The sequence below is a fragment of the Lolium perenne genome, chromosome 4 (assembly GCF_019359855.2).
Source record: "Lolium perenne isolate Kyuss_39 chromosome 4, Kyuss_2.0, whole genome shotgun sequence".
NCBI lineage: Eukaryota > Viridiplantae > Streptophyta > Magnoliopsida > Poales > Poaceae > Lolium > Lolium perenne.
The window spans coordinates 343,495,600-343,567,026 of record NC_067247.2 but is presented as its reverse complement, the minus strand read 5'-3'; the positions used below and the strand labels follow the sequence as shown (position 1 = coordinate 343,567,026).

The following is a 71,427-nucleotide window of genomic DNA, read 5'->3' as shown; positions in this document are numbered from 1 at the left end:
TCAATACGAACTATTCTGTTTTGACAGATTCTGCCTTTTATTTCGCATTGCCTGTTTTGTTATGTTCGATGGATATTTCGATTCCATTGACTTTCAGTAGCTTTTTGCAATGTCCAAAAGTGTTAAGAATGATTATGTCACCTCTGAACATGTATATTTTGATTGTGCACTAACCCTCTAATGAGTTGTTCTAAGTTTGGTGTGGAGGAAGTTTTCAAGGATCAAGAGAGGGAGATGATACAACATGATCAAGGAGAGTGAAAGCTCTAAGCTTGGGGATGCCCCGGTGGTTCACCCCTGCATATATCAAGAAGACTCAAGCGTCTAAGCTTGGGGATGCCCAAGGCATCCCCTTCTTCATCGACAACATTATCAGGTTCCTCCCCTGAAACTATATTTTTATTCCATCACAGCTTATGTGCTTTTCTTGGAGCGTCGGTTTGTTTTTGTTTTGTTTGAATAAAATGGATCCTAGTATTCACTTTATGGGAGAGAGACACGCTCCGCTGTAGCATATGGACAAGTATGTCCTTAGGCTTTACTCATAATATTCATGGCGAAGTTTCTTCTTCGTTAAATTGTTATATGGTTGGAATTGGAAAATGATACATGTAGTAAATTGCTATAATGTCTTGGATAATGTGATACTTGGCAATTGTTGTGCTCATGTTTAAGCTCTTGCATCATATGCTTTGCACCCATTAATGAAGAAATACATAGAGCATGCTAAAATTTGGTTTGCATATTTGGTCTCTCTAAGGTCTAGATAATTTCTAGTATTGAGTTTGAACAACAAGGAAGACGGTGTAGAGTCTTATAATGTTTTCAATGTGTCTTTTATGTGAGTTTTGCTGCACCGGTTCATCCTTGTGTTTGTTTCAAATAACCTTGCTAGCCTAAACCTTGTATCGAGAGGGAATACTTCTCATGCATCCAAAATACTTGAGCCAACCACTATGCCATTTGTGTCCACCATACCTACCTACTACATGGTATTTCTCCGCCATTCCAAAGTAAATTGCTTGAGTGCTACCTTTAAATTTCCATTCTCCACCTTTACAATATATAGCTCATGGGACAAATAGCTTAAAAACTATTGTGGTATTGAATATGTACTTATGCACTTTATCTCTTATTAAGTTGCTCGTTGTGCGATAACCATGTTCACTGGGGACGCCATCAACTACTCTTTGTTGAATTTCATGTGAGTTGCTATGCATGTTCGTCTTGTCTGAAGTACGAGCGATCTACCACCTTATGGTTAGAGCATGCATATTGTTAGAGAAGAACATTGGGCCGCTAACTAAAGCCATGATCCATGGTGGAAGTTTCAGTTTTGGACATATATCCTCAATCTCATATGAGAAAATTAATTGTTGTTACATGCTTATGCATAAAAGAGGAGTCCATTATCTGTTGTCTATGTTGTCCCGGTATGGATGTCTAAGTTGAGAATAATCAATAGCGAGAAATCCGATGCGAGCTTTCTCCTTAGACCTTTGTACAGGCAGCATAGAGGTACCCCTTTGTGACACTTGGTTAAAACATGTGCATTGCGATGATCCCGGTAGTCCAAGCTAATTAGGACAAGGTGCGGGCACAATTAGTATACTATGCATGAGGCTTGCAACTTGTAAGATATAATTTACATGATACATATGCTTTATTACTACCGTTGACAAAATTGTTTCTTGTTTTCAAAATCAAAGCTCTAGCACAAATATAGCAATCGATGCTTTCCTCTTTGAAGGACCATTCTTTTACTTTTATTGTTGAGTCAGTTCACCTATTTCTCTCCACCTCAAGAAGCAAACACTTGTGTGAACTGTGCATTGATTCCTACATACTTGCATATTGCACTTATTATATTACTCTATGTTGACAATATCCATGAGATATACATGTTACAAGTTGAAAGCAACCGCTGAAACTTAATCTTCCTTTGTGTTGCTTCAATGCCTTTACTATGAATTATTGCTTTATGAGTTAACTCTTATGCAAGACTTATTGATGCTTGTTTTGAAGTACTATTCATGAAAAGTCTTTGCTATATGATTCACTTGTTTACTCATGTCATATACATTGTTTTGATCGCTGCATTCACTACATATGCTTACAAATAGTATGATCAAGGTTATGATGGCATGTCACTCCAGAAATTATCTTTGTTTATCATTTACCAGCTCGGGACGAGCAGGAACTAAGCTTGGGGATGCTGATACGTCTCCGACGTATCGATAATTTCTTATGTTCCATGCCACATTATTGATGTTATCTACATGTTTTATGCACACTTTATGTCATATTCGTGCATTTTCTGGAACTAACCTATTAACAAGATGCCGAAGTGCCGATTCGTTTCTGCTGTTTTTGGTTTCAGAAAGCCTAGTAAGAAAATATTCTCGGAATTGGACGAAATCAACGCCCAGGGTCCTATTTTGCCACGAAGCTTCCAGAAGACCGAAGAGGAGACGAAGTGGGGCCACGAGGTGGCCACACCATAGGGCGGCGTGGCCCAGGTCTTGGCCGCGCCGACCTGTAGTGTGGGCCCCTCGTGTGGCCCTGATGTCTACGTTCCCCCTCCTTTCCTGTAGACAGTGTTGGGCCTCCAAGAGCAGAGGTTTGTAGAACAGCAGCAAGTTTTCCCTTAAGTGGATCACCCAAGGTTTATCGAACTCAGGGAGGAAGAGGTCAAAGATATCCCTCTCATGCAACCCTGCAACCACAAAGCAAGAAGTCTCTTGTGTCCCCAACACACCTAATAGGTGCACTAGTTCGGCGAAGAGATAGTGAAATACAGTGGTATGAATAAGTATGAGCAGTAGCAACGGTGCCGTAAAATAGCTTGCTGGCGTGTAGTTGATGGTGGTAGTATTGTAGCAAAGAGTAACGCAAGAAAACAAGAAACAAGCAAATAGTAACGCAGCAGTAGTAAACAAGTAGCGATAGCAGTATTTAGGAGCAAGGCCTAGGGATTACACTTTCACTAGTGGACACTCTCAACATTGATCACATAACAGAATAGATAAATGCATACTCTACACTTTTGTTGGATGATGAACACATTGCGTAGGATTACACGAACCCTCAATGCCGGAGTTAACAAGCTCCACAATAATGCTCATGTTTAAGTAACCTTATAGTGTAAGATAGATCAATAGACTAAACCAAGTACTAACATAGCATGCACACTGTCACCTTCATGCATATGTAGGAGGAATAGATCACATCAATATTATCATAGCAATAGTTAACTTCGCAATCTACAAGAGATCATGATCATAGCATAAACCAAGTACTAACACGGTGCACACACTGTCACCTTTACACACGTGCAGGAGGAATAGAACTACTTTAATAACTTTGCTAGAGTAGCACATAGATAAATTGTGATACAAACTCATATGAATCTCAATCATGTAAAGCAGCTCATGAGATTATTGTATTGAGGTACATGGGAGAGATGAACCACATAGCTACCGGTACAGCCCCGAGCCTCGATGGAGAACTACTCCCTCCTCATGGGAGCAGCAGCGGTGATGAAGATGGCGGTGGTGATGATGGAGAAGCCTTCCGGGGGCACTTCCCCGTTCCGGCAGCGTGCCGGAACAGAGACTCCTGTCCCCCAGATCTTGGCTTCGCGATGGCGGCGGCTCTGGAAGGTTTCTGTGGGTTTCGTCGAACGCATCAGGGTTTTCGATCCAGGGGCTTTATATAGGCGAAGAGGCGGCGCAGGAGGGCTGACAGGGGGGCCAAACTATAGGGCGGCGCGGCCCCCCCTCTGGCCACGCCAGCCTGTAGTTTGGTGGGCCTGTGGCCCCCTCGACCTCTCTCTGGTGTGTTCTGGATGCTTCCGGGGATTCTAAGATCTTTGGCGTTGATTTCGTCCGATTCCGAGAATATTTCGTTACTAGGATTTCTGAAACCAAAAACAGCAGAAAACAGGAACTGGCACTTCGGCATCTTGTTAATAGGTTAGTTCCAGAAAATGCACGAATATGACATAAAGTGTGCATAAAACATGTAGATAACATCAATAATGTGGCATGGAACATAAGAAATTATCGATACGTCGGAGACGTATCAGCATCCCCAAGCTTAGTTCTGCTCGTCCCGAGCAGGTAAAACGATAACAAAGATAATTTCTGGAGTGACATGCCATCATAAACTTGATCATATTGTAAACATATGTAATGAATGCAGCGATCAAAACAATGTATATGACATGAGTAAACAAGTGAATCATAAAGCAAAGACTTTTCATGAATAGCACTTCAAGACAAGCATCAATAAGTCTTGCACAAGAGTTAACTCATAAAGCAATAATTCAAAGTAAAGGCATTGAAGCAACACAAAAGAAGATTAAGTTTCAGCGGTTGCTTTCAACTTGTAACATGTATATCTCATGGATATTGTCAACATAGAGTAATATAACAAGTGCAATATGCAAGTATGTAGGAATCAATGCACAGTTCACACAAGTGTTTGCTTCTTGAGGTGGAGAGAAATAGGTGAACTGACTCAACATTGAAAGTAAAAGAAAGGTCCTCCATAGAGGAAAAGCATCGATTGCTATATTTGTGCTAGAGCTTTTATTTTGAAAACATGAAACAATTTTGTCAACGGTAGTAATAAAGCATATGTATCATATAAATTATATCTTATAAGTTGCAAGCCTCATGCATAGTGTACTAATAGTGCCCGCACCTTGTCCTAATTAGCTTGGACTACCGGATCATCACAATGCACATGTTTTAACCAAGTGTCACAAAGGGGTACCTCTATGCCGCCTGTACAAAGGTCTAAGGAGAAAGCTCGCATTGGATTTCTCGCTATTGATTATTCTCAACTTAGACATCCATACCGGGACAACATAGACAACAGATAATGGACTCCTCTTTTATGCATAAGCATGTAACAACAATTAATAATTTTCTCATATGAGATTGAGGATATTTGTCCAAAACTGAAACTTCCACCATGGATCATGGCTTTAGTTAGCGGCCCAATGTTCTTCTCTAACAATATGCATGCTTAACCATAAGGTGGTAGATCTCTCTTACTTCAGACAAGACGGACATGCATAGCAACTCACATGAAATTCAACAATGAATAATTGATGGCGTCCCCAGTGAACATGGTTATCGCACAACAAGCAACTTAATAAGAGATAAAGTGCATAATTACATATTCAATACCACAATAGTTTTTAAGCTATTTGTCCCATGAGCTATATATTGCAAAGGTGAATGATGGAATTTTAAAGGTAGCACTCAAGCAATTTACTTTGGAATGGCGGAAAATACCATGTAGTAGGTAGGTATAGTGGACACAAATGGCATAGTGGTTGGCTCAAGTATTTTGGATGCATGAGAAGTATTCCCTCTCGATACAAGGTTTAGGCTAGCAAGGCTTATTTGAAACAAACACAAGGGTGAACCGGTGCAGCAAAACTCACATAAAAGACATATTGAAAACATTATAAGACTCTACACCGTCTTCCTTGTTGTTCAAACTCAATACTAGAAATTATCTAGACCTTAGAGAGACCAATTATGCAAACCAAATTTTAGCATGCTCTATGTATTTCTTCATTAATGGGTGCAAAGCATATGATGCAAGAGCTTAAACATGAGCACAACAATTGCCAAGTATCACATTACCCAAGACATTAATAGCAATTACTACATGTATCATTTTCCAATTCCAACCATATAACAATTTAACGAAGAAGAAACTTCGCCATGAATATTATGAGTAAAGCCTAAGGACATACTTGTCCATATGCTACAGCGGAGCGTGTCTCTCTCCCACACAAGCATGATGTAATCCAATTTTATTCAAACACAAACAAAAATAAAAGCATACAGACGCTCCAAGCAAAGCACATAAGATGTGATGGAATAAAAATATAGTTTCAGGGGAGGAACCTGATAATGTTGTCGATGAAGAAGGGGATGCCTTGGGCATCCCCAAGCTTAGACGCTTGAGTCTTCTTGATATATGCAGGGGTGAACCACCGGGTGCATCCCCAAGCTTAGAGCTTTCACTCTCCTTGATCATGTTGCATCATACTCCTCTCTTGATCCTTGAAAACTTCCTCCACACCAAACTCGAAACAACTCATTAGAGGGTTAGTGCACAATATAAATTGACATATTCAGAGGTGACACAATCATTCTTAACACTTCTAGACATTGCATAATGCTACTGGACATTAATGGATCAAAGAAATTAATCCAACATAGCGAAAGAGGCAATGCGAAATAAAAGGCAGAATCTGTCAAAACAGAACAGTTCGTATTGACGAATTTTAAAATGGCACCAGACTTGCTCAAATGAAAATGCTCAAATTGAATGAAAGTTGCGTACATATCTGAGGATCATGCACGTAAATTGGCTTAATTTTCTGAGCTACCTACAGGGAGGTGGACCCAGATTCGTGACAGCAAAGAAATCTGGAACTGCGCAGTAATCCAAATCTAGTACTTACTTTTCTATCAACGGCTTAACTTGGCACAACAAAACACAAAACTAAGATAAGGAGAGGTTGCTACAGTAGTAAACAACTTCCAAGACACAAATATAAAACAAAGTACTGTAGCAAAATAACACATGGGTTATCTCCCAAGAAGTTCTTTTCTTTATAGCCATTACGATGGGCTCAGCAGTTTTAATGATGCACTCGCAAGAAATAGTATTTGGAGCAAAAGAGAGCATCAAGAGGCAAATTCAAAACACATTTAAGTCTAACATGCTTCCTATGCATAGGAATCTTGTAAATAAACAAGTTCATGAAGAGCAAAGTAACAAGCATAGGAAGATAAAACAAGCATAGCTTCAAAAATTTCAGCACATAGAGAGGCATTTTAGTAACATGAAAATTTCTACAACCATATTTTCCTCTCTCATAATAACTTTCAGTAGTATCATGAGCAAACTCAACAATATAAGTATCACATAAAGCATTCTTATCATGAGTCTCATGCATAAAATTATTACTCTCCACATAAGCATAGTCAATTTTATTAGTAATAGTGGGAGCAAATTCAACAAAGTAGCTATCATTATTATTCTCATCAAGTGTAGGAGGCATAGTATAATCACAACAAAATTTACTCTCCATAATAGGTGGCACCAAAAGACTACTATCATTATAATCATCATAAATAGGAGGCAAAGTATCATCAAAGAAAATTTTCTCCTCAATGCTTGGTGGACTAAAAAGATCATGCTCATCAAAACCAGCTTCCCCAAGCTTAGAATTTTCCATATCATTAGCAACAATGGTGTTCAAAGTATTCATGCTAACATGTTCCATGGGTTTTTTAATTTTCGCATTAAACCATTCATGTCTTGACTCAGGAAATAGTACAAAGAGCTCACAGATGTTTTCCATTATGCCTAACTAGTGTAAACAAGAAACAAAAAGTTGCAATTGCAGGATCTAAAGGAAATAGCTTCGAGCACAAACACAATGGCGCCAGAAAAGTACTTTACCTGGAACCGAAGTATGAGTGCCTTTTACCTTTCCTCCCCGGCAACGGCGCCAGAAAAGTGCTTGATGTCTACGTTCCCCCTCCTTTCCTGTAGACAGTGTTGGGCCTCCAAGAGCAGAGGTTTGTAGAACAGCAGCAAGTTTTCCCTTAAGTGGATCACCCAAGGTTTATCGAACTCAGGGAGGAAGAGGTCAAAGATATCCCTCTCATGCAACCCTGCAACCACAAAGCAAGAAGTCTCTTGTGTCCCCAACACACCTAATAGGTGCACTAGTTCGGCGAAGAGATAGTGAAATACAGGTGGTATGAATAAGTATGAGCAGTAGCAACGGTGCCAGAAAATAGCTTGCTGGCGTGTAGTTGATGGTGGTAGTATTGTAGCAGTAGTAACGCAGTAAAACAGTAAACAAGCAGTAGTAACGCAGCAGTAGTAAACAAGTAGCGATAGCAGTATTTAGGAGCAAGGCCTAGGGATTACACTTTCACTAGTGGACACTCTCAACATTGATCACATAACAGAATAGATAAATGCATACTCTACACTTTTGTTGGATGATGAACACATTGCGTAGGATTACACGAACCCTCAATGCCGGAGTTAACAAGCTCCACAATAATGCTCATGTTTAAGTAACCTTATAGTGTAAGATAGATCAATAGACTAAACCAAGTACTAACATAGCATGCACACTGTCACCTTCATGCATATGTAGGAGGAATAGATCACATCAATATTATCATAGCAATAGTTAACTTCGCAATCTACAAGAGATCATGATCATAGCATAAACCAAGTACTAACACGGTGCACACACTGTCACCTTTACACACGTGCAGGAGGAATAGAACTACTTTAATAACTTTGCTAGAGTAGCACATAGATAAATTGTGATACAAACTCATATGAATCTCAATCATGTAAAGCAGCTCATGAGATTATTGTATTGAGGTACATGGGAGAGATGAACCACATAGCTACCGGTACAGCCCCGAGCCTCGATGGAGAACTACTCCCTCCTCATGGGAGCAGCAGCGGTGATGAAGATGGCGGTGGTGATGATGGAGAAGCCTTCCGGGGGCACTTCCCCGTTCCGGCAGCGTGCCGGAACAGAGACTCCTGTCCCCCAGATCTTGGCTTCGCGATGGCGGCGGCTCTGGAAGGTTTCTGTGGGTTTCGTCGAACGCATCAGGGTTTTCGATCCAGGGGCTTTATATAGGCGAAGAGGCGGCGCAGGAGGGCTGACAGGGGGGCCAAACTATAGGGCGGCGCGGCCCCCCCTCTGGCCGCGCCAGCCTGTAGTTTGGTGGGCCTGTGGCCCCCCTCTGACCTCTCTGGTGTGTTCTGGATGCTTCCGGGGATTCTAAGATCTTTGGCGTTGATTTCGTCCGATTCCGAGAATATTTCGTTACTAGGATTTCTGAAACCAAAAACAGCGTAAAAACAAGAATCGGCACTTCGGCATCTTGTTAATAGGTTAGTTCCAGAAAATGCACGAATATGACATAAAGTGTGCATAAAACATGTAGATAACATCAATAATGTGGCATGGAACATAAGAAATTATCGATACGTCGGAGACGTATCAGGCCCCCTGACCTGCCCTTCCGCCTACAAATAGCCTTCGTCGCGAAACCCCCAGTACCGAGAGCCACGATACGGAAAACCTTCCAGAGACGCCGCCGCCGCCAATCCCATCTCGGGGGATTCAGGAGATCGCCTCCGGCACCCTGCCGGAGAGGGGAATCATCTCCCGGAGGACTCTACGCCGCCATGGTCGCCTCCGGAGTGATGTGTGAGTAGTCTACCCCTGGACTATGGGTCCATAGCAGTAGCTAGATGGTTGTCTTCTCCCCATTGTGCTTAATTGTCGGGTCTTGTGAGCTGCCTAACATGATCAAGATCATCTATCTGTAATTCTATATGTTGCGTTTGTTGGGATCCGATGAATAGAGAATACTATGTTATGTTGATTATCAATTCATGTCTATGTGTTGTTTATGATCTTGCATGCTCTCCGTTATTAGTAGATGCTCTGGCCAAGTTGATGCTAGTAACTCCAAGAGGGAGTATTTATGCTCGATAGTGGGTTCATGTCTCCGTGAATCTGGGGGAGTGAGAGAAAGCTCTAAGATTATGGATGTGTTGTTGCCACTAGGGATAAAACATTGGTGCTATGTTCGAGGATGTAGTTACTGATTACATTACGCGCAATACTTAATGCAATTGTCTGTTGTTTTCAACTTAATACTGGAGGGGGTTCGGATGATAACCTGAAGGTGGACTTTTTAGGCATAGATGCATGCTGGATAGCGGTCTATGTACTTTGTCGTAATGCCCAATTAAATCTCACAATACTCATCATAATATGTATGTGCATGGTCATGCCCTCTTTATTTGTCAATTGCCCAACTGTAATTTGTTCACCCAACATGCTGTTTATCTTATGGGAGAGACACCTCTAGTGAACTGTGGACCCCGGTCCAATTCTCTATACTGAAATACAATCTACTGCAATACTGTTCTACTGTTTTCTGCAAACAATCATCATCCACACTATACATCTAATCCTTTGTTACAGCAAGCCGGTGAGATTGACAACCTCGCTGTTTCGTTGGGGCAAAGTACTTGGTTTGTGTTGTGCAGGTTCCACGTTGGTGCCGGAATCCCTGGTGTTGCGCCGCACTACATCTCGCCGCCATCAACCTTCAACGTGCTTCTTGGCTCCTACTGGTTCAATTAAACCTTGGTTTCATACTGAGGGAAAACTTGCCGCTGTACGCATCACACCTTCCTCTTGGGGTTCCCAACGGACGCGTGCTGTACACGTATCAATCACTTGTTGCGTTTTCGAGTTTGGTTCATCATCTTTCTTGGTTTTATTTGGATCCTATCCATGTGATGATTTAGAGTTTGTGCTTATTCTCATGACAAGATCTAGTTTATCAAGAATGGTTTTTGCATGGGCATCTTGTTGCATTTTCGAGGTTGGAGGTTTTACCGGTATGTCTTTCTTAGATAGGTAAAACCTTTCATCATTTGTTTCTATACTCCTTTGCTGGACTATGATGGTTCCCTGCATGATCTTGTAGAGCTTATTACTAGCTTCGAAACGAGTCCAAGATCATCAAAATCGGAGTCCGGATACTCAAGTTATGCTTTTTCTAAGTTTGCCCAAAGAGAGGAGTTTGGGCTGGCCGGTAGTACCGCCCGAGCACGGCCGGTAGTACCGCCCGTGCACGGCTGGTAGTACCGCCCGAGGTACCGCCCGAGGTACAGGAAGTGGCCTGTGTAGCCAGGGGAGTTTGGAGCCCGGCGGTACCTCAGCCGGTACCACGGCCGGAGGCTCCGGCCTCCCCCTCCCAGCCCACAGCAGCCTCCAACGGGCAGATTTTTTGGGGGTCTCCTTTTAATCCCCCCTTCTCTCTCACCTTGGTACTTCTTCTTTCTCCTCTCTCTCAAGCCTCTCTCCTCCATTGTTGTTGACCTTTTGAAGCTTGAGATCTTTCTCCCCTTCCCATGATTCTTGCATCTATTTGAGAGAAAGATTGAGGAGATCTAGATCCACTCTTTGACCAAACAAAATCATCTCTTTGTGAGTGAATCTTTGGGATCTAGATCTTGGAGAATTTTGTGTTCTCCTCTTTGTTCTTCCTCTCTTATTCCCCCAATAGCTTTTGTAGCTTTGTTGGAATTTGAGAGAGAAGGACTTGAACATCTTTGTGGTGTTCTTGCCATTGCATTTGGTGCATCGGTTTGAGTTCTCCACGGTGATTCGTGGTGGTGAAAACAAGAAGGTTGTTACTCTTGGGTTCTTGGAACCCTAGACGGATTCTAGGCCTTTGTGGCGATTTGTTGGGAGCCTCCAATTAAGTTGTGGGTGTGTGCCCCAATCTTTGTGTAAGGCCCGGTTTCCGCCTCGAAGGAAATCCCTTAGTGGAACCGTGACCTAGGCCTTTGTGGCGAGGGTCACCAGAGATTTAGGTGAGGCGCCTTCGTGGCGTTCGGTGTGTGGTGTGAGTACCGCATCTTGGGGTGAGGCCTTTGTGGCGTTGGTGTGCATCGAGCAATCACACCTCAAGGTGAGCCTCTTGTGGCGTTCGGGAGCACTAAGCCACCGCACCTCTCCAACGGAGATTAGCACTCGCAAGAGTGTGAACTTCGGGATAAATCTTCGTCTCCCGCGTGCCTCGGTTATCTATATACCCGAGCTCTTTACTTATGCACTTTACCCTATGATAACCATCGTGCTTGAAGCTATATATATCTTGCTATCACATACTTGCTTGTATTGCTTAGCATAAGTTGTTGGTGCACATAGGTGAACCCTTTCTTAGAATAAGTTGTTGGTGCACATAGGTGAACCATAGTATATAGGCTTTGGGCTTGAAAAAGTAAACGCTAGTTTTATTCCGCATTTGTTAAGCCCATCTCGTAAAAGTTTTAAACCGCCTATTCACCCCCCCCCCCCCCTCTAGGCGGCATCCGTGTCCTTTCACCATGGCAGCGCAACAAGGTTTCGACTGGTTGGGGAAATGGTAGGATTGGACGGCGAGGTGGGAGAATAACGGGGTGATGTGGAGGAGGTTTGGAGGAAAATGAAATGATTTCGGAAGGAATAATTGCAATGTCTCGCAGACAGGGCTAGACTGCCCACTTTTTAAGCTCCAGTTGGCATTCCCGCTAGCCTCCCTCCGGATTAGGTTCAACCTAGGGGCATCGAATAAATAGTATTCATGCGCCGGTGCCAATACAAATTTAGGAGATGCGGATTGGCACGATATTTAGCGCCAACGTGGACCTTCGCGGCAGCGTCTTGGAGTTGATGGCAGGCAACACAATGTCACAACCATCTTTGCAACTACAAGTATGCCACCAGTACATGCAGCCAAGTTCTTGTTGGGTACTCGTCAACCCTTTACGTGACACCTACGTCATGGTTTTTTGTGATGTCGGTCCACATAGAATTTTCATGTTACTATCTCCGGTTCACAGTAATTACTTAAAAATGTATCCATCTGTACATATTTTACTGCATAGATACATCTATCTGCAGGCAATTACTTTGAATCGAAAAAAGTACCTTGTTTTTCACTCCAATTTTAACATGAGACCAAGGCTTATTTAAGTCTAGTACTCCATCCATGTCAAAATGTATATGTGAAAAAAAATATGACGCGACATGCTAAAGATGCGGCCCCATGGTGAAGTATTGTGACCAACCTGAGAGAATCGGGACATGTTTGACACTTATAGTTACGTGTGAGCTGGTCAATTCTATCCTGCAAACCTCGGTTAGTGCAGTTGTTTCGAGAACCGTCGATGAAGATATCTAAAGACTAAAGCTACTAAAATAGAAAAAAACATACAAAAACCATAGAATGAATCTCCCGTTTGTAGATTCATGAGATTGTATTGTTATTATTTTTTACTCTGCATAGATTCAAGTGGAGTTCAATTCAGCCAAATGACACATATAGATATTTTACAAATGACACATTTGATAGATAAAATACAATTCTACTTTACCATTGAAGCAAATGTGATGATTTATATCTGAACTGGCAATGTGCATTGCGTTTTTTTTTTTTTTCTTATTCAAAATAATTTTGTGATTATATGAAACTCAAACTAAAATGTAGCAAAATCATGATATATGAACAAGTAAAAATGTTTATTATAAATAGGTGAGTAATTCATAATCTAATGTTTAAAGTTCTTGGATATCGATTTAAATAGGTGAGTAATCCAGTGTCCACTTAGGTACTTTTTTTGATTCAAAGTAATTGCCTAAATAGTTGAGTAACTGATAATCTAATGTTTAAAGTTCTTGGATAATCTAATGTTTGAACCGAAAAATGTAAGTACTACCGATCCTGTAAGTGGACACCGCTAATAAGAGCCGATCTCCTCGGAGCGGCAGCAGGAGGGACGGGATCTCGGGATCTCGTTCCTCCATTCTAGTCTAGTTTTTAGGGTCTAGGTCTATCTGTTGTGGTGCATCGTTGGGTAGTGGGAGCGGTTGCCAGGAGAATAAATCTTCCTCAACGCTAAGTCTACGAGTAGTTGGCAAGCGACACAATATCACAGCCATCTACGCAGCTACAAGTATGCCACCAATTAGATTTTCTCATTTTGCAATGTTTTAACTATGTTCCAAACTATATGTATTAGTTGTTGTTGAGAGATGTAAATATAAAGTATTATAGGGAATATATTGAAAAGTGTGGCATGTATGTAAACAGAGTAGAGACTAGAAGGGACTAGTTCTCCCAGGAAAAATCCCCAAGTCGCTTGAAGCCATGTTTAGATGAAACCCCCAAATCAACCTGAAATTCCTCAAATCCTTTTCTTACAAGACAACATGGTATCAGAGCAATTAGATCCAGTGCGATTCTAGTGTGATTTCCCTTTTTCTCGTCAAATCGCGGTGGTGTGTCGCCGTCGTAGTCGTTCATGAGCAGGGGGAGTTGTCGTTCCGGCCAGCCAGGGGTTGCCCCGGACGGGCTGCCGCACAGCCGGTGTCAGTCGTCATCCACGAAGCTGCATCGCTCAGTCGTCCTCGAGTTGTCTGTGGTGTGGTCGATATCTCAGAGCTCCAAGTTTGTCCTGCTGCTCCTCCTTGCAATTTGAGTCTGTACGTGCTGCTGTGCCTTCCATCGAGTTGTGCCTTGCCTTGCTTGCTATTTGTCTCCAAGCTACAGAGAAGCATAGTTATCACTTGTATTTTTCACATCTTCTGCTGACCCGCTCTAGTGTGCACTAGTGTGTTTTAGCTCACGGGATTATGGGTGATGCTAGTAAAGACATGATGGGGGACTCTAGTATTGAGAAACTTTGTGAGAGCATGCAGAAAGTATTTGCTCAGTTCATGGGATCCAATACTACTTCTGAAGGCTCCAAAATTATTTTGGAGCAGAATCCTGTCAAGTTGTCTGGACCAGGGGATTATTTCAGTTGGTGTCGTCATGCTTCTCTAATATTAGGATCACATGGTCTCCTTAAGTTCCTAAAAGATGATGGAGAGAAATCAGTACATGGGGATGCAGCGCAAGAGCAGTGGGAACAAAATCAACAACGTGTTATGGTTTGGTTGTTGGGATCCATGGATGCATCAGTGCGAGAGCAAGTTGAGAACCTTCAGACTGCAGCTGAAATTTGGAATGAAATTGAAAAACAATTCTCAGGAAAGTCTAACAAGATGCAAGTGTGTAGGATACTTCATGAGATGAGCTATATCAAGCAAGATGAAAAATCTGTAACGGAGTATGCAGGGGAGCTAAAGAAGCTATATAGGGACCTTGAGTTCTTCCGCCCATTTAAACCACATGATCCTAGAGATCTATTGCTTCTTCGTGAGTGGTTTGAACCATTGCTTGTGCAGTTTTTTCTTGAAGGTTTAGGATGTGTTCGGTTCTAGAACGAGGAGGAATGGAATGGAATGGTTCCGTTTCGAGGTCATGGGACGGTTCCGACCCCGTGTTCGGTTCAAAAAAAACGAGGAATGGAATGGTTCCATATTGTGTTTGGTTGGAGGAATTGGTAACGGAACGGAATAGCCACAATCGTGCTTAAAATGCTAATAATTGTAATTAACGGGCTGTTTTGGCTCAAAATATTTACACATTTTTTTTCTAAAATCAAATTACAGAGGTCAAATCTAAATTAGTGAGGCATAATCCCCAAAATTGGGGCCAAATCAGAACCAGCCGCCGGAGGGCCCGTGGATGGAGGCGAGGAGCCAGCCGGAGGGCCCTGCACGCTGTAATAACCCAGAACATAGAAACAACGAAGGGTAGATTTAGAAATGGGATGTGCATTTGATCGCAAAACGGGGGAAATTTTTGCGCCTTATTCAACTAAACCTAAGAGGGATCGAGGTTCTCTCTCATTTTGCACTTAGGGTTAGGCAATGTGAGTTAGGAAAATTTCGACATGATCTCTTTTGTATCTTATTGATTTGGGAAATGATTTCATTTGACAAGTGTTAATACATTTAACAATAAGCATTAAGTAAAATAAACATGGAATTCACAATTCAAATTCAACATATGAATTCAAATGACTTTGAATTTCAAATTGAATATTAAATACAATATTTAATTCAGAATATAAACATTACATAAATCAAAATCTCATAAACAAAAACTTGAGCTTTATTGATAAACAACACAGAATACATTATCTTTACAATATTCTTAATACAAGAATTGATGAATAATAAACAGAAATGAAAAAGGAAAATTACAAGATTGTCCTAAACTAAAACCTAGACTAAATGCCTTGAAGAATATCTTCTGGTCATATTCAACTTCAAACCTGCAAAACAGAATCAAAAGTGCTAGCCAGAATGTTAAGTGTTAGAAATTCAGTTTGGACAGAGTGAATACATAACAGAAATTCAGTTTGGACAGAGTACACTGTCACTGCACACTTGTGCTTGTCCAAAGCCTGGACAGCACAAGATAGGATCAAGAAGACCAAGACTGAGCACCACAGAGGGCTCAAGTTTCAGCATATGAGAGCTTGAGCTAGGCAAGCCACAGCAAGGCCATGCATCAGCTTAGTCACAAAGCAAGCCAGGCTTGTGTGTCAATGCCAGGGAAGAAGTAGGGCTCATATAAAAGCAGCACAAACCCTAGAAACTGTAGCAGTCGACCAGATAAGAAATTCACCAGGTAAGGGTGAAGCTAGAGCAACACAAAGTTCATCCAGTTCTTGCTCAAGAACAGAACCAACCCACACAACCACTTAAGCCACCAGAAATCATGGTGACCTAGAAGATCAACCAGGACTGGAGGTGAAGAGCTGTGAACAAACCACAAGTCTGCATCAACACAAAATCTCATTCTAGGAGTTGGAACAAGGTATACCAAGTTCCTGGAAAAGATTCAATGGATCTAATCCATAAATCATGCATGACACAGTCATGGGGTTGAGCAGATGCTCAACAGGGTGAATCATCACTTGGTTTTCCCCAAGGATCACTTCTAGTCTAAAAAGCCACTAAAATAGAAACCATCCAGATACAGATCTTGTGCACAGAAGCAAGATCTTATGCACAGATAGAACCAGTAGATGTATTGCAATACTTAGCAGCTAGTAAAGACTACACAGAAAATCCTAGGCACATAACCATCAGTAAAACCCTAGATTTCATCACAGGCAAGCATATTGGCATTCATAGTTAGTATGATCCCCAAACATGCAAGCAAAGTTGAGTAGCCCACAAGATCCAACCAAACAGGTGAGCAACCAATCAGTAGCAAGGCTACTGAGGTCACATCACGCTTAGCATCATTTAAAGTAAAGCCAAGTACAGAACATCATCATCCAGAGTTGGATTCAGATTCATTTGCTTGTTAAATCATTATGAACAGCAAATTCATATACAAGCAAGTAATTTAAATCATCACTGCATAAGCAGTTCATCATAAATTAATTTATTCAAGCATGAATATATCACAGATCCATGCTATTTACTGACAGTAGCATACTGTAAGGCAACACAAAGACAAATCATCGCATCATAGCCACGGATCAAGTCCGGTGAGCTAGAATAAGCAACATCACATATATACAGTAGCATAGTGATGCTTGAGCATCAAGATCAACAAGGAAAATGCTTCACTTAGTCACGTAATTAATCAAAGAACCAAGCACTGACATTTAATTGATCAAATGGATCAATTGAATCAAGTCAAGCCACACAGATAAGCTAGCCAACAAGGAATGGTTGATCCAATGGATCAATGGCTTACACAGGAGGCACAGAAGTACCTCACACACATCACTGGCATTCACAAGTGTCACAAATGCACAGCAGTACACCTAGACAAGCAAGTGTAGATTGCCAGTAAGCATAAGCAAGCCCATAAGCATGAACAGCATGGTATAGCAAGCTTGTAAGCAAGCACAGCATAGCATAGCAAGATCAGTGCATGCTAGGAGCAATAGATAATCAACACATGGCATGTACAGCAAGCAAGGCAGCACCGCCAAGAGGATTGGTAGATTGGCCACAGCTTGCAGAAAATGGAAGCACAGGCAACTTAGGCAGCTATGGCAAGGCTCTGTGTGATCACAGGATCACCAGAGAGCAATAGAACAGGAGGAAGAAGAAGCACAGTAGCTTGGGAGGCGCACAGGCATGGATAAGAGAAGGGGAAGGAGCAGATTACTTACATGCGCCTGGTGGCAGAGGCTATGGCATGGCGAGGCAGTGCTCGTGCGGCCATAGCAGCTGCAAGACCCAGGGTAGGCGCCGGCGTTACGCCGACGAGCACAAACACCACCACAGCAGCACGGCACGGAGACGACGGCACTGGTACTGCAAGAAGCACCGCACCAGGTCGATCTCAGGGGGCGCGCACGTCGACGGCGAGGACGAGAGTTCGCCGGAGACCACCAAATCGCCCGAGGCGATTCTACAGTGGATCCAGAGCAGAGGCGATTCGCCAGGAGAGGAGGAGATTGGAGAAACCACGCGGACAGATCGACAGATCGTCTCGCGGCGGTCCAGATCAGGTAGGTGGCGAAGGTAGGGAGGCCAGGAGGTGGCCGGAGCATGGCGGCGGCCATGGCGGCGACGCCATCGCCACAGGAGTCGCGAGAGACTAGGGTTAGGGCAAGCGAGCGAGAGAGACGCGTAAGTGAGAGAGGTGGGCCGCGTCGGCGCCACCGAACCACTATGGGGCATGCCTTAGTGGGCTGTCCCATGGGCTTAGGTTAATGGGCTGGCCCAATTGGGGCCAGGGGTATTTTGGACTTTTCACAATTTAGAAAAAGGCCAGAATTTCACCAATTTTTAGTAAATAAAATACAACTCTAAAAATCCATTAAAAATTGGATTAGTGAATGAAAAATAAATCTTAACCAGAATAAAATATGAAATAGAATTTAATAAACAAATTCAAAATTATGAATTTGAAGAATTTAAAATAATAACTTGGAATTTCAAACTATTATTTCCTTGTATTTAAAATTCAAGGAAAAATTTCAAATAAGTTCAAATACTTATTTTCAAACTTTTCAAAAGGAAATTCTATTATTCCAAGTCAATTCTATTGAGAAAGGTATTTTTCAAAATAAAATACTCTATTCCTTTTTATTCCAAAACTATAGAGGCAACTCTATAATTTCAAATCATTTTTGGAATGAATAAATGAATCACCAAGTAAAGTAGTTTTACTTTGAATTATATTACTTTATGTGAATTAAAGTGGTTTACACATTAAATCAATTGCAAGTTACTGCCAAAGGCATAAATCTTAACTCAACCCTAAATTTGCAATAACTCATTGGGGTACAGGGATTCAACAAAAAATAATACATCCATGATTGCATTATTTGGATTTTATAACATTGTCCTTACCGGACAATGATGCTTCTTACAGAACCCGAGGTCCAGGTTCCATCAACTGCATTGAACTGCACTATCTCGCAGTCCACATTCAAGTTCACCCTTGCTCATGTCAACTTGATTATTTTCTACTACTTTAATGCAAAGCTATATACTTATCATTCCTGCATCGCAAATAAACTGTTACTTTCCAACTATGAATATGACTATGTGGCTGGCAATGGAACCATGGTATGTGTTGATATGGTGGAGGTTCCATTGCATGGGTTATATTAACCTAGGATTAACCACCAATGCCGTCCAGTGATTCTAGCGCCGTACAAACCGCGTTAACCATGAGATCTATAATGGCTCTAGTGAAGCCAGCCGTATCTTTTCCCTTCTGCACGCCAACAGACTGGTAGAGCTGCGGGGTGTTGGAGGCACTTCCGTAGGTTGGGATAGCCTTTTAAATCCCCATCCATTAGTGATGATTAGCTCTACGGTCTATGAAGGATTGTCCGGAGTACACCGTGAGTAAAGCCGTATTATCGGAAGAAGTCTACTGGGGGTGTAGGGTCAGACAAAAGGGTGGGTTTGCAGTCGCGGAGAAGGCGGTGTGGGCTTGGATCTTTATACCTGGCCTCACACCAAAGGAAGTGTGAACGGGGGCAAGTCCCTGCGGATGGCAAAAAGGGTGGGATATCTTGTGAGAAAAGTAACGCACCTCTGCAGAGTGTATCAAATTGTGACTGTCACTCCTTGTTCCGGGAAGGGAACTGCGAACGCGGCAGGAAAGGAACTCCACGAAGTTCTAGTCAACCTGTGAAGACTGACGGGCATAGTTTTCATAATAAAAGCAACATTTTGAAGAAATGATTTCAAAACATGCATTGACCTGCGATTTCCTGATCAATGGTCGTAGCTAGTGCATCAAACACATTTTTACTCTTTTAGAACTTGCTGAGTACCTCTGTACTCACTTTCTTTCGACACCCTTGCTAGACTGTGATCCGGAAGTGGAGGCCAGCAACGATGGAGCACCAGAAGGAAGTTACGAGCTGGTCTACGAGGAACCTGATCTTACCGGCGGAGTTGAAGGAGTAGACTATGGGATAGTCTACGGACCCGATGACACGGAGGTGGAGGAGTAGTGATATACCTTAGCATCATAGAGCCGAGCAATGTAGAACTTACCTAAATAAGTTGTTGAGCTCTCTTTTATATATGGTTATAAGTTGTAAACGTACTTAAGTAGTATCTTAGGGTGTTCTCATAGGATCTGTGAGAATACCAACTTGTTAAGACAATGTTTGTAATAATATATAGAGTGTTATGACCTGCAATGTTTCTGTTGTACCACTCTGAGGGATATGGCAATTTGTGAAGAAGTCCCTTCACAAAGATCATATCAACGACTTGTATACTACAACATGCAGTGGTATGCTGGGTCACCGCAGCTGGTATCAGAGCAAATGTTGCGACCTTAGGTTGGAAAAACCTAGTATAGGGAAGAAACTTGTAGGAGTCTAGTAGAAATAGTAAAGGATTCTCTAGAAATATGGTGATTATTCACATGAGAATAGCAAAACCATATATTTTAGTGCGATAATTCTTTATTATAGCTATTATGATGCATTATCACTACTAATATTCTGCTTTTGTATACAGCCATAATGGCGAACACTTTTCCTAAGAGGACTTTGAGGAAGGTTGAGGGATGGCTCGGTGATTATGATGGACAAATCACAGATCTCATGCGTGGGATGCTGAAGGAACTCCATTGTGACCCACGGATACCCGTTATCAAGTATATCTATTACGATGGGGAAATCCTAGCCAAGTGCAGAGTATCGGTCCAACTACTGACACAACTGCTGATGAGTCGCATAATGCCATACGGAGAAGCCAAAACTATCACCACAGCCTATCACATGGCCCTATTCAAGGCAATCCTTGAGATAAGGCAACACAAGTCAGTAGAGCTGCTATGTTCAGAGTATTCTCATATACCTCATGCCGAGGAAGATGAGGATCCCACTCTGAATCATCTGGTGTTAGCACACGTAAGCCACAAGCTACAGCACATCACATGGATAGCTGTAAGTCTTTATTGACCACGATGTACCTTTTACACATGAAGATGAGGGGTGAGATTGAGCACATGCTAACTGAGTTCACGGACCCTGATAAAGTCCAAACTCGGATGCGTGATCTGAGGGCACAACCACAACACACTACACCTTTCTTTAGCCTAGACAGCTATGTAGATTTGAGTGACCAGTTGTCCCAGAAAGATCCACTCACACCCAACTTTGTCCCAAACTATCTGCATGTGTCAGCATCGTATGAGTCTGGATATGGGGGAGATGATTCCAGAAACCTAAACTGCTCGGAGTCACCAATCGAGAATTCGACTGGTTGGCGTTTCGGGGAACCATATGGGGATGAAGGAGAACCCATCACTTGTGATACAGAGGATGAAGGAGGCGCGGTTAACCAGAACGTTAACCAAAGCTTTGGGCAGGAAGAGAAAGACCCCAACTCCATTTCTTTAGATCTGGAGATGGGATTACCCAAAACATCCCAGTACGTTGTAGGTGAGAGTTCTGAAACCAAGAAAAAGAAGAAGAAGAAGATGAGAGGTCAAGTGAGTAGGAATCCTCCATGGATGGCAGAAGAAGGTGAGCTGTATCCCACTCGGGATACATATGAGTCTTTATCCAGCTACTTTGGCATGACAGATCTCTGTCTCGGCACTTCGTCCGATTCAGATTACATACCTACTGGAAGGACCTTCATTCTGGATGGTGTTCGGAAGACAAACCGTTGTACCGGATGGACCCCAGGGATGTACGCGGAGGCGAGTTATGATGACGAGGAGTAGAGCTCCAAGGAAGAATAAAGTAGTCTAGGTGGTATTGTAATAGAACGTATTTTTAAATTCCGTTGGCTTGGGCTTTAAGCCAAATAAGTGGTTTATATATACCACATGTAATATAAGTGTGTGTGTGTGTTATGTAATATACAAAGTATATGCATAATAAATGTTTGTTTTGTATTTGCTTCTTGATTTCATTGTGTGACTAGTTCTGGGCAATGAGTTGAGCTCAGAAAACATTTGCATGGTGTAATTATGAGTAATCGCTCTTTGTTACAGGACTAGGGGGAACATGGCGTTAGTAGAAATCGAAGAGGCTCGCAGAGAGCGGGAGGCGAGAGAAAAAGAGGAGGCAGATGCAGCAGCTAGAGTAGAGAATGCACCACCACCACCACACCCAATGATGCACCCAGACTTCCAACAGTATATGAGAGCAATGGAGGAAGACAGGAGGCGTTAGCAGGAAAGTCAAAGCAAGAACATGCAAGACTTCTTTACCCACATCATTAATGATAAGGGTAATGAAGGCAAGGGAGTAACCCTATCAGACTTCCAAAATGCAAGACCACTACCTTTTACATCAGCTCCAGAACCAATGGACGCTGAAGATTGGCTCATGGATACGGAACGGAAGCTGAAGACCGTTGGTTGCAACGATGAGGAGAAGATTAGATATACTACTTATCTGTTGTCAGGACCAGCAGCGTCATGGTGGGAGAATCTTATAGCAGTACACCCTCCAGATAAGGTGTTCACCTGGGAGGAGTTCAAGAAGAAGTTCCGGGATGCCCATGTTCCAGAGAGCGTGGTGGAGTTGAAGAAGAGGGAGTTTGATGAATTACGTCAGAACACTGCACCCATTATGTAGTATGTTCGGGATTTCAACAGGTTATCCAGGTATGCACCTTAGGATGTTGATACGGAGGAGAAGAGAAAGAAGCGGTTCATGAAAGGCATGAATCCATACATGAAGATGCAACTGAGGTTGGCACGGACTGCCGAATTTCAGGAACTGATTGACTCGGCAATCACTTTCGAGGATGATTACAGGCAAGTCCAGGAGGATAGGAGGAAGAGGGCTCGTATCGAGCCAAGAAAGTACCCAATTAGTAAACCAACACCTGATCGGAGTTTCAAACCCCGATTTCGACCTACTACTGGTAGTCAATACAACCGGGGAGGTCAGAGTCAGAACCCAATCAATCAGATCATCTGCAACAATTGTGGCCTGAGAGGTCATATGCAAAAGGATTGTCAGAAACCCAGAATCATTTGCTATGGTTGTGGGAAGGATGGACACATCAAGCCGGATTGTCCAAACAAGGCGTCTTGGAGCGGACAGAGCTCAGGAGGACGAGGTGAAAACAACAACAACCGCAACAACAACAACAACAACAACAACAACAACCGCAACTACAACAACAACAAGAGGGGAAAGCCTTATGGAAAGCTGAATTGCACATCTTTGGAGCAAGCGGAAGAGTCGGATCAAACAGTCTTAGGTATGCTAAGCATTCTTACTCATCCTGGCAAAGTCTTATTTGATACTGGAGCAACCACATCATTTCTTGCATTGGAGTTTGTGGAAAAATTCGGGCTTAGATGTTCTAAGTTAGAAACCCCTATAACTGTTCTATCCACGGGGGGAACGATCTTAGTAACCCACGTGAAAGAAGCACAAGTCATAACCATATGTGACTGTGTGTATTTCGCGGACCTATTCATCATTCCCATGAAGGACATATATGTCATCCTAGGGATGGACTGGTTGACAGAGAATGGAGCGGTGATCAACTGTGGAGACAAAACAGTATCACTTCGCAACTCCATTGGAGGCCGAATCGTTTTCCAAGGAGACAAATACAGTGAATTGGAGATAGGATTGGAACTCAATAGTCTGAAGGAGGTGAGGATTGAAGATATCCCTGTAGTGAATGAGTTTCAAGATGTATTTCCTGAGGAACTACCGGGTATGCCACCCGATAGGGAGATAGAGTTCACAATCGATCTGATTCCAGGCACAGCACCAATAGCTCAACCACCATATAAGATGGGACCAAAGGAATTAGTGGAACTGAAAGCTCAGATAGATGAGTTAGAACAGAAGGGATTCATTCAAAAAAGTGTGTCACCATGGGGTACACCAGTCATTTTTGTGGATAAAAGAGATGGAGGAAGGAGAATGTGTGGAGATTACAGGAATCTGAACAATGTAACTATCAAGAACAAGTATCCTTTACCTAAAATACAAGACCTTTTTGATCAAGTTCAAGGAGCTGGAGTCTTCTCGAAGATAGATTTAAGGTAAGGATACCATCAAATCAAGATCAAGAAGGAGGATGTGCCGAAAACAGCGTTTGTATCAAGGTATGGACACCATGAATACTTGGTTGTACCATTTGGACTAACAAATGCACCAGCAATTTTCATGAATTTGATGAACAAGATATTCATGAAGTACTTGGACAAGTTTGTGATAGTGTTCATAGATGATATTCTAATCTATTCCAAAGATAAAGAAGAACATGCCAAGCATTTGAAGATAGTTCTGCAAATTTTGAGAGAACATCAGCTATATGCAAAGTTCAGCAAGTGCAAATTTTGGTTAGATAGTGTTGAATTTCTTGGACATGTCATAACCAAAGAAGGCATAGCGGTGAATCCAAGCAAGGTTCAGTCAGTATTGGAATGGAAATCACCCAAAAATGCTAAGGAGATACGAGGATTCCTTGGTATGGCAGGCTATTATCGGAGATTCATAGAAGGATTTTCGAAGATTGCAGGACCAATGACCAAGTTACTCAAGAAAAATACTCCATTTGTGTGGACTGATGAGTGTGAAGCCAGCTTCCAAACACTCAAGGATAAGTTAACCACAGCACCGGTGTTAGCAGTTCCTGAACCTGGAAAGGATTACACGGTGTATTGTGATGCTTCCAAGAATGGACTTGGATGTGTTCTTATGCAAGATCGGAAGGTAATAGCTTATGGATCAAGACAGTTGAAACCACATGAACACAACTACCCAGTACATGATCTAGAATTAGCGGCAGTTGTGTATGCTTTGAAGAGTTGGAGACAATTTTTATATGGATCCAAGTGTGAGTTATACACCGATCATAAAAGTTTGAAATATTTCTTCACTCAGAAGGAATTAAACATGAGACAGAAGAGATGGTTAGAGTTGATTAAGGATTATGACCTTAAAATCAACTATACACCAGGCAAGGCTAATGTAGTCGCAGATGCTTTAAGCAGGAAGAGTACGGAAAATCAACCTATGGAATGGGAGATTCCAAAGGAACTTCGGAAAGAGCTAGAGGATGCTCAGATTTTGTTTATTCAAGGTGATGTTAAGGGAAGTGTAGCAACCATGAGGATTATGGATGAGATGTATTCAGATTTGAAGTATGAGATTATCCGAAAACAAGCGGATGATTTGTTCATCCAAGAAGAAATAAAAAGGATTGGAGAAGGAAGACCATCAGAATTCAATCTAGGGGAGTTTGATTCACTATACTTCCTGAAAAGGATATGTGTACCGGATGATCCAGAAGTGAAGTCAATCATATTAAAAGAAGCACATGAAACCCCTTATTCAATACATCCGGGAAGTACTAAGATGTATATGTTTTTGAAAGAGATGTTCTGGTGGAACAACATGAAAAGAGAGATAGCACAATATGTCTCTGAATGCCATACATGTCAGCGAGTGAAGGCAGAACATCAAAGTCCCGCGGGATTACTCAAACCACTAGAGATACCAGAGTGGAAATGGGATGAAATCGGAATGGATTTTGTTACTGGTCTACCAATGACTAGTAAGAAGAAGGATATGATATGGGTAATAGTGGATAGACTTACCAAGAGTGCTCATTTCATAGCCGTAAATACAAAGGATACTGCAGAGAAGCTTGTGGATATATATGTGAAGGAGATTGTTAGCAAGCATGGAGTACCAAAGAAAATAGTCTCAGATAGAGGTTCAATTTTCACATCAGCATTTTGGAAACAACTCCAAGAAGCTTTGGGATCCAAGTTGGATTTTAGTACAGCATACCATCCACAAACCGGAGGACAAACCGAAAGAACCAAACAGATACTTGAGGACATGCTTAGAGCTTGTGCTCTGAACTTTGGAGGCTCATGGGAGGACCATTTACCTTTGGCGGAATTCTCATATAACAATAGTTATCAGAGTAGCATCCAGATGGCACCGTACGAGGCATTGTACGGAAGGAAGTGTAGATCACCAATTTGTTGGTTTGAAACCAGAGAGAACAAGGAGTTTACACCGGACTATATCAAGGAGAGACAGGAGTCATTGAGGTGATCCGGGATAGACTCAAAATAGCTCAGAGTCGTCAAAAGAGTTATGCCGACCTAAGAAGAAGAGATTGGGAACCAAAAGTGGGTGACATGGTATATTTAAAGGTTAGCCCAATGAAAGGACTTAAGAGGTTCGGAGTGAAAGGAAAGTTAAGTCCTCGATATATAGGACCATTTAAGATACTCAGTCAGAATCGAGGAACAGCTTTTGAGTTGGAATTACCAGCGCAACTAAGTCAAGTTCACAATGTATTTCATGTATCATGATACGTCTCCGACGTATCGATAATTTCTTATGTTCCATGCCACATTATTGATGATATCTACATGTTTTATGCATACTTTATGTCATATTTATGCATTTTCCGGCACTAACCTATTAACGAGATGCCGAAGAGCCAGTTGTTGTTTTCTGCTGTTTTTGGTTTCAGAAATCCTAGTAAGGAAATATTCTCGGAATTGGACGGAATCAACGCCCAGGGGCCTATTTTGCCACGAAGCTTCCAGAAGACCGGAGGAGAGACGAAGTGAGGCCACGGGGCGCGCCACACTAGGGCGGCGCGGCCCAAGGGGGGCCCGCGCGGCCCTAGCTTGTGGGGCCCCCGTGACGCCTCCTGACCTGCCCTTCCGCCTACATATAGTCTTCGTCGTGAAACCCCCAGTACCGAGAGCCACGATACGGAAAACCTTCCAGAGATGCCGCCGCCGCCAATTCCATCTCTGGGGATTCAGGAGATCGCCTCCGGCACCCTGCCGGAGAGGGGAATCATCTCCCGGAGGACTCTTCACCGCCATGGTCGCCTCCGGAGTGATGAGTGAGTAGTTCACCCCTGGACTATGGGTCCATAGCAGTAGCTAGATGGTCGTCTTCTCCTAATTATGCTTCATTGTCGGGTCTTGTGAGCTGCCTAACATGATCAAGATCATCTATCTGTAATGCTATATGTTGTGTTTGTTGGGATCCGATGGATAGAGAATACTATGTTATGTTGATTATCAATCTATTACCTATGTGTTGTTTATGATCTTGCATGCTCTCCGTTATTAGTAGAGGCTCTGGCCAAGTTTTTACTCTTAACTCCAAGAGGGAGTATTTATGCTCGATAGTGGGTTCATGTCTCCATTAAATCTGGGGGAGTGACAGAAACCTCTAAGGTTGTGGATGTGCTGTTGCCACTAGGGATAAAACATTGATGCTATGTCCGAGGATGTAGTTATTGATTACATTACGCACCATACTTAATGCAATTGTCTGTTGTTTGCAACTTAATACTGGAAGGGTTCGGATGATAACCTGAAGGTGGACTTTTTAGGCATAGATGCATGCCGGATAGCAGTCTATGTACTTTGTCGTAATGCCCAATTAAATCTCACAATATTCATCATATCATGTATGTGCATGGTCATGCCCTCTCTATTTGTCAATTGCCCAACTGTAATTTGTTCACCCAACATGCTATTTATCTTATGGGAGAGACACCTCTAGTGAACGGTGGACCCCGGTCCATTCTTAACATCGATACAATCTACTGCAATACTTGTTCTACTGTTCTCTGCAAACAATCATCATCCACACTATACATCTAATCCTTTGTTACAGCAAGCCGGTGAGATTGACAACCTCACTGTTTCGTTGGGGCAAAGTACTTTGGTTGTGTTGTGCAGGTTCCACGTTGGCGTCGGAATCCCTGGTGTTGCGCCGCACTACATCTCGCCGCCATCAACCTTCAACGTGCTTCTTGGCTCCTACTGGTTCGATAAACCTTGGTTTCTTACTGAGGGAAAACTTGCTGCTGTACGCATCACACCTTCCTCTTGGGGTTCCCAACGGACGCGTGCTGTACGCGTATCAAGCAGATTTTCTGGCGCCGTCGCCGGGGAGATCAAGACACGCTGCAAGGGGAGTCTCCACTTCCAATCTCTTTACTTTGTTTTTGTCTTGCTTTATTTTATTTACTACTTTGTTTGCTACATTATATCAAAACACAAAAAAATTAGTTGCTAGTTTCACTTTATTTGTTATCTTGTTTGCTATATCAAAAACACAAAAAAAATTAGTTACTTGCATTTACTTTATCTAGTTTGCTTTATTTACTGTTGCTAAAATGGGTACTCCTGAAAATACTAAGTTGTGTGACTTCACAACCACAAATAATAATGATTTCTTATGCACACCTATTGCTCCACCTGCTACTACAGCAGAATTCTTTTAAATTAAACCTGCTTTACTAAATCTTGTTATGCGAGAGCAATTTTCTGGTGTTAGTTCTGATGATGCTGCTGCCCATCTCAATAATTTTGTTGAATTATGTGAAATGCAAAAGTATAAGGATGTAGATGGTGACATTATAAAATTAAAATTGTTTCCTTTCTCATTAAGAGGAAGAGCTAAAGATTGGTTGCTATCTCTGCCTAAGAATAGTATTGATTCATGGACTAAATGCAATGATGCTTTTATTGGTAGATATTATCCCCCTGCTAAAATTATATCTTTGAGAAGTAGCATAATGAATTTTAAACAATTGGATAATGAGCATGTTGCACAAGCTTAGGAAAGAATGAAATCTTTGGTTAAAAATTGCCCAACCCATGGACTGACTACTTGGATGATCATCCAAACCTTTTATGCAGGACTGAATTTTTCTTCGCGGAACCTATTGGATTCAGCTGCTGGAGGTACCTTTATGTCCATCACTCTAGGCGAAGCAACAAAGCTCCTTGATAATATGATGACTAATTACTCTGAATGGCACACGGAAAAAGCTCCACAAGGTAAGAAGGTAAATTCTGTCGAAGAAACCTCTTCCTTGAGTGATAAGATTGATGCTATTATGTCTATGCTTGTGAATGATAGGACTAATGTTGATCCTAATAATGTTCCGTTAGCTTCATTGGTTGCTCAAGAAGAACATGTTGATGTAAACTACATTAAAAATAATAATTTCAACAACAATGCTTATCGGAACAATTCTAGTAACAACTATAGGCCATATCCTTATAATAATGGCAACGGCTATGGTAATTCTTATGGGAATTCTTACAACAATAATAGGAACACACCCCCTGGACTTGAAGCTATGCTTAAAGAATTTATTAGTACACAAACTGCTTTTAACAAATCTGTTGAAGAAAAGCTTGGGAAAATTGATATACTTGCTTCTAAAGTCGATAGTCTTGCTGCTGATGTTGATCTTTTGAAATCGAAAGTTATGCCTAATGAAAATCATAATAATAAAATTGTTACTCCAGCAAATGCCATCCAAGTTAGAATTAATGAGAATATAAGATTGATGGCCGAATTGCGTGCTAGGTGGGAAAGAGAAGAAAATGAAAAAGAAGATAATATAGCTAAAGTTTGGACTATTACCACCACTAGTAATGCTAATGCTACACATGTTGCTGCACCTCCTACTATCAATGGTAAAATAATTGGTGTTGGCAATGTTTCCACTTCTAATGCAAAGCGTGAAAAACTGCCTGAAACTGCTAAAACTGCTGAAACTGCCTGTGATAAAACTGCTGAAATTTTTTCCAACGTTGGGGATGATGATCCCATTGCTTTAGAATATAATGGTTTGGATTTTTATGATTGCCACATCTCTGAAGTTATAAAGTTCTTACAAAAACTTGCTAAGAGTCCTAATGCTAGTGCTATAAACTTGGCTTTCACGAAACATATTACAAATGCTCTCATAAAAGCTAGAGAAGAGAAATTAAATCGCGAAACTTCTATTCCTAGGAAGCTAGAGGATGGTTGGGAGCCCATAATTAAGATGAAGGTCAATGACTTTGATTGTAATGCTTTATGTGATCTTGGTGCAAGTATTTCTGTTATGCCTAAGAAAATCTATAATATGCTTGACTTACCACCATTGAAAAATTGTTATTTGGATGTTAATCTTGCTGATAACTCTACAAAGAAACCTTTGGGGAGAGTTGATAATGTTCGCATTACCGTTAACAATAACCTTGTCCCCGTTGATTTTGTTGTCTTGGATATTGAATGCAATGCATCTTGTCCCATTATATTAGGAAGACCTTTTCTTCGAACTGTTGGTGCTATTATTGATATGAAGGAAGGTAATATTAAATATCAATTTCCTCTCAAGAAAGGTATGGAACACTTCCCTAGAAAGAGAATGAAGTTACCTTTTGATTCTATCATTAGAACAAATTATGATGTTGATGCTTCGTCTCTTGATAATACTTGATACACACTTTCTGCGCCTAGCTGAAAGGTGTTAAAGAAAAGCGCTTATGGGAGACAACCCATGTTTTTACTACTGCACTTTTATTTTAAATTTGAGTCTTGGAAGTTGTTACTACTGTAGCAACCTATCCTTATCTTAGTTTTGTGCATTGTTGTGCCAAGTAAAGTCTTTGATAGTAAGGTTCATACTAGATTTGGATTACTGCGCAGAAACAGATTTCTTTGTTGTCACGAATCTGGGCCTAATTCTTTGTAGGTAACTCGGAAAATTATGCCAATTTACGTGAGTGATCCTCAGATATGTACGCAACTTTCATTAAATTTGAGTGTTTTCATTTGAGCAAGTCTGGTGCCTCTTAGAAATTCGTCTTTACGAACTGTTCTGTTTTGACAGATTCTGCCTTTTATTTCGCATTGCCTGTTTTGCTATGCTTGATGGATTTTTCGATTCCATTAACTTTCAGTAGCTTTTTGCAATGTCCAAAAGTGTTAAGAATGATTGTGTCACCTCTGAACATGTAAATTTTGATTGTGCACTAACCCTCTAATGAGTTGTTTTGAGTTTGGTGTGGAGGAAGTTTTCAAGGATCAAGAGAGGGAGATGATACAATATGATCAACGATAGTGAAAGCTCTAAGCTTGGGGATGCCCTTTGTGTCCACCATACCTACCTACTACATGGTATTTCTCCGCCATTCCAAAGTAAATTGCTTGAGTGCTACCTTTAAAATTTCTATCCTCTACCTTTACAATATATAGCTCATGGGACAAATAGCCTAAAAACTATTGTGATATTGAATATGTACTTATGCACTTTATCTCTTATTAAGTTGCTTGTTGTGCGATAACCATGTTCCTGGGGACGCCATCAACTACTCTTTGTTGAATATCATGTGAGTTGCTATGCATGTTCGTCTTGTCTGAAGTAAGGGAGATTTACCACCTAATGGTTAGAGCATGCATATTGTTAGAGAAGAACATTGGGCCGCTAACTAAAGCCATGATCCATGGTGGAAGTTTCAGTTTTGGACATATATCCTCAATCTCATATGAGAAAATTAATTGTTGCTACATGCTTATGCATAAAAGAGGAGTCCATTATCTGTTGTCTATGTTGTCCCGATATGGATGTCTAAGTTGAGAATAATCAATAGCGAGAAATCCGATGCGAGCTTTCTCCTTAGACCTTTGTACAGGCGGCATAGAGGTACCCCTTTGTGACACTTGGTTAAAACATGTGCATTGCAATAATCCCGGTAATCCAAGCTAATTAGGACAAGGTGCGGGCACTATTAGTATACTATGCATGAGGCTTGCAACTTGTAAGATATAATTTACATAACACATATGCTTTATTACTACCGTTGACAAAATTGTTTCTTGTTTTCAAAATCAAAGCTCTAGCACAAATATAGCAATCGATGCTTTCCTCTTTGAAGGACCTTTCTTTTACTTTTATTGTTGAGTCAGTTCACCTATTTCTCACCACCTCAAGAAGCAAACACATGTGTGAACTGTGCATTGATTCTTACATACTTGCATATTGCACTTGTTATACTACTTTGCATTGACAACTATCCATGAGATATACATGTTATAAGTTGAAAGCAACCACTGAAACTTCATCTTCCTTTGTGTTGCTTCAATACCTCTACTTGAATTATTGCTTTATGAGTTAACTCTTAGCAAGACTTATTGATGCTTGTCTTGAAGTACTATTCATGAAAAGTCTTTGCTATATGATTCAGTTGTTTACTCATGTCATTTACATTGTTTTGATCGCTGCATTCATTACATATGCTTACAATAGTATGATCAAGGTTATGATGGCATGTCACTCCAGAAATTATCTTTGTTATCGTTTACCACTGGACGAGCAGAAACTAAGCTTGGGGATGCTGATACGTCTCCGACGTATCGATAATTTCTTATGTTCCATGCCACATTATTGATGATATCTACATGTTTTATGCATACTCTACATCATATTTATGCATTTTCTGGAACTAACCTATTAACAAGATGCCGAAGAGCCAGTTGCTGTTTTCTGCTGTTTTTGGTTTCAGAAATCCTAGTAAGGAAATATTCTCGGAATTGGACAAAATCAACGCCCAGGGGCCTATTTTCACACGAAGCTTCCAGAAGACCGAAGAGTCAACGAAGTGGGGCCACGAGGTGGCCAGGAGGTAGGGCGGCGCGGCCCAGGTCTTGGCCGCGCCGGCCTGTCTCCTGGGCCCCTCGTGACGCCCCTTGACCTGCCCTTCCGCCTACAAATAGCCATCGTCGCGAAACCCCCAGTACCGAGAGCCACGATACGGAAAACCTTCCAGAGACGCCGCCGCCGCCAATCCCATCTCGGGGGATTCAGGAGATCGCCTCCGGCACCCTGCCGGAGAGGCGATTCATCTCCCGGAGGACTCTACACCGCCATGGTCGCCTCCGGAGTGATGAGTGAGTAGTTCACCCCTGGACTATGGGTCCATAGCAGTAGCTAGATGGTTGTCTTCTCCTCATTGTGCTTAATTGTCGGGTCTTGTGAGCTACCTAACATGATCAAGATCATCTATCTGTAATGCTATATGTTGTGTTTGTTGGGATCCGATGAATAGAGAATACTATGTTATGTTGATTATCAATTTATATCTATGTGTTGTTTATGATCTTGCATGCTCTCCGTTATTAGTAGAGGCTCTGGCCAAGTTTTTGCTAGTAACTCCAAGAGGGGGTATTTATGCTCGATAGTGGGTTCATGTCTCCGTGAATCTGGGGGAGTGACAGAAACCTCTAAGGTTATGGATGTGCTATTTCTACTAGGGATAAAACATTGATGCTATGTCCGAGAATGTAGTTATTGATTACATTACGCGCAATACTTAATGCAATTGTCTGTTGTTAGCAACTTAATACTGGAGGGGGTTCGGATGATAACCTGAAGGTGGACTTTTTAGGCATAGATGCATGCTGGATAGCGGTCTTTGTACTTTGTCGTAATGCCCAATTAAATCTCACAATACTCATCATAATATGTATGTGCATGGTCATGCCCTCTCTATTTGTCAATTGCCCAACTGTAATTTGTTCACCCAACATGCTATTTATCTTATGGGAGAGACACCTCTAGTGAACTGTGGACCCCGGTCCAATTCTCTATACTGAAATACAATCTACTGCAATAGTTCTACTATTTTTTCAAACAATCATCTTCCACACTATACATCTAATCCTTTGTTACAGCAAGCCGGTGAGATTGACAACCTCACTGTTTCGTTGGGGCAAAGTACTTTGGTTGTGTTGTGCAGGTTCCACGTTGGCGCCGGAATCCCTGGTGTTGCGCCGCACTACATCTCGCCGCCATCAACCTCAACGTGCTTCTTGGCTCCTACTGGTTCGATTAAACCTTGGTTTCATACTGAGGGAAAACTTGCCGCTGTACGCATCACACCTTCCTCTTGGGGTTCCCAACGGTCGCGTGCTGTACGCGTATCAGCCGCCGCTGGTGCCAGCCGTCGGAGGGCCCTGCACGCCGCCGCTGGTGCGCAGGGCAAGCCGCCGGAGGGCCCTGCACGCCACCGCTGGTGCCCGGGGCCACGCTGCGGGACTCGTCGACGCTGAGAAGGTGCAGCACGGCGCGCGCGCCTCCCGTGACGGCGATGCGGCCGTGGCGGTCGCCGGCGGCGAGGCGGAGCGGGCGGTGGTCGTCGGCGTCCTCGTGGCCGCCCCCGCCTCCCAGCGTGCTCGCACGACCACCACTCCTCGCGCCGCCGCCGCAGTGTGCTCACGGGTGTTAGCGATTATTTGACGCAGTGGTTAGCAAGGCGTTCCTCGCGGTCCGCCCGATTTGGTCGAACGAGGTAATTCCGCATCTAGCACGAATATTGGCTTCGGGGGAACCGGTTGGTTCCGTTCCATGACCCCAACCGAACACAAGAATAGCCTCCAGGTGCAGAACGGTTCCATCCCATTCCTCTATATTCCAAAACCGAACACATCCTTAAACTCAGAATTCCACCTTCGCCGTGAAATGATATTTTCAGCCCCGGAGTGGCCAACCTTGGATGAGACTATTTCTAGCATTCTTGAGGAAGAAACTCGCCTAACACATCAGTCACCCACAACAAGAGATACTGATTCTCGTGCAGCTTTGTCGCTTCATACAATGCCTCGAGCTGCTTCACTCTCGAAGTTTGGTATTCAGAAAAGGGGTAAAGGAGTATGTGAACATTGTAAGAGGCCAGGCCATATAAAGGAGAACTGCTACGAGCTGCATGGTTTCCCTGATCCTAAGTCATTTTGTGATCATTGCAAGAAGCCCGGCCATACTAGAGATGGATGTTATAAGCTGCATGGTTATCCAAATGGGTGGCAGCAAGGGAAGTTCAATTCCAATAACACTCGACCGAGTCAACAGAACCGGGCACATCAGTAGAACCGGGCACATCTCACTACTTCTACAGGTGAATTATCAGGCTCAGCTGCACAAGCTCTCGAGGAATTCAAGTCAAAGCTCATTCTCGCTGACAAAGATGTAGCCACAGCAGGTCCTTCTAGCTCTATCTCTAGTTTCTATGCTGGTACATATACAGGTATGGATAATCAATCAAACCCCAATAATAATTATCCCGTTCCTTGGATTATTGACACGGGAGCTACCAATCACATGTCTGGTTCTCCAAAAGAGTTTAAGACATATTTACCTTGCTCTGAAAAAGATAAAGTTCGTATAGCAGATGGATCCTTGAGTCCAATTATGGGCTCTGGATCCATTGATTGCACACCTTCCTTGACTCTAGAATCTGTTCTTCATGTTCCTAACTTTCCTGTCAATCTACTTTCCGTCAGCTCCATTTCCATATCTCTTAATTGTGGAGCTTGGTTTGAACCTACTTTTTGTGTATTCCAGGACCTGAAGACGGGGAGACTTCTTGGGACTGGGACAGAGCGTGATGGGCTGTACTACCTGGACAATGGAGCTGGTGCTCTTGCTCTTGCTGCTTGTTCCTCCTCTAAGGATGAGTTACTTCTGTATCATCGTAGACTAGGCCACCTATCTTTCGAAGTTATGTCTCGATTATTTCTGTCCCTTTTGTCATCTTGCTCTCGAGGGAAACTTGTGTGTGATGCGTGTGAACTAGCTAAGCACACACGATCCACCTACTCGAGTAGTGGAAAAAAAAGTATGTCTGCTTTTGAGGTTGTTCATTCTGATGTTTGGGGCCCTAGTGATACCCCATCAATTTCTGGATACCGCTGGTTTGTGACCTTTATTGATTGCTTCAGTCGATGTACTTGGCTTTACTTGTTAAAGCAAAAGAGTGATGTTTTTTCTACCTTCCAAGATTTCTATGCTCTGGTTAGCAAACAATATGGTGCCAATGTGAAAGTGCTTCGCACTGATAATGGCACCGAATATGTCAACAAGGATTTTGATTGTTTTTTATCGTCTAGAGGCATTATACACCAAACTACATGCGTAAATACTCCATCTCAAAATGGAGTTGCAGAGAGGAAAAATAGACATTTGCTTGAAGTTACTCGCTCTCTTATGTTTACCATGAATGTGCCAAAGTTCTTATGGGGCGAGGCGATAAAAACTGCAACTTACTTGATAAATCATATGCCTCTTCATAGTTTGGAGTATAAAACCCCTCTTGAGTGTTTGACTGGTTCTAATCCTTACATTGTGCCACCCAAAGTTTTTGGTTGTATCTGCTTTGTTCATGACTATAGAAATTCAGTTGGAAAACTTGATCCGCGTGCTGTTCGTTGTGTCTTTGTTGGATACTCTCCACACCAGAAAGGTTATCGTTGTTGGTGCCCCTCTGAACATCGATTTTTTGTGAGCATGGATGTGACCTTTAGAGAACATGAACCATTCTATGGGTCTGCCAATGATGCTAGCACAATTATCTCCTCTCCCGTTATCGGCTGGATTGGTCGAGAGGGGGAGGGTGAGATGTGTAGTGGAGGAAGAGTTGTTCTTAATGAACATGACCCAAATATATTATCTACCACGCCAAGTGGTCGTGAACCTCAACGTGAGCATGGTACAACTAGACAGGGGGGATTTTTTCCAGCCTTCTAATGATGATTCTTGTAGCGACTCGACTTTACAAGAGGCACAAGCTTCAGGTAGCTCATCACCCCATTCTACGGTCGTACAGCCTATGGTGCAACACTCTCCAGCTCATGATTTGTCTCTACCTGAATCAGGGCACCAAGGTACTGATCCCTCATCTAGTGCTCCTACTCCTAATCATTCCGTAGATGATCCCTCACCTAGTGCTCCTACTCCTAATCATTCCGTAGATGACCTACCAATTGCTTTACGTAAGCCTGGCAGGCAGTCCAACTTACCACCCCATCTCAAAGATTATGTTTTCCCAAAGAACAACATTGCCAATTTCATCTCCTACAAAAACTGTAGCTCTCACTTTAGAAGTTTCATTACTTCTCTTGATTCTGTTGTCATTCCTAGAAACTGGGACATAGCAATGAAGGACCCAAAGTGGAAAGCAGCAATGCTCGAAGAGATGAGAGCTTTGGAAAAAAAAATAATACTTGGGAGCTTGTTGAGCCGTCCCCTGGTAAGAAACCTGTAGGTTGTAAGTGGGTGTTCACGGTGAAGCAAACCCCAGATGGAAAGGTATAAAGGTATAAAGCCCGACTAGTCGCAAAAGGGTACACACAAACATATGGAATCGATTATGATGAGACATTTGCACCCGTTGCAAAAATGAATTCGGTGAGAGTGCTTATTTCTTGTGCAGCTAATCTAGGGTGGGATCTTTTCCAGCTTGATGTAAAAAATGCATTTCTTCATGGTGATTTACAAGAAGAAGTGTACATGCATATCCCACCGGGTTTTAGCACAAGACAGACCGAAGGTAAGGTTCTTCGCTTGCGTAGATCATTGCATGGCCTAAAACAATCTCCGCGGGCTTGGTTTGATCGCTTTAGGAGGGCGATTTTACAAATGGGGTACAAGCAAAGTAATGCTGACCATACTTTATTCTACAAGCACAATAGAAATAAGATGGATATTTTAATTGTGTACGTGGATGATATAGTGATCACAGGAGATGACTGTGAAGAAATTGTTTGCTTAAAAAGAAAGTTGGCACAAGAGTTTGAAGTTAAGGACTTAGGACAATTGCGATACTTTCTTGGGATTGAGGTTTCTCGTAGCTCAAAGGGGATTTACCTCACCCAAAGAAAGTATGTTCTGGATTTAATATCAGATGCAAATCTGTCTGGATGTCGTCCAGCATCGACTCCCATTGAAGTGAATCATCGCTTGCTTAGTAATAGTGGAGCTTCGGTTGACAAAGAATGTTACCAAAGGTTAGTTGGTAAACTGATTTATCTCTCTCACACCCGACCTGATATCGCTTTTGCGGTGAGTGTGGTAAGTCAGTTTATGCATGACCCACAATCACATCATATGGATGCAGTCACACGGATAATTCGTTACCTAAAGAGTTGTCCCGGTCGTGGCCTACTGTATACATCTCAAGGTAACCTCAGTGTTATACAGATGCGGATTGGGCTGGGTCTCTAGTTGACAGGCGATCTACGTCAGGCTATTGTACATTTGTTGGAGGCAACCTGGTCACATGGCGTAGTAAGAAACAACATGTGGTGGCACGTTCCGCAGCAGAAGCCGAGTTCAGCTATGGCACATGGTGTGTGTGAAGTCTTATGGTTACGTATCCTTTTGGGTGAACTTGGACTGCTCGGAAAAGGACCGTTGATGCTATATTGTGACAACAAAGCTGCAATCGATATAGCTCACAATCCTATTCAACATGACCATACAAAACATGTTGAGATTGATCGCCATTTTATAAAGGAGAATCTAGATCGAGGAGTGATTTGCATGCCTTATGTGAGTTCATCAAATCAATTGGCTGATGTATTTACAAAAGGTTTGCCAGAGCGTTTATTTTCTCTTTGTTGTGGCAAGATGGGGCTCTACGATGCTTTTGCTCCATCTTGAGGGGGAGTGTTGAGAGATGTAAATATAAAGTATTATAGGGACTATATTGAAAAGTGTGCATGTATGTAAACAGAGTAGAGACTAGAAGGGACTAGTTCTCCCACGAAAAATCCCCAAGTCGCTTGAAGCCATGTTTAGATGAAACCCCCAAATCCAACCTGAAATTCCTCAAATCCTTTTCTTACAAGACAACAGTTGTGTAATGTTCCTTCTCTCTACTAAAATAAAAATGCAAAAAAATAAAAAAATATTTTAAAGTTTGGGGAACGCCAGTGGGCAGCGATGCGCCCAAACGCAACAAAAATAAAAAGCATCCCAAACGCTCACGCGACTAAAGAGCTATTAGATAAAGAATCCCACAAGTGAGGCGCAAGCCAAAGGTCATCTGTCCAAACAGCACGAGACATCTAACGAGTGGTGAATGCTCCGAGCTGTCCTACATGCTCTGACCTCGTCTGACAAGTCTGAAGCATAATACAACGAATCAAACGTTTATTGTAACCAGAAAGTTTGTATTACCTCTATTCCAGTTTACAGGTCATCCCTAGATCATCAACTTAACCAACTAGATCGGCAACTTAACCAACGGTAACAAAAGATATATTATACAAAACATATATCATTAGAAAGTTTAGATCTTGTACATTTTAATGGTATAATTTTTATAATATAAATATTATATTATATTAATTAAATTGACAAATTTTGGATACGTCTCACAGAGGGGGTGCATAAAGAGCACTAAACTAAAAAAACAGATAGAAATTCCAATAGAACATACAAATAGAGGGTATATATGATGATAAAGCGTGTATGGCTCAGATATATAAAACAAAGTTTTTCAGTTATGAATTCTCAGAAGCAGAACTGGCACGTTTCCTGAGACTGTTTATCATCACCGCCATTTTATTTACATTTTCTATGCTACTTCCAGCAAGTTTGTTAGCCTTTTGGAAGCTTCACCACTCTGCACCAAGTTTGTTTCTTCTGATGCCGGCCAAATATTTGGCTGCAAAGATCTGAATTGTCCAAGCTGTTCTACTCTCCAGATGATTCTGCGGATTTCGTGTAGTTATTTAACTCACATCTCATAGAAACAAGTGACGAAGCTGATGACAACGCATGCTCTCCTGAGTATTTCAGCTTCTTCCACAAATCTGATGCCTTGCGAGAGGACAGTGAAAATCGGGCAACGATCATGTACAACTACTAAATTATCGAATCAAAAGTTCTATGTTATCATAGAGGGCCTCAGACTTGCCCATGATTGTCATGTGGATACAGGGACTCCAGGTAGGTTCACCTGTAAACAGGATCCTGGAGCCGTCTGCACGTCCAAATGTTGGGCTGGTTGCATCACTGAATTATAACAAACAAGTTTTAGAACAGAAATATCTGATCACAATGCAAATCAATTAAAGGGTTATGTCGCTGATGTGCATGGCTGAGATATATATAACAGGTTATTCAATCATGAATTTTCAGAAGCAGAACTGGCATGTTTGCTAATGTGTTTATCATCACAGCCATGTCATCAAAACCAAAACAAAGAATCCGAATGTTTAAAGAACTCTAACAGAACAAAACAATATTTGTATGGCTCATAATTAAGAAATTCAACCATGATTTTCCATTGTACTTCATGAATTAATCAGAAGCTCGGGTAAGCTTCAAATTCTCTGGGAATATCAGAGAATTTAAACAAAAAAAAAAAGAAATTGATATAGCTGGGTTGAAGCTGGCAGGTGGCATCAGATAATAAACTGTGTTTTGTGAACATCTCAAAGATTCAGTGTTTAGCATATAAATATTTCACGTCATTTGCCACCACATGCTACACGATAAGATTGATAAATTGAGAAAATAAGAAGCCAGAAAGTGAGTGCCTAGTGCAATTTGTCCAGCTGCCAAAACAACCCTACTGATCATTGGTATTATGATGGTCGCTCAAATTGTTGCTCCTGGTTCTGGTGAAGTACTCTTTTTTATGTCTCAATTTGCTTATAAATGAAAAGTGGTGTCACAAAGATAAATCTTCATTGCTAATAGTTTATTTACATTGTGAGATTAGTTTAAAAATATATAAGATATTGTTCCCCTATACAGATATCGTCAAACAGATTCGGCTGCAAAGATCTGAATAAAAAGGAGCTGTTCTACATGCCAGATCATACAGGAAAGGAGGCATAGACGAATCACATGACAGTTATTTAACTCAGTCCTCGTCTGATGCCGAAGCTAATACCAACAACTTTTAACAATTCAGAGAAACTGTTACATACATCAATCAAAGTACATAAAGATGAAAAAACAACTAAAACTGGATATAGAAGTTTCATGTTAATCAGATCAGATCACACAAGAAGAGGTATATTACAATGATAAAGAGTGCAAATGTATGGCTCAGACATATAAAACAGTTCCTTCAGTCAGGAATTCTCAGAAGCAGAACTGGCATGTTTGCTGAAAGTGTTGATCATCACCGCCATTTTATTTACGAAGTCAACTACAGCAAGTTTGTTTCTATGGGCTTCACTTTCTTAAGATAACGTCAAAATAAGGTTACAAGGACCTGAATAGTCAGCTAATCTACTCACCCAATAATCAGATGGATTTCGTGTCGTTATTTAACTCCCATCTCGTAGAAACAAGTGACGAAGCTGATGACAACACATGCTCTCCCGAGTTTTTCAGCCTCTTCCACAAATCTGATGTGCTTGCGAGAGGATAGTTAAAATCGGGCAACCATCATGTAAACTACAAAAGTTATCAAAACAAACGTTTAAAGTGATCACCAGGAAACACAGAATTGCCCATCAAGGTCAAGTGGATACAGGGACTCCAGGTAGATTCACCTGTTAACAGGATCCTGGATGCATCTGAACCTCCAAATGTTGGGCTGGTTGCATCACTGAATGATAACAAGATCTGATCACAATGCAGATCTATTAAATGGTTCATGACGCTGTTGTGCATGGCTCAGATATATATTAACAGATTGTTCAGTCATGAATTTTCAGAAGCAGAACTGGCGTGTTTGCTAATGTGTTTATCATCACAGCCATGTCATCAAACCAGGACCAAAGAAACCGAATGGTAAGAGAAACGTGTTGATATTTGTATGGCTCATATTAAGAAATTCAACCATGATTTTCCCTTGTACTTCATGAATTAATCAGAAGCGCGGGTAAGATTCAAATCAGCGCCACAAAATCAACTGAAACCCAAAGAGGATTTAACCAAAAAGAAAGAGATAGAAAGAAATTGATAAGGTGGGTTTGAAACTGATTGGTGGCATCAGATAATAAGCGGAGTTGTGTAAACATATCAAAGATTCAGTGTTTAGCATATAAATATTTCACATCATTTGCCACCCTGTGCCACACGATAAGGTTAATGAATTTGCAAGGTGAAATTGAACAGACAAAAAGAGCGTCTAGTGCAAGGCATCAGAAAATAAGCGGAGATTATTGATCCACACATAGGAAGTTCCCATTGAGAGTGTAGGATATCTATTCATCACTTGCCAGCAGGAAGAGGTTGAGAAAATTGATATCGCGCTAGATTTTTTCTACAAATCGGATAAATTTGCAAGAGATAATAATTTCGGTTAGACCATTTGACTCCAGAGCAATGGCAAACGCTGCTAAGGGTTGGTAAGTAAACCATCTAGCTATCTGCACCCGCTTTGCCCCCTCAGATTTGAGTACAGTACAAAAACTGTACCCCATCTAAGAAGAAGAAAATGAGCTAAGCGCATATGAAGAAACGAGATCGGGAATCTAACGTTGGACAACGTTGAGAAAACAAAAAATCCTAAGCTTCTCTCGGGTGCTATCCACAAGGGTAAGCACGGAGATGCAGACATATCAACACGGCATCAGTTCAGACCGCCCGTCTGCTTTTGATCTTCATCGAGAAAGATTTTAATCATGGAGAAAATTCAAACGAAACTACTAAAAACAGGCGGACGATCTACACAGAGCGAGGCAGAGAGAGAGAGAGAACCGACGCCGCCGACGCGAGCAGCAGTAGGCGGAGGCGGCCGAGTTGTTGTGTTGGTGGAGGTAGGAGGGGTATATAGAGGCGGGGGTGGCTAGGGTTTCGGTAGCGATCGGAATAAATCTGACGGGCCTTTGGACACACATTTATAAGTGGGCCAAAGAATGATTCTAGCCCATTAAAAAATGTATGGTCACGACTGATCACATAGCGGGCTAAGGTCGACCCAGCCCATATGAGATCCATCCAGGCCCAGTTTGACCTTACCAAATCGCCCTCGCCCTCGCCGCCGTGACTCGTGAGACGCCTCCGCCGCCGCCGTGGGCGCACCCACCGTCGACTGAACAAGAAGCGGCGGCTACATGGGGAAGAAGCTGGGCAACACCGGCCCTTCGTCGGCATCCAGGTCCATCAACCAGGCCGTATCGCTCCGCGAGGAGACTTCCGGGAAGACACATGCCGACGCGGCCTCCCTGCTGAGGGTCCAGCACCTGCAGCGGCTGGCCGCGTGGGCGAGCGGGGAGGCTGCGGTTGGACCCATCGGGGCACTGATAGGCCACCGCCTCGCCACGGACGCCGAGGCGGCCGGGATTCCCGTAGGCGCTTCCTCCTTCCTTTGCCAGAGGTGAGAGTTACAGCTGACTCGATCTGTAGCTCAAATTGATACATTCTCCTGTCTAATTGTTACGATTTACTCCTATACAACATGCTAGTGAAGGTATCAATCTTCCTAGTATTCTCTTCGCATTTAAACCTCTTTTACTGTGTTCGGCTTATGTACCATTACATTTTGTTTTATGACAAATTCCTCTTCTAGCCTGTCTGCATATTTTCATCCTTGAATCCTTGATTGGAGTGGAATTGGAAAGTTTCAGGCAACAGTTTTTTTGTTGACTTACATGGATCAAGTGGTACCACTATGTTTCAGTGGTTTCTGTTCGATTTTCAGCACACTAGTGAGTGGTATCATTTTGTTTCCCATGGTTTGTAGAACAATGATTTTAGAGCATTTTTTCATCTACAGTTAACCTTCAGATGGGTGGTCGTAATGCCAAGAAAATGATTGAACTTACAGAATTTCAGAGAAATGTCTTGTGCTCGAAATATGAGTGAGTTTCACATAAGTGAGAGAAAAGATGGCAAGTTTATTGGTCATGCATTCTCTAGGACCAACATTTTGCATATTGCGGTGTTCCATTAGCTGATTCTTCTGGATCATCGTGTTGTCAAAATGTGAGTTTACTACCATCATGATTTTTCAGTTGTTGTATAGTCTCCGTATAGTCGCCGAGTCGTTTTCCAAAGATCACAGTGACTTGTGGCGACTATACACTGAGTCGCAGCATTGGCGACTCACTTTTGAGTTGCAACTCAAAAATCATGACTACCATACAAGAAATAAGAAGCCGTTCTGGTAATGTTGTATCAGTATTCCTGCTTAGAATAAATTACTGGCTTTCTTGCTTAATCTTTGATCTCAGATCTGTTGTACTGCTATGTATGTATCATATTTATTTTTATGTGCCTTACCTGTTATGTTAGAAGTCAGCTTTTAGTAATCCTGATGAAAACTGTGGTGTCTAGTGAATATTGGGAATTATGTGTTTGGCTCACAGCAGCACATTCCGACTCCTTTCATTTAGCAAGTTGGCAAAACGGTCATTATTCCTTAAAGCGATACTATTAGCTCACGACACCAACAACAATGCTTAAAAACAAAACATCTCCAGTCTGCAGTATGATGCCATATTCTACCAGTGGCCAGGTTTAAGTGGATACAGTATTATTTTGCATTTTTAGATTGTGTATGTGGTCTTTCTAGTTTGTTAGTTATGCTGCATTGTCTTTTCATATTTGTAGCTTTGTCCATATCAATCAGCCTTATATGGAACTCTGAAGAAAGAATCTTCAAATATTGCAGGTGTGAATCAGTTTTACAGCCAGGCTTCAACTGCACAATCCGTATAAAGAACAACAAAAAGAAAGCAAAGAGGCGGAAGACGTCAAATTATTGCCAAAACAGCATTGTCTATGCATGCCATTTCTGTGGAGACCAAAACCTAATACGGGGTAGTGGAAAGGGTATCGTGAAGAGCCTATTATCATCAAGAAAGCCTGCTAGCATGGACATAGCCAGCATAATGTTGAAAGGAGAAAGTATGAACATGGCAAGAGTAGCTACGGAAAAGGGGATCGAGTATTCTTTAACCGCAGTATCACGACTGGAATCTGACAGGTTGAAAACATTTACTCTTGAAAAGGATAAACATGGTAACGGGCCAAAGTCTAATCTTCCTGAAGATTCTCAAATAGAGAAAGGGGTTGTTTTTCCAATGATGGATCGTGGTCAGTTGGCATCTGCAATGGTTCAGGAAGACATCCCGCAGAAAATTGTAGAAAGCACCGCGCATGATAAATTTATGAATGAAATCGAGCCCGTGTCTGATATTACTTCTCAAGAAGAATTTGTAGTTGGGTCAAATTTTGTTACTCCTCAGAAGAACAAACTGGGAGAAGTGACTGCACCTAAAGGTTGGGCAGAACAATTGAAGACAAGAAGTACACTGAACAACAAAGGGCAGAGTTGTGTTTCAATTACTGGCAAGGCCCCTAGAAGTCATAGTAAGTCAGCTTCGAATACTAAATCTGCACTAGGTAACTCTACACAGCCTGCTGGCAGTTCAAGGAAGCGAGTAAGAAAAGGGTGGACTACCCTAAAGCAGATCGCTGAAAAGGAGGAGCTTGAGAGAAAAGTGAAGATGGATAACTTTGTAATCCCATTCTTCATGGATTAAATTGTCTTGCAGTTTGCACCCGCTGTACACATTTGCCATCACAAATGGTTACATTCTTGTATGGTATTATTAGTTACTCTCTCCATTCCTCCAATGAAAAAGGCACCCTTGTTTTCCGTGTTTTATCTTTGACCAAAAATTACTCCGAATACATAAAAATTGCTGACACAAAATTGGCATCATTTATTCAATATGAATCCAACAATACTAATTAGACCATCTCCGTCGCCCCAAGCTCGTACAAATACGGTGTCCGGTGCCCCGAGCCAGTTCCTGGTCCACAGGGGACGCTCTGGGTACGCCGGACACAACGAAAAGCGAGGCGAGGAATGGCGGGACCGACGTGTCAGCGGCACATTCAAGTTTAACCTAACCGTCGCCTACCCCGCGACGGAAGTTATTGGCGCGCAGCGACGGTGCAGTTTCCACAGAGGCGCGGTGATGCGTCTCATCGCGCCTAGCTCTCCGTGCCGGCGTTAATGAGCGCCACCGCTTCCCCACCTCCCTCCGGTCTAAAGGAATTTATTAGTAAACAAACTGATTTCAGTTAAAACTGTTGAGGAAAAGCTTGGCAAAATTGATATTCTTGCTTCTAAAGTTGATAGCCTTGCTCATGATGTTGATTTTCTTAAATTAAAAGTGTTGCCTCAAGATGTTAAAAAAAGTAAAACTTTGAATGCCATTCAAGTTAGTTGATGAAAATGTTAGGATGATAGCGAAATTGCATGCTAGGTGGGAAAGAGAAGATGAAATTGCTAGAAATAATAATTTGACTAAAGTTTATACCATCACCACCACCAGTAGTAATGAAGTTTCAAATGCTAGCCACTCTCCTACTATTAATAATAAAGTAAATGGTGTAGAAAAAGTCCTCGCTCCTTCTACAAAATTGCCTAGAACCACAGAAACTACTCCTGATAAGTGTGATAAAAAAATTCGGAGTGTAGGAGACAAGATTCCTTTTACCATTGATAAAAAAGAGTTTGATTTTGATGATTGCAATATCTCTGAAGTAATTAAGTTCTTACAAAAGCTTGCTAGAAGTCCTAATGCTAGTGCTATAAATATGGCTTTTACAAAGCACATTACAAATGATCTTATGCAAATGAGAGAGAAGAAATTAAAACGCGAAGCCTCTATTCCTAAAAAGTTAGAAGATGGCTGAGAGCCCATCATTAAGATGAAAATAGATGGTTTTTATTGCAATGCTTTATGTGATCTTGGTGCAAGTATTTCTGTTATGCCTAGAAAAATCTATGATATGCTTGAATTGCCACCGTTGGAAAAATATTATTTGGTTGTTCATCTTGTTGATATTGCTGCAAAGAAACCTTTGGAGAAAGTTGATAATGTTCTTATTATGGTTAACAATAACCTGGTCCCCGTTGATTTTGTTGTTTTGAATATTGAATGCAATGTTTCTTGTCCAATTATTTTGGGAAGACCGTTCCTTAGAACAGTTGGTGCTGCTATTGATATAATAGATGGAATTATTAAATATCAATTCCCACTCAAGAAAGGTATGGAACACTTCCCTAGAAAGAGAAAGAAGTCATCTTATGACTCTACCATTAGAATAAATTATGAGCTTGATGCTTCTTCACTTGATAATACTTGATGCTCGCATTTTTACTGCGCCTAGCTGAAAGGCATTAAAGAAAAGCGCTTACGGGAGACAACCCATGTTTTATTTACAGTATTTTTTCTTTTGTTGAGTCTTGGAAGTTATTACCCATGTAATGACCTCTTCTTATCATTTTTATTTTGTTTTTGTGCTAAGAATAACCTCTAATAGGAAGAAAGTAATGTTTGGGGAAGTTGCTGTCCTGAAAACAGATTATGTGTTATTACCATAAAAATTCGTAAAAGTAGCCATAGAGGAATTTGGGCTGTCATTTTTATGCATATGCCCAAGGTTATTATCTAACTTTCGTTAGTTGACCACTTTTCAAGATAAGCAACAGAGCATTTTCGGAAAATTCGATATTTACCTGTTGTTCTGTTTTGATAGATTTCTCCACTATTTGCATTTGCCTCTTAAATCTCTTCCTTTTTGAGTTCTTTTGATCAAAGAGCTTTTTGAAAGGTTGCTACAGTAGATTATGCTTTAATATATGTTTGACATATGTTAGTACTGAACACAAGTGGATTTGTTTATTTTGATTGTACTAATGCTACTAATGAAGAATTGTGCGAAGTTTTTGTATGAAGAAAGTTTTCAAGTTTAGGGAGAGAAGAATAATGTGATGAGATGAAGAATTGACAAAAGCTCAAGGTTGGGGATGCCCCTGCACCCCAAGAAGTATTCAAGAGGTACAAGCGTCATCCCCTCTTCATCAACAAAGCCACGGGTCATCTCTCTATACGCTATATTTTTATTGCTTCATACGGTATGTGTTGTTCTTGGAGCGTCTTTATTTTTGTTTTTTGTTTAGTTTAGTTTTGTTTGTTGTAGCATATGTTGGATCCCGGCACATTTGTTTTGGTGAAATACCCGCTCATTTTTTATTGCATATAACGCTCTAGTTTTCGATGTTATTGTTCTACGAGTGTTCTAGTTTTCTGGTACTGCGTTTAGCTCTTGTTCTTTCACTTGAATTTTGTTTAGAGCATGTTAGTATTCTTTATTTGTGTATGATTATCTCTCTGGTTCATATTGTATTTCATCTCTGAGAGTTATTTCAAATAAGTTGATTGGTGTTGGATACGAGTAAAATATTTCATGACTGTAGTGATGCAAAAAGAAGCTTGTCTAGACTGTGGCATAGACATTGGCATGTCATGTTGGATGTTATTATTGTCATATGCTTAGTATTTATTATTTTAGCATTACTTGTTTCAAATGTCTGAGAGTGTGTAATGTGTCATTGAAAGAATCATGTGTTGTTTCTATCATAAGAGCGTAGTATTGTGGTATTCTCCTTTGATGCTTTATTGGGTTGAATTCACTAGTAGGAAAAGCCTCATCAGTGACGCACGTAAATTGGCTTCTGTGGCGCACGAGAGGTGCGCCACAGAAATGTCGCCACAAAAATAAGGTTTCTGTGGCGCATCTGGCAGTGCGCCACAGAATTAAGGTTTCTGTGGCGCACTAGGTCCTGTGCGCCACAGAAATAAGTAGTTCTGTGGCGCATGAGATGTAGCTGCGCCACAGAACTATGTTTTGGTGCGCCACAGAACAATCTACAGGTATACTCGATTTTGTGCTCCCTGGTGTATTATACTGGTTTTATACACCGTATACCGGTTATATACTGATATAATATAGACAGATATAATATGGACATATATAATCATCACATCATCATCACATTACTTAGAGCCCGATCGAGTTATACATATAGCTCCATACAACTCATAATCCATGCAAATTAATTAAGTTCTCATCATCTCTAGATACAAACGAAGTGACACCGGCCGCCGCCTACACTAGGATGAAATAGAGTACCGCCGCGATGATGGTGAGCAAGAGCGAGAGCACAAGGAAGGTCTTCATCTTGCTCTTGTTCGCTTGGTGCGCCCTCCACTTGGCAACCGCCTCGTGTCTAGTCGGGTACCCTTTGTAGCAGTTGCCGCTGAACTTGTGCACCTGTTTCTTGCACTCCTCCCACTCCTCGTACACTCCTGGAACCCGCCCCTCGAACACGACGTAGTACGTCATCTCTATGGACACAGGGCATATTAGTATATAACGCAATGGAAAGAGTTAGAGGGTTCACATGCATACATATTCACAAGAATTAAAGCAAGGAAATAATAATAAACCTAAAAGACATATAGCATCGGTATCACATAAGTAATATGGTTCAACGATAATGACTACAATAGTAATTGAAGTCCAACAACGACGACCACCGTTTCGAGCAAATTAAGCAAGTTTAGTTTACAACACGGTACAAATTGTCCATCGATTCAAAGTAATGCTAGGCACACCGGCCTCGGTCAACGAGACGTCTTCTTGAGCGGCTCCGGGAACGGCTTGTACAAGTCCTTCGTCGTCCACGTCCTTCCATCACCCTGCCTATGTAGGCGTTCTTCGATATCCTTCTTAGTCAACCCTCTGAGTTGGTGTAAGAGCCCCGATGCGTTGGATACATCTTGTAAGATAATTTCCGAGAGCTTTACTTGGATGTGATGGAAGTCTTCTCTAAGATCATCATCATTGATTTGCCTCGACATTTTAATGGGGTCTCGCTTACTAGGTGGCAAAGACATCATCTCTGCATCCTCGACAAACCCTTTAAGGTGATGGAGGACATAGAAGGCCTCCTTAATGCTGCCAGCTGGCTGCTTGACACAAGGGAAGTCGATCACGTGCTTGAACCCGGGCTTTTTAGTGTCCGGCCTGATATGTTGCCCATTCTTGTCGAAGGTGCCTCCATTTTTGGAGTAGCCAAGGATAGCCTCATCGAGAACACCCCTTGTTCTCTTGTAGTCTTTCTTCGTCGTCGTACTCGACGAGTCGAAATACTGGGCTAGTGACCACTTCGGATCTAGGATGATGAGTGTGCAATATTTGTCCCTGCTCAACACATGCAATTGAAATGGAATGTTGGAAATGATCGGCAATGGAAGAAATATATAAGAAAGCATAAGTTACGACGGCCGTGAGCGGATGTGTACTTACTCGGGAAAGACAGGCAGAAGAATGGTGTTGCTCTCTTTGTACATGAGCATGAAGTTCTGGAGGTATCGCACCGCCTTGGTCCGTGTCCTTGAGCCATCCTGGAGCTGGCTATCGCGCATGTAGTAGGGATCCGCTACCGCGATGTGGCGGGGTCTCTCTCTGTTGATCTTCATCTAAAGATTGATCGCGTATAGGCGGACCAAGTTATAGTCGAGCCGTTTCGAGTGAAATAGGTTGAAGACGTCCTCGAACGCTATGAAGAAGATATCCGCGGGGTCTTCATTGACGAAGTTCTGGTCGGACGGCACCTTGACCGAGAACACCGGGTAATTTGGATCCTTTTCTTTAAGAAGGACGCTCTCTAGATAACTAATAGTGTTCTGCAAAGGGAGCATTGGTCCACTTGCGAGGTGTTCCATGTCCGGAGGCAGTATCGGTTTACCAGCTTCATGACACCGGGGCAAGCCATCCGGTGTAGGTGGTACCATGTCGTCGGCCCGGATCCTCTTAGGAGCAGGCTGGCTCGAAGATGCGCCCTTCTTGGCTCCTCTCTTCCTTGCCTTCTTCACCTGACCTACTGGCGGTGCTGGTGGTGCTGATGGTGGTGCTTCGGGTGCTGGTGGTGCTTCTGAGGTCGCTGGGGTTGATTTGGGTGGCTCCCCGATGATCGTCTTACACAGCATGTTAGGGCTGAAAACGGTAGCAGGCTTGACTTGAGCTGGATTGCCAGCCTCCGGAGGAGTGTCTTGAGAAAGACCCGTGAAGACCAGGCGCTGCTTCGTCACTGTAGGGGGGCGACCAAGTTGATCGCCGTGTGTGCGGAAGGCTTGTTCATCCATAGGAGGCATGTACATATCTTGGCTGCAGGCGCCAGTGTTGATGTAGGCATCGATGTCATCATCATCATCTGCATCGTTGCCATCAAGTGGCGCCATGTCCTGGACCTTAGGTGGTGGCGGTTGCGATGCCGCCGCTTGGCGTACCGTGCGTCTAGTTGACGGTCATTGCGGTAGCGCTCCCAACAACTGTTTGTGCCGTGTGGTGGTGGCGGCGATCGTCGGTTCCTTCCGGGTGGCGGCGGCGACCGCCGGTTCCTTCAGGGTAGTGGGGGCGGCGACCGCCGGTTCCTTAAGGGTGTCGTCGGCGCTGGCGATCTTGGGCCGGATGATAGGGGAGGTGGCGCCGGTGCTTTTCTTAGCACTCGGAAGACCCCCCCAGACGAATCTGGTTCTTCGGCCATTTCATAACCCATGAGGTGCAATCCCCAAGGGGCAAAACATCGCCTTCGTCTGTGCCCGGAGGTTGAAAGGGGGGCATGGCGTAGCGGTACTCCGGCACTACCATTACGAACTTGACCTTCGCCACGTCTTCCGCCAATCTAGCTCCGTGCATAGTGCGGGAAGCCATGACATGGCCGCTAGCAACTTCCACCAACTTGCCGCCGGGCTCCACCGCTTGCAGAAATATGCATTGTTCATCCTGAGTCAGGGGTGCCATGTTGGGCATCGTGAGATGGCAGTCACGAAAGGCATATATAGTTAAAGAAGATGACGCGAAGGAGTAACTAATGAGTTTACCTCCTTGATGGCGTCGATCTCGGCTACTGTTGATACAAGGGCGGCGGTTGGGGGCATCGATGCGACCAGTTGGAGCTGCGGCGGCGGTTGGAGCTGCGGCGTCGGGTGGAGCGGCGGCGTCTGGTGGAGCCCCGACGCCGGCGTCGGGTGGAGCGGCAACGTCGGCGACACATGGAAGCTTGAGTTGATGCCGCTGATGCTGGGCACATGTATCGGCCCCACTTGACCTCCCGCATTCCAAGCAGCTAACCCCTCCATCAACCCAGGGGGATGATCTGCCGGATCTTCTCGTCCAATAACTTGTTCATCATCTCCGTGTTCTCCACAGGCTTTTCGGCCACCAGCTTCTCTAGTGACTCCATCTTCTTCTTCAGCTCCTGAACCTCAGATTTATCCTTAGCCGACGACCTCCTCTCCAGCTTTCTCGTCTTGGCATCCGATCCGTAGTACTCGGATAGCTTCATACTTGTGCCAAAGCCGGACACACGGCCACCCGACGTCGGTGGCTTGTCCAGCTCCCTCTCCTTGTATTTGTTCATCGCCCTGTTTAAAGGTGTGTCCCACGGTTCCGTCGACCCCTGGGACGACGGGCCAGCCTTCGTCAACTCTTCATCCTTCAGACAAAGGAACTTAAGGTTAGCCCATTTGGCTTCATTGCCTGATAAGATGAGAGAGATAATATAGAACTATCCTTACCAGGTACTTCTCGAAATCCCTCATGTCTTCGTGATCCGTAGTAAATTCCCCCATCTTCCAGTCTAAGTAGTAGCGGGACCGGACAAAGTTCCTAGCCTGTTCATCCTGGATTTTGTGCCAGGGGTTTTCTTTCCCCAGACGTACCATCTCGGCATCCTCCTTGTCCCAAGTGGGCTGTTTTCCTCGGTAACCGCCGCTTCCACAATGGTGGGTCCCTAAGTTCAAGTCCCGCATTTTCTTCCCCCAGGCGGTCCATTTTTTAACACTGTCAGTCTCTAAGTAAGACTTGAATGCATTAAAGTCTTCTAAGGAGATCGACGGGTCTTTGGTACTTATCCTCTCCCAGCTTTCACCGGCATTGATCTTTTTCTTCAGCCGGTTCTTCCAGCTGCTCAAGGCGGTGCTCATCTTCGTGAGAGCTAAAGAGTCCACCTTCTTATTGAACGGCTCCGGGAACGTGTATCGTTGGTGAAGCTTCTGGAGGAGGGATTGGGCGAGAGCCTCGTTCTCCTTGCTTCTGAGGTCCTGAGTTAGGATCGGCACGGTTTCACGGACGATGCACCCATGCCGTACCCTTTGGCAACCCACGAAGGCTCCAAGGGTAGGCCACTTTCGGAGACTACCGTGAAATGATCGGTGACGTTGGCGAGCACTTGCGGCCTCCAATCCCTCCTTGGCCTCCTCGCCGTCCTCTTCTTCTTACCCTCCTGAGGGTTGCCACCACTATCACCTTCCGTGCGGTTGGCCGCGTTCTCTTCACCGGTCGTCTCTTCACCGGTCTCGGCGGCGGTGTCCCAGTTATCATCATCGTCGCCAGTGTCGGCGGCGCCCCCCCGGCCCTCTCCCTCGGAGGCGGCGTCCCGGCCCTCGTCGGTGTCGGCGGCGGCCTCCTGGCCCTCTCCCTTGGAGGCGGCGTCCCGGCCCTCTTCCTCGTCACCGGGCGACTCGGCGGCGGCCTTCCGGGGCTGCTCGTAGCCCTCCCAGAAGTCCTTGTTGGCCTCTCTCGCTTCTTCGTTCTGGCTCCTGGGCTTAGAAGTGCTGCCCGACATGTTTATTTGCACTTCATTAAAAAGAGGCAACAAGTTAGTACAAAAGTCAACCAAAAAATTCGGCATGACTTTTGCTAATTTTTCTACGTAGGAGTGCCCATTTCTCAATCGAAACGGAAGTTAATCAACGCTTCGGGAGAAATGGGCAACTCAATGAAATCCCTGCAAAAATATCCACCATATACACCATATATCCAACATATCCACCATATATCGACCATACAAAGTTGCCCATCTACAATACATCAAACAAAAGCCAACATAAACCTGGAGCATCTATTTCAACATATTTTTTAACCTGGAGCAGTACAACAACAATGACTTTCTTAACCTGGAGCATCTACCACCTGGAGCACTACCACCTGGAGCACTACACAATCTGGAGCACTACACAACCTGGAGCACTACAAAAACCAGAGTACATTAAAGCTAGCACTTCAAACCAGAGAACTGCACTTCAAGTTTTTAGCTAACATTAATTCATTATATATGGGCAGTACCATTGGTACAAAGATATAGAGAACTGCACAAAAGCATATACAAGATAATGAGCATGAGCATGATCATTTCATAAATGAATTCAAATAGTAGCATTTCATGTACTAGTAGCATTATATGCTTCTTCATAACCAATAGCTATGCAACTTGGTTATAGAGCATAAACAAGCATACAAGCTTATAGAGCAAGCCAACCGTAGCTACCGCCAACATGTGACTTCAAATGAAAATGCTATTATTCCAGATATAATTAAATAGCAGAAGCTTGAGCATCATATGGAAATGCTAGTGACTTCAAATGAAAATGCTATTACTCATAAATATACATTACAAAAGGCAGTAGCTAGTGACTTAGTTTTTTTATAAATTCAAAGAGAATTATACCAATAGCTAATCAAATTTTAGTAGATAATTACTTAAATTTAAAAAGGCAGTATAGAGCAAGCCAACCAGTAGCTACTACCAACATTTGAGCATGAGCATCATTTAACCTTACATTACATACATTATTTCCTACCATCTGCATAGAAGCATTACATAAACCCTTTTATTCATCATTGCATGGAAGCATTACATCAACCCTTACATTACATAATTATTCAGACAACCTAGGACACACTAAAACTAGATGGCTGAAACTACAACTAACTACAACAAACTAGGATACCAAATCTTTGATTTTTTTCATGCCCTTCCTCAGCCAGCACAAGATAACTCAAGCTTTAACCTTTTCTTCAAGATTTGGTTCTACATAGTAGGGCAACACCTCTGTGGGTCCTCCTTCCCTCAACTGATGCTTATACTTTTTCAGTTTGATCATGCCCTTAGGTCTGGATTTTGGAACTGGGAGAACTTGTGTAGTGTATGTGAACACACCTAGCTGGTTCAAGCCATCTGCTGCTTCTTCTTCCCTGAACCTGGCAGCAGAAGCTTCCCTCTTTTGCACACTTCTCCTACGATACACTAGCAACTCCTTGTCTGCCCTACCCATAGAAAAAGTCTTGGAAAGAGTGGCATCCCTAGAGCCAGAGGCACCAAGGGAGCCAGTGCTCCTCCTCTTTGCACTCCAGGACAGGTTGTCCATGTTTGGTGTGGTTTCCAGGTTCACTACACTAGGCATTTATATAGGATGGAGGGCATGCACAGAGGGTATGAGAACACAAGCTGAACAGTTGTGTTACATAGGACAATGCCATCAGTTTCTTTTTTTGAATTGTGATGTCAATCCACAAGAGGGAGAATATTCTCCAAAATGGGTCAGAGACAAGCCATTGGGAATATTCCCCAAAATGGGTCAGGAGAGCCTATCCATTTTTGGTTCAGGAATATTCTTCAAAATCTGTCATATTTGGTCAGGAGAGACAATGCATGTACTGATGGTTCTTGCTAGGCAGAGGCATTTTTGGTTCAGAGGAATATTCTTGCTAGGGCAGAGGTGGCCAGAGGTGAACTAAAACCATCTATGCATTCTCATCTTGCAACCAGGGAGCATGAGCATGATCAACAAATCCTAGACAGTAGCATTTCATTCTCATCTATGCATTCTCATGTACGAGTAGCATTATTATCTTGAAACCCCAAGCAGTAATTCAAAATCAACAAATCCTAGGCAGTAGCATTTCATTTTATTAACCCAAGCATTTTCATTTTCTAAACCTAAATTTTCTACTGCCAACAAATCCTAGCATCAATTCAAAATCAACTAGGCAGTAGCATTTCATTTTATTAAAAAACCTACTGCATTGGATTGAAAAACGTACTGCATTGTTCATTTTATTGAACCATGTACATCAACAGAGTAGTAGCAGCTTCATCTTAATATTCATTTAAACAAACTTCATTCTTTTTCAGAGAGAAATTCAAGAACTTTATTAGCTCTACTGCAAGCAATGAATTAAAAAAAACAGCAAGCAATGAATTTAAAAAAATAGCAAGCAACATTATTATTGATAGCATTTATTTAGATGCAGTGGTTTATTACTCCAAGTCAGGAATCAATTCTACTGCATTCATTTGCTACAACATTAGCTTGTTCATTTTTATTTGCTACTGCATTCATACTAATTTTTATATATGAACCATTTGCAACCAATTTTTATGAACTACTTCATGGGTATTGCATTTTAATTACCTGAGTAGGCAGTAGTTTGTTCTTAAAATAGTAGGCAGTAGCTTTTATCTCTACTTACAAATGTATCTGCACATTAAAATGGGTCTACATACAATCTAAACAAAGTTATTTTGCAAATGGCAAGCTTGACATGGCACTGATGATGATCAAATGGCAAGCTTGACATCATTTATTTTACATTATTCTTGACAACATTTATTTTGGTGAAGAACCAGAGAAGAAGAAACACTGAACAAACACTGAATTGGCAAAATTGTACTGCTATAGGCATTCATAGGCAAGCAAAATTGTACTGCTATAGGCATTCATATGCATTCATAGGCAAGCAAGTGGGGAGCACAGCGGATTGGGGACGGGCGCGCGGGCACAGGACAGTGTGGGGAGGGAGCCAATGGAGTGGGGAGGGGGAGAGGGGCTCTCACCGAACGGCGGCGGTGGCAGGGCTACGGTGGTGATGGCGTGGTCCTCCTCCTCCTCCTCCTCCTCTGCGGCGGCGGCTCGGGCTCGCGCTCGCGCGTCCTCCTCCTCGATCTGCGGCGGCGGCTCGGGCTTGGGCGTCCTGCTCGGCGGTGGTGTGGCGGTCCTCCTCCTCCTCCTCCTCGGCGGCAGCGGCGCTAGGTGGCGGCGCTTGGCGGTGGTGGCGGTTGCGCGAGAGCAGCGTGGCGCTAGGGTTGTGAGTGACTGAGTGGGGAAGAAACTGCTGCTGATCGAATTATTTCACCAAGTGTCCAAATTCTGTGGCGCATCCCTCTCAGTGCGCCACAGAATTAAGCTTTCTGTGGCGCATCAGCACTGACATGCGCCACAGAATTCCTTAGTTCTGTGGCGCACCTAATGGGGAGTGCGCCACAGAATTTAGACACTTAGCAAAACAAAACGGTTTACTGCTGTGTCTTGATAGATACATAGCACTAGTCTAGTGGTTAAGGCCAATGTTAGGCAGTTAGTAGCCAGGTTCGATCCCTGGCTACCACACAATTTTTATTCCTTTTTTCATATTTTAGTTACATTTCAATAAATAACACAACATTATTTAGTAATTAGTAGGGAATTATAAATTACTTGTCTCATACAAACATGTTCTTGTTTCTCTCACACACACATGCATGTACTTGTCTAACACACACACTCACACACATGTGATAGACCAAAAAACGATCTTCTTCGTCCCGGCTCCGAGCTCTAGCGTCTCTTCGCAATCTTCTTGCCCTTTCGGTTGTTGGCAGTTGAATACTTTATGCCGACCACCTTGAGATTTCTTCGCGTGAACGGATGATACGTCTCCAACGTATCGATAATTTCTTATGTTCCATGCCACATTATTGATGTTATCTACATGTTTTATGCACACTTTATGTCATATTCGAGCATTTTCTGGAACTAACCTATTAACAAGATGCCGAAGTGCCAGTTCCTGTTTTCTGCTGTTTTTGGTTTCAGAAATCCTAGTAACGAGATATTCTCGGAATCGGACGAAATCAACGCCCAGGTTCCTATTTTACCCGGAAGCATCCAGAACACACGAGAACCGCCAGAGAAGGGAGGCAGGGCCACCACACCACACCCCGGCGCGGCCTAGGGGGGGGGCGCGCCCCCCTAGGGTGTGGGCCCCCCTTCGACCTTCCTGCGCCGCCTCTTCGCCTATAAGAAGCCCCTGGATCAGAAAACCCTACACCGATTGACGAAACCCACGAAAACCTTCCAGAGCCGCCGCCATCGCGAAGCCAAGATCTGGGGGACAGGATCTCTGTTCCGGCACCCTGCCGGAGCGGGGAAGTGCCCTCGGAAGGCTTCTCCATCGACACCGCTGCCATCTCCACCGCCATCTTCATCACCGCTGCTGCTCCCATGAGGAGGGAGTAGTTCTCCATCGAGGCTCGGGGCTGTACCGGTAGCTATGTGGTTAATCTCTCTACTATGTACTTCAATACAATGATCTCATGAGCTGCTTTACATGATTGAGATTCATCTGAGTTTTGTATCACAATTCATCTATGTGCTACTCTAGTGATGTGTTATTAAAGTAGTTCTATTCCTCCTGCACGTGTGTAAAGGTGACAGTGTGTGCACCGTGTTAGTACTTGGTTTATGCTATGATCATGATCTCTTGTAGATTATGGAGTTAACTATTGCTATGATAATATTGATGTGATCTATTCCTCCTACATATGCATGAAGGTGACAGTGTGCATGCTATGCTAGTACTCGGTTTAGTCTGTTGATCTATCTTACACTAAAGGTTACTTAAACATGAGCATTATTGTGGAGCTTGTTAACTCCGGCATTGAGGGTTCGTGTAATCCTACGCAATGTGTTCATCATCCAACAAAAGTGTAGAGTATGCATTTATACTGCTCGTTATGTGATCAATGTTGAGAGTGTCCACTAGTGAAAGTGTAATCCCTAGGCCTTGTTCCTAAATACTGCTGCGTTACTACTGCTTGTTTACTGTTTTACTGTGTTACTACTGCTGCAATACTACCACCATCAACTACGTGCCAAGCACTTTTCTGGCACTGTTGCTACTGTTCATACTTATTCATACCACCTGTATTTCACTATCTCTTCGCCGAACTAGTGCACCTATTTGGTGTGTTGGGGACACAAGAGACTTCTTGCTTTGTGGTTGCAGGGTTGCATGAGAGGGATATCTTTGACCTCTTCCTCCCTGAGTTCGATAAACCTTGGGTATCCACTTAAGGGAAACTTGCTGCTGTTCTACAAACCTCTGCTCTTGGAGGCCCAACACTGTCTACAGGAAAGGAGGGGGAACGTAGACATCAAGCACTTTTCTGGCGCCGTTGCCGGGGAGGAAAGGTAAAAGGCTCTCATACTACAGTCCCAGGTAAAGTATTTTTCTGTTGCCGTCGTGTGTGTGCTCGAAGCTATTTCCTTTAGATCCTGCAATTGCATCTTGTTGTTTCTTGTTTACACTAGTTGGCATAATGTACAAGAGTGAGCTTCTTGTTCTATTTCCTGATATAAAACATGGATTGTTTGATGCGAAAATTAAAAAACCTATGAAATCTTATTTGCATGCTGGTAGTAATATTAGTATGAACACTTTGAACACCATTGTTGATAATGATATAGAAAGTTCTAAGCTTGGGGAAGTTGGTTTTCATGATATTTTTAGTCCCCCGGGCATGGAGGAGAAAATTTACTTTGATGATACTTTGCCTCCTATTTATGATGATTATAATGATAGTAGTCTTTTGGTACCACCTGTTATGGAGGATAAATTTGATTATGATTACAATATGCCTCCTATATTTGATGATGAGAATAATAATGATAGCTACTTTGTTGAATTTGCTCCCACTATTACTAATAAAATTGATTATGCTTATGTGGAGAGTAATAATTTTATGCATGAGACTCATGATAAGAATGCTTTATGTGATAGTTATATTGTTGAGTTTGCTCATGATGCTACTGAAAGTTATTATGAGAGAGGAAAATATGGTTGTAGAAATTTTCATGTTACTAAAATACCTCTCTATGTGCTGAAATTTTTGAAGCTATACTTGTTTTATCTTCCTATGCTTGTTACTTTGCTCTTCATGAACTTGTTTATTTACAAGATTCCTATGCATAGGAAGCATGTTAGACTTAAATATGTTTTGGATTTGCCTCTTGATGCTCTCTTTTGCTTCAAATACTATTTCTTACGAGTGCATCATTAAAACTGCTGAGCCCATCTTAATGGCTATAATGAAAAGAACTTCTTGGGAGATAACCCATGTGTTATTTTGCTACAGTACTTTGTTTTATATTTGTGTCTTGGAAGTTGTTTACTACTGTAGCAACCTCTCCTTATCTTAGTTTTGTGTTTTGTTGTGCCAAGTAAAGCCGTTGATAGAAAAGTAAGTACTAGATTTGGATTACTGCACAGTTCCAGATTTCTTTGCTGTCACGAATCTGGGTCCACCTCCCTGTAGGTAGCTCAGAAAATTAAGCCAATTTACGTGCATGATCCTCAGATATGTACGCAACTTTCATTCAATTTGAGCATTTTCATTTGAGCAAGTCTGGTGCCATTTTAAAATTCGTCAATACGAACTGTTCTGTTTTGACAGATTCTGCCTTTTATTTCGCATTGCCTCTTTTGCTATGTTGGATGAATTTCTTTGATCCACTAATGTCCAGTAGCATTATGCAATGTCCAGAAGTGTTAAGAATGATTGTGTCACCTCTGAACATGTGAGTTTTTGATTATGCACTAACCCTCTAATGAGTTGTTTCGAGTTTGGTGTGAAGGAAGTTTTCAAGGGTCAAGAGAGGAGGATGATATACCATGATCAAGAAGAGTGAAAGCTCTAAGCTTGGGGATGCCCCGGTGGTTCATCCCTGCATATTTCAAGAAGACTCAAGCGTCTAAGCTTGGGGATGCCCAAGGCATCCCCTTCTTCATCGACAAATTATCAGGTTCCTTCTCTTGAAACTATATTTTTATTCGGTCACATCTTATGTACTTTACTTGGAGCGTCTGTTTGTTTTTGTTTTTGTTTGTGTTTGAATAAATTGGATTACATCATGCTTGTGTGGGAGAGAGACACGCTCTGCTGTAGCATATGGACAAGTATGTCCTTGGTTTCTACTCATAGTATTCATGGCGAAGTTTCTCCTTCGTTAAATTGTTATATGGTTGGAATTGGAAAATGATACATGTAGTAATTGCTATTAATGTCTTGGGTAATGTGATACTTGGCAATTGTTGTGCTCATGTTTAAGCTCTTGCATCATATGCTTTGCACCCATTAATGAAGAAATACATAGAGCATGCTAAAATTTGGTTTGCATATTTGGTTTCTCTAAGGTCTAGATAATTTCTAGTATTGAGTTTGAACAACAAGGAAGACGGTGTAGAGTCTTATAATGTTTTCAATATGTCTTTTATGTGAGTTTTGCTGCACCGGTTCATCCTTGTGTTTGTTTCAAATAAGCCTTGCTAGCCTAAACCTTGTATCGAGAGGGAATACTTCTCATGCATCCAAATACTTGAGCCAACCACTATGCCATTTGTGTCCACCATACCTACCTACTACATGGTATTTCCTGCCATTCCAAAGTAAATTGCTTGAGTGCTACCTTTAAACAATTCAAAATTTATTACCTCTGATTTGTGTCAATGTTTTATAGCTCATGAGGAAGTATGTGGTGTTTATCTTTCAATCTTGTTGGGCAACTTTCACCAATGGACTAGTGGCTTCATCCGCTTATCCAATAATTTTGCAAAATGAGCTGGCAATGGGATTCCCAGTCCCAAATTAATTAACAAAAATAGACACTCCTCCATGGTATGTGATTGTTGGACGGCACCCGAAGGATTCGGTTAGCCATGGCTTGTGTAAGCAAAGGTTGGGAGGAGTGTCATCATCATAATAAAACTAAAATAAAAAGGCACTCCTTCATGGTATGAGATTGTTGGCAGGCACCCGAGGATTCGGTTAGCCATGGTTTGTGAAAGAAAGGTTGGAAGGAGTGCCACCCAAAATAAAATAAAATGGGAGCCGCTCTTTGAAGGTTTGTCTGGCAAGGGGGTTAGAGTACCCGCTACCATTCGTTGACAACAACATACACCTCTCAAAACTTTATTTTTATGCTCTATTTATGTTTTCAAAATCAAAGCTCTAGAACAAATATAGCAATCGATGCTTTTCCTCTATGGAGGACCATTCTTTTACTTTCATTGTTGAGTCAGTTCACCTATTTCTCTCCACCTCAAGAAGCAAACACTTGTGTGAATTGTGCATTGATTCCTACATACTTGCTTATTGCACTTATTATATTACTCTATGTTGACAATATCCATGAGATATACATGTTACAAGTTGAAAGCAACCGCTGAAACTTAATCTTATTTTGTGTTGCTTCAATGCCTTTACTTTGAATTATTGCTTTATGAGTTAACTCTTATGCAAGACTTATTGATGCTTGTCTTGAAGTGCTATTCATGAAAAGTCTTTGCTATATGATTCACTTGTTTACTCATGTCATATACATTGTTTTGATCGCTGCATTCACTACATATGTTGTACAAATAGTATGATCAAGTTTATGATGGCATGTCACTCCAGAAATTATCTTTGTTATCGTTTTACCTGCTCGGGACGAGCAGAACTAAGCTTGGGGATGCTGATACGTCTCCAACGTATCGATAATTTCTTATGTTCCATGCCACATTATTGATGTTATCTACATGTTTTATGCACACTTTATGTCATATTCGAGCATTTTCTGGAACTAACCTATTAACAAGATGCCGAAGTGCCAGTTCGTTTTCTCTGTTTTTGGTTTCAGAAATCCTAGTAACGAGATATTCTCGGAATCGGACGAAATCAACGCCTGTGTTCCTATTTTACCCGGAAGCATCCGTAACACACGAGAACCGCCGCAGAAGGGAGGCAGGGCCACCACACCACACCCCGGCGCGGCCTAGGGGGCGCGCCCCTAGGGTGTGGGCCCCCTTCGACCTTCCGCGCCGCCTCTTCGCCTATAAGAAGCCCCTGGATCAGAAAACCCTACACCGATTGACGAAACCCACGAAAACCTTCCGAGCCGCCGCCATCGCGAAGCCAAGATCTGGGGGACAGATCTCTGTTCCGGCACCCGCCGGAGCGGGGAAGTGCCCCCGGAAGGCTTCTCCATCGACACCGCTGCCATCTCCACCGCCATCTTCATCACCGCTGCTGCTCCCATGAGGAGGGAGTAGTTCTCCATCGAGGCTCGGGGCTGTACCGGTAGCTATGTGGTTAATCTCTCTACTATGTACTTCAATACAATGATCTCATGAGCTGCTTTACATGATTGAGATTCATCTGAGTTTTGTATCACAATTCATCTATGTGCTACTCTAGTGATGTGTTATTAAAGTAGTTCTATTCCTCCTGCACGTGTGTAAAGGTGACAGTGTGTGCACCGTGTTAGTACTTGGTTTATGCTATGATCATGATCTCTTGTAGATTATGGAGTTAACTATTGCTATGATAATATTGATGTGATCTATTCCTCCTACATATGCATGAAGGTGACAGTGTGCATGCTATGCTAGTACTCGGTTTAGTCTGTTGATCTATCTTACACTAAAGGTTACTTAAACATGAGCATTATTGTGGAGCTTGTTAACTCCGGCATTGAGGGTTCGTGTAATCCTACGCAATGTGTTCATCATCCAACAAAAGTGTAGAGTATGCATTTATACATTTACATTATGTGATCAATGTTGAGAGTGTCCACTAGTGAAAGTGTAATCCCTAGGCCTTGTTCCTAAATACTGCTGCGTTACTACTGCTTGTTTACTGTTTTACTGTGTTACTACTGCTGCAATACTACCACCATCAACTACGCGCCAAGCACTTTTCTGGCACTGTTGCTACTGTTCATACTTATTCATACCACCTGTATTTCACTATCTCTTCGCCGAACTAGTGCACCTATTTGGTGTGTTGGGGACACAAGAGACTTCTTGCTTTGTGGTTGCAGGGTTGCATGAGAGGGATATCTTTGACCTCTTCCTCCCTGAGTTCGATAAACCTTGGGTATCCACTTAAGGGAAACTTGCTGCTGTTCTACAAACCTCTGCTCTTGGAGGCCCAACACTGTCTACAGGAAAGGAGGGGGAACGTAGACATCAACGGACAACCTTTAGAGGGTAGGGAGGTCTTCCTTCTTACTTTACTAGTAGTAGGCATGTCGAAGTGCCTGTCGAATTCCTCCTCCATCTTCGGGTCACTGTTCTTGTCCAAGTCTTCCTCATTGGCGTCTCCTTGCATTCCTATGATGCTCCTCTTGCCCCTCCTCACGACAACACGGCTAGGCCTCGACGGATCGGTGATGAAGAAGCATTGGTCAACTTGGCTACCGAGTACCCATGGCTCATTTTTCGCGGATGCGTTCTTCGATTTTGCATCGGGTATAACCATGGTTGTGAAATATCGGCCTTCTTTTTCGACCTTCTTGGCCCATCTCACACGAAACATTGGCACCGTCTCTTCACAGTAATTGAGCTCCCATATCTCCTCGATCCTTTCAAAAAATCTTTCCTTGACATTAGTCTCGTCATCGGCGTATGACAGCATAGTTACTCCTGAGTTTTGATTTTCACTATTTCTGTCCTTTTCCTCGGTGTAGAATCTGTAACCGTTGATGTCGTACTCGATAGGTCCTTACGTTATGCGCGGGTCCCTGTGATAAGGTGTATATGAGTTTTTCATCTTCGGTAGAAGGCCTTTTTCTCTGTGCTTCAACCAGTTGAGTTTGCTTGAACCAACGCGTGAAGCTGGAGTTGTGCTTTTTGGTTACATCTCCCATCTTCCTCGGCCGGCCCATATCGATGTAATTCTGCTCGACCATGCTTTTGTGCTCTTGCACGAAAGGTTCGATCAGTTTTAAGTGTTGTAGCGCGACCCGGTGAGCCCTGTCAAAGTCGTCGCGTCGATTTTCAATGCCGACATGGACTGAGCGGTAGCCCTCGCGGTGACCGACTCCAGCGAGCCTCCCGAGGTGCGTCCTGGGGGGTAGACCAACATGATCCTCGTCGTCCTCGGTGCTTAGATAATTCTGGCAGAAGGAGATGCACTCGTAGGTTAGAAACCCCTTGGCCATGCTTGCGTCTGGACGGGCCCTATTGCGAACGTATCCTTTCATGACATCGTTCTGCCTTTCGAAAGGCATCATGTTGTGGAGGAACGTTGGGCCGAGCTGCTTGATGTCTTCAACGACATGGAGAAGGAGATGGACGCATATATCACGTAATGCAAAGGGAAGTAAATCTCGAGCTCACATAGTATCACCACGATCTCATCCTGTAGCATCTTGAGCTGCCTCACGCCGATCGACTTCCTGGTGATAACGTCAAAAAAGTTGCAAAGGCCAAACAGCGTATCACGGACGTGCTCGTCCATTATGCCTCGGATCGCAACGGGAAGTATCTGCGTCATTAGCACGTGGCAATCGTGAGACTTAATCCCGGTGAACCTCTTCTTCGCTACGTCCAAATATCTGCTTATATTCCTCGAGTAACCGTGAGGAACTTTCACTCCTAGGAGGCACCTGAAAAACTGCTCGAGCTCCTCCGGACTAGTTGTGAAGCAGGCAGCGGGAAGCTGCACCGCGTTCTTCTCAGCCCTTTTGCGGAGACGTTGAGTCCCTTCCGTCTGATCATCATCATCATCATCATCATCGTCGTAGTCGTCAGTATCGGGGGCTTGAAGATCTTTCCTGATGCCAAAATGTTTAAGATCGTATCTTGCTTTCGGTCCATCCTTGGACTTTTCTGAGTTGCAAAGAGTGCCAAGCAGACTCTCGGTAACGTTCTTCGTAATGTGCATGACATCAAGGTTGTGGGGCGTGTGGAGGACCTTCCAGTACTCCAAGTCGTGGAAAACAGACCTCGCTTTCCATACACCGAGCAGCGGCTCTGGCTTCGGTCGCTTCTTTCCCGGCGCTGGGCACTCCTTCCAATTTTTCAGAAGATCATCGATTTCTGCGCCGCTCCTCGGGCGTGGGGGTCCATCGGGCTCATCTTTACCATTGAACAGATCACCGCGTTTTCTCCACGGGTGATCCAAGCGAAGCCACCTTCGAGCACCTGGGTAGACGGTTTTCGAGGACCCGGGATCCCTTGGTAGTTGTAGATGCGGGGTCTCGTCCATGCACTTCACACAGCCGTTGAATCCGTGGCCGACCTGGGCAGATACATATGCGTAACCAGGATAGTCCGTGACCGTCGTGATCAACGCGGCTCTCATATCGAAATAAGTTCTAGTGTAGGCGTCCCACGTACGGGGTGGCGTCTTCCACAACGTGTCTAACTCCTCTTTCAGCAGCCCGAGATACAAATGCATGTCGACACCTGGTTGTTTCGGCCCCTGAATGAGAATACTCAGGTGTATGTACCTTTGCTTGGTGCACAGCCACGGGGGTAGGTTGTAAGGCCATACAAACACAAAGCCAGGTGCTATGCGTGCTACTCTGGTTGCCGAACGGATTGAGTCCATCGGTGCTCATACCCAGCTCGATGTTCCTTGCGTCGCCCCGAACCTAGGGAAGGCGATGTCCAATGCTTGCCACCGTCCAGCGTACGAAGGGTGTGTCGGCATATAGCCCATCTCCGGATCTTCTTCGGGCTTCTGCCTTTCCGCGTGCCATTGCATGAGCTTTGCTTCCTTAGGGTCCACGAAATACCGCTGCAGACGGGGAGTGATAGGAAAGTACCATACCACTTTTCGAGGTACCTTCTTGTTCCCAACCTTGTACTGTCCGTGGCCACACACAGGACATGTGGTTCTGTCCTTGTACTCGCACCTATAAATCACACAATCATTAATGCAGGCGTGGTATTTTTCGTGCGGTAGGTCAAGGGGACACACGACTTTCTTGGCCTACTCGGTACTACTTGGCAATGTGTTCCCCTCCGGGAGACGATCGTGCCAGAATTTTAAGTTCTTGCTGAAGCTGGAATCGGTCCACTTGTTCTGCGTCTTCATCTGCAGGTAATCAAGCGTTACATGCAAGCGCGTATCCTGCGGATGACACCCAGGAAAGATCGGAGTCATCCCGTCTTTCTCCATTTGCGACAGCTTGGCTCTCTCTCTAGCTGCAACTCTATCGTTGCTCGTCTCCTGGAGGAGAAGATCTTGAACATGAGAGTCCCGCAAGGCCGAAATTAGCGGGGTCGCGCCGGAATCTTCTTCTTCATCATGATGATCTTCTCCGCCGGCATCTTCTTCTTCATGATGATCTTCTCCACCGACTTCTTCTTCATGATGATAGTCCCCGTCGGCATGATGATAGTCTTCTTCATGATGATAGTCATCTCGCTCGACATGGTCTTCATGCGCACCATTTGATGGCAGCAGGTGCTCCTCCAGTTGTCCGGAATCAGGGTTGATCCAGCGCTCGAGTTTGGATGATCGACACGGACATCTTATCTGGCGCCTATTGTTCCGAATCATGTCCTCCTTCGCGTCTATCTTGTATCTAGAGATTCGAGCGGAACTCATCGAGAGGACCATGCTGGCCTGCAAATGGTATACATAGAACAGGAAATTAGAACCGCAACAAATGCACACACATGCATGGGCCGTACCTCTCCTCATGGTATTACATGGAGCGGAAAAATTCGGCATGACCTCTCCTCAAAGTAGGACATATGGGTAGTGCAAAATTTGCCGAAACGGAAATGAATCAACATTTCGGCAAACATTCATGCACCACACCGGCACACACACAAGCGCTTCAGCTGCAACAAGCATCCATACACACGACAGCCACACAAGATCTACAAGCATATGCATGTCTCCTCCAAGCATATGTATGTCTCCTCCAACTACTCACCTTCTAGATTCGATACCGAGACGAGACCGCGATCGATGAGTTCGACAGGAGGAGAGAGTATGGAGAGCCTTCTCCTCAACTCTAATTAAGTATCAACCAAAGTAAGTGCAATAAATACCCAAGCAAGTGAAAAGTAGAGCCAAAATGGTATGAGAGAGAAGGGGGGACGAGCTAGATGGAGGAAGAAGAATGGCTTGTGTAGTGTGGTAGGTGGGAGGTTGGCTCACTTTTGTATATCTGGTTCGCTCATTCTGTGGCGCACCGAACACAATGCGCCACAGAATACCTTATTTTTGTGGCACACCAGGCAAACTGCGCCACATAATAGCTTATTTTTGTGGCGCACTGTTGCCGTGCGCCACAGAATAGCTTATTTTTGTGGCGCACTGTTGCCGTGCGCCACAGAACAGCTTATTTTTGTGGCGCACTGTGTTACGTGCGCCATAGAAATAGTAAAACCAATGATTGGGGGTGACAAGTTGTGGGCCCACCAAGTTTTTGTGGCGCACGGTTCGCTGGTGCGCCACAAAATTAAGCTATTGCTGTGGCGCACCTTGTCTGATGCGCCACAAAATAAATTTCTGTGGCGCATTTTTCGAGGTGCGCCACAGAACTAAGCTTCGCCTATAAGGGTTTTCCTACTAGTGATTGGCGCATGCTTATACCATGTTATGACTATAACCAGTCAACTAAAGCCTCTATGATCATTTAGTTCTTGACTTGTAATATCACTTTATGCTTTAATTGATAATGTTTTGTCGCTATGCATGATTATGGCCATTATTGCTCTCTTAGTTGGTCGCTTCCAGTCTTTTTGCTAGCTTTCACCTGTACTGAGTATGAGCTCTACTCGTGCATCCAACCACCAAAAATCAAAGTTGCCAATTGTATCCACCATATCTACATATGGTATTTCACCACCACTCCAAAGTAAATTGCTTGGGTGCTACCTTTAAACTTTCAAAAAAATTCACTTGTTTGTGTAAATTATAGCTCATGGGAAAGTAGTCTAAAAACTATTGTGGTAGGTATTATGTCCTATGCATTTTTAGTTCTTATAATTTTCTTGTTGTGTGATAACCATGATGTCATGGGGAACACCATCAATATGCTTTTGTTGAATATCATGTGAATTACTATGCATGCTCATCTTGTTTGAAGTAAAGAAGATTTACCATGAGTTGTAAAGATTGGAGTATGCATATTGTTAGAGAGGAACATCGTGCCGCCAACTAAAGCCATGTTCACATGGTGGAAGTTTCAGCTGGGCAAAAGTCTAAATATCTGTTGTCCTTGCTTTTTCGGTATGGATGTCCAAAAAGTTAAGATTCATCAAAATTGAGAAATCAAATGAGATTCATCTCCTAGGACCTTTGTACAGGAGGCAAGGAGGTACCCCTTTGTGACACTTGGTTAAAACATATGTATGTGATGAAAATCCATGGAAGTCCAAGCTAATTAGGATAAGGTGTGAGCACTATTGGTATATTATGCATGAGGCAAGCAAACTTATATGAAGTAATTATGCATAAGCCATACTATTTATTACTACCATTGACATGAGTAGCACCTCTCAAAATAAATATTTTCAACACTCTTATTGCTTTCAAAATAAAAAAGCTCTAGCACATGGGTAATCCCTACTTCCCTATGTGAAGGGCCTTTCTTTTACTTTCATGTTGAGTCTTCATCTTCTGCCTTATGCACCAATTAAGAGAGCATAGTTTTCATTCTTAGTGCAATGTGCATAGTCCCAAAATTATTATTAATTGATTCATGATTGTGATATTGCTTGCTCTCAAATTACTTGTATCTAGTCACCCTCTAAACTTTGAAGGTGTCTTTGCATTTAAGTTTTGCTATTCCATAAGGACATGTTGAGTACCACTTTAATATGTTTACTCTATGATCATAAAACACACAGTTGCTTTCAATGCACTATTATTTATGATCCTTTGTTTGAGTTACTCTTCATGTTATAACATAGTTGCTAAGTTTTATTGAATTATATCTATCATGCCTATGTTAGAGTAGTTAGATCCCAGCTCACAATGCTTTACATGCTTGATCAAGATTGTGTTGGCTTCATGTCACCTCAAAAATTATTTTGTTATCACTTACCTACTCGAGGACGAGCATGAGTTAAGCTTGGGGATGCTGATACGTCTCAAACATATCTGTAATTTTTGATGCTCCATACTTGTTTTACACCAATTCATATGTGTTTTGTTTACACTTCGTTGCACTTTTACATGATTTCCGGCACTAACCTATTAACAAGATGCCACAGTGTCAGTTCCCTGTTTTCTGCTGTTTTTGTATTTTAGAAAATTTGTACAGGAAATATTCTCGGAATTGGACGAAACAAAAGCAAAGTCAATATTTTACCGAAACGAAGACGAAGTCCGGAGGGGGGACGAAGAGGCGCAGCAGGTCGGGCAGACCACCCCTAGGCATAGCCTAGGCCTGGCCCGCACCTAGGGTAGGTCTAGGCCCACCAGGCGCCCAACCGACCTAATTCCTCCGCCTATTTATACACCTTCTCGGGAAAACCCTGGATACCAGAGCCTCCATCCACGAAAAGTTTCGTCGCGGCTACCATCGCCGAACCCATCTTGGGGGGTTCTAAAGCTCTTCCCGGCACCCTGTCGGAGGGGGAAATCATCGTCGGAGGCATCTACGTCGCCATGCCCGCCTCCGAAGTGATGCTTGAGTAGTTCATACCTGGACTATGGGTCCATAGCAGTAGCTAGATGGTTGTCTTCTCCACCTTGTGCTTCATGTATCGATCGTGTGAGCTGCCCTACATGATCAAGATCATGTTTATGTAATCCTCTATGTTTGGTTTGTTGGGGTCCGATGAATGTTGAATACTATGTTAAGATTGATTATATATTCATGTCATATGTTATTTGTGATCTTGCATGCTCTCCATTGCTAGTAAAAACTCTGGCCAAGTGGATACTTGTGATTTGATACGTCCATTTTGCATCACTATTTTATATCATAATTTACTGTTATTCATTGATATATTTCATATTTAGACATGATACTTATGTTATTTCACCTATTTTGCATGTTTCATGATTATTGGAGAATCACTCACCGGAGTCAGGATTCTGCTGGAAAAAGCGCCGTCAGAATGCAATATTTCTGAAGATCAACAATTGATGGAAATTACACCGAAGATCTTATTTCTCCGGAAGAATGAGCCAGCCAAAAGGAGGGGCCGAGGAGGGCCGCCATGCCCCCCCCATAGGCCGGCGCGGGCCCTGCACTGGCTGCGCCGCCTTGTGGGGAGGGGGCCCACAGCCCCTCTCGGCCGCCTCTCTTTCGCGTACTTCATCTACCCGAAAACCTAAGGTGCTGGGCATAATCGCGAGGAAACACAGCCGCCTCTGCGGGGCGGGAAACACCAGAGAGAAAAGAGCTCTCCGGCAGGCTGAAATCCGCCGGGGAAATTCCCTCCCGGAGGGGGAAATCGACGCCATCGTCACCGTCATCGAGCTGGACTTCATTGGGATCATCATCACCATCATCTCCATCACCGTCACCGTCATCTCCACCGCTACACCTCGTCACCATTGTAACATCTAGGGTTGAATCTCGATTGTTTCATAGGGGAAACTCTCCCGGTATTGATTACTCCTTGTTATTGATGCTATTGAGTGAAACCATTGAACCAAGGTTTATGTTCAGGCTGTTATTCATCATCATATCACCTCTGATCATGTTCCATATGATGTCTCGTGAGTAGTTCGTTTAGTTCTTGAGGACATGGGTGAAGTCTAAATGTTAGTAGTGAACTATGTTGAGTAATATTCAATGGTTTGATATTTAAGTTGTGGTGTTATTCTTCTAGTGGTGTCATGTGAACGTCGACTACATGATACTTCACCTTTATGGGCCTAGGGGAATACATCTTGTATTCGTTTGCTAATTGTGGGTTTGCCGGAGTGACAGCAACCTAAACCCCAGTTGGTATATCGATGCAGGAGGGATAGCAAGATCTCAGAGTTTAAGGCTGTGGTTAGATTTATCTTAATTACTTTCTTGTATTTGCGGATGCTTGTGATACGTCTCCAACGTATCTATAATTTCTGATGTTCCGTGCTTGATTTATGACAATACCTACATGTTTTGTTCACACTTTATGATGATTTTATGCGTTTTCCGAAACTAACCTATTGACGAGATGCCGAAGTGCCAATTCCTGTTTTCTACTGTTTTTGGTTTCAGAAATCCTAGTAAGGAAATATTCTCGGAATTGGACGAAATCAACGCCCAGAACCTTATTTTTCCCGGAAGATTCTAGAGAGCCAGAGTGGGACCAGAGGGGAGCCCTGGGGGCCCCACACGTGGTGGTGGCGCGGCCAAGGGGGGCGCCCCCCTAGTGTGTGGGACCCCCGTGGCCCCTCCGACTCCGCCTCTTCGCCTATAAGATGCCTCGTGACCTAA

General features: G+C 43.0%; 2 protein-coding genes, 1 long non-coding RNA gene and 11 other non-coding genes across 15 annotated transcripts; 2 read left to right on the top strand and 12 right to left on the bottom strand.

Annotated features, from left to right (window-relative positions):
• Positions 1–13,100: 13,100 nt before the first annotated feature.
• LOC127297121 (uncharacterized) lies at positions 13,101–35,593 on the top strand. 2 transcript variants are annotated; one of them, XM_051327396.2, is made up of 4 exons: positions 13,101–14,134; positions 14,264–14,852; positions 34,293–34,841; positions 35,159–35,593. In XM_051327396.2, exons 2-3 carry the CDS (start codon positions 14,285–14,287, stop codon positions 34,682–34,684), a joined length of 960 nt encoding a protein of 319 aa, XP_051183356.1. In that variant the 5' UTR covers positions 13,101–14,134; positions 14,264–14,284; the 3' UTR covers positions 34,685–34,841; positions 35,159–35,593. The 2 variants fall into 2 exon arrangements, with proteins under 2 accessions (XP_051183356.1, XP_051183355.1); XM_051327395.2 differs by having other exon boundaries at positions 13,103–14,852.
• A 3,472-nt stretch (positions 35,594–39,065) lies between these two features.
• Positions 39,066–39,161, bottom strand: LOC127297708 (small nucleolar RNA Z223). The gene has a single exon (XR_007849400.1). It is a non-coding gene; the product is annotated as a small nucleolar RNA Z223 (small nucleolar RNA).
• A 152-nt stretch (positions 39,162–39,313) lies between these two features.
• Positions 39,314–39,417, bottom strand: LOC127297789 (small nucleolar RNA snoR97). Its single transcript, XR_007849477.1, has one exon. It is a non-coding gene; the product is annotated as a small nucleolar RNA snoR97 (small nucleolar RNA).
• A 275-nt stretch (positions 39,418–39,692) lies between these two features.
• LOC127297706 (small nucleolar RNA Z223) lies at positions 39,693–39,786 on the bottom strand. Its single transcript, XR_007849398.1, has one exon. It is a non-coding gene; the product is annotated as a small nucleolar RNA Z223 (small nucleolar RNA).
• A 65-nt stretch (positions 39,787–39,851) lies between these two features.
• Positions 39,852–39,939, bottom strand: LOC127297800 (small nucleolar RNA U36a). The gene has a single exon (XR_007849488.1). It is a non-coding gene; the product is annotated as a small nucleolar RNA U36a (small nucleolar RNA).
• A 59-nt stretch (positions 39,940–39,998) lies between these two features.
• LOC127297750 (small nucleolar RNA R16) lies at positions 39,999–40,083 on the bottom strand. Its single transcript, XR_007849439.1, has one exon. It is a non-coding gene; the product is annotated as a small nucleolar RNA R16 (small nucleolar RNA).
• A 396-nt stretch (positions 40,084–40,479) lies between these two features.
• LOC127297123 (uncharacterized) lies at positions 40,480–42,355 on the bottom strand. Its single transcript, XR_007848886.2, has 2 exons — positions 41,110–42,355; positions 40,480–41,011 (listed from the first exon to the last, which is right to left on the bottom strand). It is a non-coding gene; the product is annotated as an uncharacterized lncRNA (long non-coding RNA).
• Positions 40,651–40,745, bottom strand: LOC127297707 (small nucleolar RNA Z223). Its single transcript, XR_007849399.1, has one exon. It is a non-coding gene; the product is annotated as a small nucleolar RNA Z223 (small nucleolar RNA).
• Positions 40,865–40,970, bottom strand: LOC127297788 (small nucleolar RNA snoR97). The gene has a single exon (XR_007849476.1). It is a non-coding gene; the product is annotated as a small nucleolar RNA snoR97 (small nucleolar RNA).
• On the bottom strand, positions 41,227–41,321 carry LOC127297705 (small nucleolar RNA Z223). Its single transcript, XR_007849397.1, has one exon. It is a non-coding gene; the product is annotated as a small nucleolar RNA Z223 (small nucleolar RNA).
• Positions 41,377–41,462, bottom strand: LOC127297799 (small nucleolar RNA U36a). Its single transcript, XR_007849487.1, has one exon. It is a non-coding gene; the product is annotated as a small nucleolar RNA U36a (small nucleolar RNA).
• LOC127297749 (small nucleolar RNA R16) lies at positions 41,545–41,629 on the bottom strand. Its single transcript, XR_007849438.1, has one exon. It is a non-coding gene; the product is annotated as a small nucleolar RNA R16 (small nucleolar RNA).
• On the bottom strand, positions 41,697–41,785 carry LOC127297751 (small nucleolar RNA R16). Its single transcript, XR_007849440.1, has one exon. It is a non-coding gene; the product is annotated as a small nucleolar RNA R16 (small nucleolar RNA).
• A 164-nt stretch (positions 42,356–42,519) lies between the features above and the next one.
• On the top strand, positions 42,520–45,174 carry LOC127297122 (uncharacterized). Its single transcript, XM_051327397.2, has 2 exons — positions 42,520–42,881; positions 44,178–45,174. Exons 1-2 carry the CDS (start codon positions 42,619–42,621, stop codon positions 45,049–45,051), a joined length of 1,137 nt encoding a protein of 378 aa, XP_051183357.1. The 5' UTR covers positions 42,520–42,618; the 3' UTR covers positions 45,052–45,174.
• Positions 45,175–71,427: the final 26,253 nt, after the last annotated feature.

What these genes read in the sequence shown, in the direction of transcription:
- LOC127297121 (XM_051327396.2), top strand. Translation starts at nt 14,285, where the DNA reads ATGGGTGATGCTAGTAAAGACATGATGGGGGACTCTAGTATTGAGAAA. An exon ending in TAGAGATCTATTGCTTCTTC is followed by an intron (nt 14,853 to 34,292) that starts GTGAGTGGTTTG and finishes TGATATTTTCAG; the next exon opens with CCCCGGAGTGGCCAACCTTG.
- LOC127297122 (XM_051327397.2), top strand. Translation starts at nt 42,619, where the DNA reads ATGGGGAAGAAGCTGGGCAACACCGGCCCTTCGTCGGCATCCAGGTCC. An exon ending in TCCTCCTTCCTTTGCCAGAG is followed by an intron (nt 42,882 to 44,177) that starts GTGAGAGTTACA and finishes CAAATATTGCAG; the next exon opens with GTGTGAATCAGTTTTACAGC.